The sequence below is a fragment of the Jaculus jaculus genome, chromosome 16, assembly GCF_020740685.1.
Source record: "Jaculus jaculus isolate mJacJac1 chromosome 16, mJacJac1.mat.Y.cur, whole genome shotgun sequence".
In the NCBI taxonomy this organism is placed as follows: Eukaryota; Metazoa; Chordata; class Mammalia; order Rodentia; family Dipodidae; genus Jaculus; species Jaculus jaculus.
Window position 1 is genome coordinate 43,806,684 of NC_059117.1, and position 71,762 is coordinate 43,878,445.

The 71,762-nt window shown below is 46.2% G+C and overlaps 1 protein-coding gene across 1 annotated transcript; it reads left to right on the forward strand.

Annotated features, from left to right (window-relative positions):
• The first annotated feature begins 38,193 nt into the window (after positions 1–38,193).
• On the forward strand, positions 38,194–49,967 carry Ghrhr (growth hormone releasing hormone receptor). The gene is made up of 13 exons (XM_004652760.2): positions 38,194–38,250; positions 41,075–41,177; positions 41,306–41,413; positions 42,033–42,130; positions 42,927–43,024; positions 43,846–43,978; positions 45,237–45,390; positions 45,693–45,753; positions 46,190–46,259; positions 46,857–46,948; positions 47,431–47,560; positions 48,156–48,197; positions 49,748–49,967. Exons 1-13 carry the CDS (start codon positions 38,194–38,196, stop codon positions 49,871–49,873), a joined length of 1,272 nt encoding a protein of 423 aa, XP_004652817.1. The 3' UTR covers positions 49,874–49,967.
• Positions 49,968–71,762: the final 21,795 nt, after the last annotated feature.

Sequence of the window (71,762 nt, forward strand, 5' to 3'; positions counted from 1 at the left end):
CACTTCAGGTAGTTTTAAAAAATTTATTTAAATTTTATTGTATTTTCAAAAGGTTGCACTCTTATATCCCCTCTCCCCAGTCCCCATTCCACTGAGGGTCCTCCTCAATGGCTTCTTGGTATTCACTGTGGAGTCCTGAAGGCCTCATCAGGTAGTTTCCTTAAAGCAGAGCCAACTCTACTGGGGCACTGAATGCCTGGCATAGAGACCATAGGGAGGCTCAAAGGATCATCAATGTCATGGAAATCTCTTTAGGCCATAAGGTCAGGTGTCACTAGGAGTATTAGCTTAGCAGGGAAGGGTGTGTGGGAAGGTTTCAGCACCCCAACATGGCTCCTGGAGGACACATGGTGGTTCAGGTCTCCTCTGTGGAGGGGCTTGGCTAATGGTGACATAACAGCTATGTCTTATGTCATATGTCTTATGTCACCCTTAGAAGGAGCAGGGTGACCCCGGAGAGGGCCTTTCTTACTACTGTATGCATGGATCTATGAGACTGCCTCAGGCCACATGAATTGTCCCAGCTTCTCCCCAGTGGGGGTGTGCCAGTGTGAATGGGAGAGTGACCACTACGCGATGGGAATAGCGTAGAGGCTAGCCCACTATAATAGTCTCACCTGTGAGGATGTGCCAAGACCCTCTTAACTTACCTGCTTATGTTGTTCTATCTCTTAGTTTTGGAGTCCCCCAGTCTCCTCTTTTTTTGGTCCAAGTTACTCACCAACCCCCACCTCTACCCCATTCCAGAATATAGACCTTCTTGTTTTACTTCACATTTTATAACTTCTAGAATCTTAGAAGTCAGAGGCAGGACCTGAAGAATTAGCCAGGAACTGGTGTTTCTGGAGCAACTATTAGCTATGAGGAACTCTTCTATAACATATACATTCTCTCTCATCCTGACCTTAGAAGATAGATTCCGACCTGCTACGCCTAGCCATTTCCATAGCATGGTGCTGGCATGTGTTGTTGTGACATCATACTGATTTAGCCCTGGGCCAGCAGAGAAGCCAGGTGTCACTGCAGTTGTATGCATTCCTACAGAGTGATAAGGAGGTGGAAGTGAGAAGGGCTTAGCTAGGAGCCTGTAGCATCAGGAGAAGCCCACTTGTTCCAGGAATAGCTGCATGTGGTATCAGCTTGAGACAGGTGAAGCTCTTGCTTACTTGAGCACCACCATGCTGGGGTTGCTTCCCTGGAACCAGCTCTACCCCTGACTGGGAGAATTGTCTGATAAAGTTGCTCATTCACTGGAGTACACAAGAAGGGAAAGGCCAATGCTGCATCATGAGGAATAATGATGCATTAAGAAAGGCCTCAGTTGTTCTATCAGGCCTGGGTGCAATAGCTTTTGGGTTATGCTATCTCATACTCTTTCTCAAGCTTGAGAGCTGAAGGCACCCACCTCCCTTGAACTCTATTCTGCTTATACGCTATCCACCCAACACAGATTAAGTTTGGAAAATAACTGCATTGGAATGGGGCTTCTTGAGTAATCAGAGCTCATGTCTATTTTATTTGTCACATGCAGCCAACAGATTTCCCGAAATCCTCTAGGAATGAACCTTTGTCCTCAAGCTCCTTGAACAGTCAGGTGACTTGCATATGAGGTACCTTGGAGGGGCGCATGTCGCCTCCCCCTGACTGTGTCTCCACTGAGAACAGACCACAAATCATCTTTTTCCATCATAGCCCTCCATGTCCTTGGCCCTGAGATTCACACATGAGGGTGGCTCAGCTGGCATGGAAGGTCATGCCTTCTGCACCTGGCCTACAAGGAAGCAGGATGTATTCTAGTAGTCACTGAATCCTAGAATATTTGTCTTTCCATTAAACTCACAAAAGCAAAAAGTTACTGTTTTCCACCTGCTCCACCTCTTCTGAGGCCCCTGAAGAGCGCTGGTATACACTGGAAGATTTTCCAACTCTTGCCTGTGGCATCAGCCAAAGTCCTAGAGGGAATGGTCGTGTCATAGGAGACTGGATTCCCACAGCACACACATGGACTCTCAAATATTATTGAGTCAATCTGCCTGGATCTAAACATGTAGGAGTGTGGTATCCTTACAGAGCCATAGTTCCTCTTTCGATATTTCATTTTCTCCTCCAGGCCCAAGGGGATGCCACTGTATGGAGGCTGAGAGGGCTGTAGAAAGAATATGGGTTTCTGGGCTGGGGAGGTAGCTTAGCAGTTAAGGCCTTTGCCTTCAAAGCCAAAGGACCTTGGTTCGATTCCCTAGGACCCATGAAAGCCAGATGCATAAGGGGGCGCATGTGTCTGGAGTTCGTTTGCAGTGGCTAGAGGCCCTGGCATGCCCATTCCATCTCTCCCTTTCTCCGCCTCTTCCTTTCTCTCTCAAATAAGTAAATAAAAAATAAAGCTTAAAAAGCAAAAGAGCGGGTATAGTGGTGCACACCTTTAATCCCAGCACTTGGGACGCAGAGGTAGGAGGATTGTGGTGAGTTTGAGGCCATCTTGAGATGACATAGTGAATTCCAGGTCAGCCTGAGCTAGAGAGAGACCCTTCCTCAAAAAACGATAAATAAATAAATAAATTACACAAGAAAAAGTATGTGTTTCTGAGGGAACCCTGGACTGGGGTCAATCAACTGATGCAATGTACTGAGGCTTCTCTGGGGCCACTGGCCTGATGCCAGCACTGATACCCTGATCTCAGCTCCTATGAGCTCAAAGGAGGCCCAAGTGGAAGGTGAGGTGGCCCAAGGCAACCACTTGCACTTGACTCTAAGGATCACAGTACCTTTGGGGGTTGGGTAGATGCACGGAGGGATCTTTTTCTTTGGGGTTCCAAGGCTGGTCCTCAGCATCCCTGGAAGCCAACCCAGAAGTTGGGCTGGAAAAGCACTGGAGGAACTGATGACAGGCCCCCACCCTCGGCGTGGTCAGGCCATGTGCAGGCCCATTGGGATTTTTCCACGGCTCCTCTAGAGCATACCTTTACTGGTCAGAAGCCTCTCAAGGAGGGGACGGTGATTAATGTTTTATGGACGAGCTGCTGGGCATGATGCCTTGTTTTCTTTAGGTTTAGAATACAATGAGGACGATGATTGGAATTTGCTGCTGAGCGGGAGCCTGGATGAGGCCATTCTTGGAGGTCAAGGACCCAAAGGTGGTAGTGCTACCATCCTTAGCACAAAGAAAAGGAAGCCCAGGCTGCAGGCGGTAAGGCAGGCGAAGCTCTTACAGAACCGTCTGCACCGGCCTCATCTACTTGCCCATGCCTCCCGCACGTTGGGCCTAGTGTACATGGGATCTGTGGCTAGAGGCTTCCAACCATTTCAATGAGCTCATCCTGCCAAGACGGTCCTCCTTCCTGCCAGCCAGCCACCCTTAACCATGCAGATTTTATTTTCTGTTCCTGCTGAAGGGCATGGGGTAAGCCATAGGGCAACTCAGCTGATCCTGTTCTTAAAATATTGAGTCCTTCTAGATGGAGGGATGTGTTCAATTCATTGAGAACTGTCCATCTAGTAAAGACATGCTGTGTGTGTGTATGTGTGTGCATGCACGTATGTGCACACATGTATGATCGTGTTGTGTGTCATGGTCTGTTTGGATTCATTCACCTCTCTGTCCCTGTTTCTCCCTGCTTCTCCCTGATGGTGTAGCTCTGTGGAAGTTCACAGACCCAGGCCTCTGGGAACTTGCAGCTTAGGCCAGGACCAAGCCTGCCACATAGAGGCCCGAGAAATGCCCCCAGTTACTCTGCCCCTAAGAGGTATTGCCATTGGGTACTGTTTGATTTGTCTACCACCAACTAGATGTGCACAGAGAATACTGGCTTGAGGGGAATGGCCCAACTTTGGATCATTAGGGCACTGGCACATGCTCTTTAATAAGGCACCAAGAAAGCGAGTCGGTCCATAATATGGAGAAGTGTCATCTCCTTTATCTCCAATGGTGATGTGAGAGGCAGGGTGAGTGAGGGGCTTGGAAAATGAGTGCCATCTAAAGAGAGGAAAAGCAGAGAACTTGAAGAATTGAAAAATGGTACAAAGTTCTCAAGGACTGGCATCCACCATGCTTGCTGGTCTGAAAGTGGCCAGTGTGTCCTAACAACTTACTTCACATAGACATTATTATTCTTTAAGGTAGCTGATATTGTTCACAATGCAACTCAATTATAAATAACTTGTGTTCAAGAACTTCAAAGAGAAAATCCAAACAAATAAACCAAGAAAGTTCTTTTTTATTAAGTTTAAAGTTGATGGCTGGGGATGGTGTCCATGCCATTCAAGGTGTTAATGTATTTTGGTGCATGTGCGTGTGCGTTAGCATGTGTGTGTGTGTCACATGTGTGCTTCCTCAGCTGACACCTCATGCAGTCAGCATATGGACGTCAGTTCCACGTTGAAGAAGGTGCAGTGTGCAGAGCTAGTCCCATGCCTCATTCCAACCACCTTCAGGGCTGGCTCAGGATACAGTTACTGGGAAAGTGGCCTTTATTCAAGCAGACCCCTTGACGTGAGTCAGTGGCCTGGTCTGCACATGGCTCTGAAACCAGCATCCTTTCATGTTGTCCTGTAGTTCGGGGGGCATAGGACCTTCCTGAGTCTCTGGTTACCTGTTCTGTTCTGTTTGTTTGTTTGTTTGTTTTTGATTCCCTCCTCACTTTACCTGGTCTCTCCTCCTACTTGTGTTTCTGGCAGAGCTGGAGAAGCATCTCTGCTCCACCTGCAGAATTCCTGGGCCCTGAGGTGAGGTGACTGCTTAACTGTTTGTGAAGCTCCCGGAGTCACTGATGCACCTGGACTGTGGCTGATGAGCCAGTGTCGCCCTCCACGCGAGACAAGCTCCAAGAATTTCAAAGCTGCCAGTGACCTCCCGGGGTGGGAGGGGCAGCACATCTGCCTCCAGGAATGTGGGGCCAGAGACATCAGGCCAGGAATGCCCCACGGGGCTTCTGGAGGGTTCTGAGGGCTCCAGCCCTGGCTCCTTTCCATCCTTCTTCCTGAGTGGGAGGCCACCCCAGGTAGCCCTTGTGGAGACCTTTGGGAGAGGAAAATTCCAGAGTTAGATTTGAAGGAAATTGGCAACTGGGGGCTTCATGCAGCTTCTGACCTAGGCCTGAGGGAATGTGTTGAGGTAGGTCATCTAAACTCAGTCCCTCGTCCTTGTAGAGTAAGTCTTAGCTCCTGAGGCTATGGTCAGTGTTCACAGATGACAGTTGAATTTGGCAACTGCAACTCTTTCTCTGCGATTCACTGTTCAAGTTGGTGTGCAGAAGTTTATCCTCCAGGATAAACTCTTTATTTAAGTCAGCATTCATTTGTTTGTCCACAGAATGCTCTTTGGGAAGTATCATGGAGGATTGTGTCACAGCATTTGCTTTGTAGAAGACACACATTGGAATGCTGGCCTGCATGCATGTGTTGGGGGGGGCAGCTTTCCACTAAAACCCCTCAAAGCTGTTTAGCTTGTGACCACCCACACTGGGGCAGGTGTGAGGGAGGAGAAAGAGCAGGTACGGGGAGAGACATCGGGGAGGAGGTACAGGTGGGTGTGGGAGGTGGGAGCAAGGGTCTTCACCATCCTCCTTGAGGTGATTCTCCTTGGGGCCCGTCACTGCTATGTCCATCCCACCCTGCTAAGCTGGGGGCTCCTCAAAGGCAATAGCAGGGACAGAATCTCCATGGGTCACTGACTGTCCTTGCTTTGTGCTGCAGCCAGTATCTGTGCCAAGCTCCTGGAGCTGTGGGCAAAGGTGGCATAAAATGGAGGGAGGCCAAGCTGAACTATAACCTTATTCAGACCTTTCCATGGGGAGCCAACCAAGGGCTTTTTGAACAGTCTCAGCTGCCTGAACCGGCGCAGCCCATGGAAGCAAAAGGACACCTCAACCAGGAGTTGGGGACAAAGTTCTAGGCTTGCTGTTGCTGCCATGGCATCCCAGAAAAGATCCTTCTTACCTCTGGGCCTTCATGTCTCCACCCATCCAATGGATTGAGTCTGAGAATCCCCAGAGACTCTCTCAGGTCTAGTATTTTGCCCAGAGGTTTTCAAAACCTCTTGCTAGGAATTCTGGTCTGATGCATCAGGCTAGGGGTTGTTCTCACTGAGACACAGGCTCACCGTGCACGTGCTCAGCTCTGCCACTGGGAAACACAGAAGGATGGCGACTTGGATCTGTCCTTGGCAGCTCTGGGCTCAAGAAGACTCCACGTGCAGCTCGAGGCTCATCTCTGGAAACCATAGGTCCACACTTACCTTGAGGAGCCACAGTGCCCACCATCGTCCCTTTGCTTAGCAGAGGGGCTATGGCAGACCCTCTGTACCTCAAGTCTCCTGAAACACATCACTGGGGGGAAGACATAAAGTGGGTCATCACAGGCTGTCAGAGGAGAGCAGCCAGTAGCTGCCCTCATAATCTAACTATCATTCTACATGTCCTGACTCCAGGGCTCATCCAGGTGGAAATAGCATCTGATTCCTTGGCCCCTCAGCCCAGTGCTTGAGAATAGCAAATCCCAGGGCCTGGAATTTCAGGGCCACTTATAAAGTCCTGCCTTCCAGAGCCTCTCACCTGCCCCTCCTGGGTTGTCTTCTGTTCCCCTGTAGAGCAGACCCTGGGCTTTGTAGATTGAGAAGGAGTTAGGCCCTTAGTATGTGAGCTTAGCAGAAGCTGTCCAATGGCACAGATGTCCTGAAACAGCTGTGTCTGTGGTGGGGGTTGGGGTAACCTGGGTGTGATGCCCTTACAGAAGCAGATAAGAACTGGAGGTGATAGGGAGTTGAGCAAACTCTCCAGGCTTTTGCCACTCATTTCAGAGCTGGGGAAACTGAGGCCAGAGAGAAGGGATCTGTACCAAGTCAGCCAGCTCACTGGCTAAGGTGGGCCTAGACCACCGCCTGTTACCCTTGTCTTGCTCTCACCTCTGATTGTCTTTTGCTGTGGGCTTCTGATCTTACCTCTTTGTGCTCTGCTACCCCTCCTTTGCAGTCCCCCTCTCCCATGCAGCACAGTGCTGCTTGGGGTCCGAGCACAGGCTGCTGTGGTCCTGCTGGGGCTGCAGCCCTCTCAGACTGCCCGCCAGCTCCCTGTACCATGAGACACTAGGGGACAGTTGCTGGATAGAAGAGGAAAGGAGAAGGATTTCTGGATTGCAGACTGGATCCCATGGGGAGGCTAGTAATACTATTTTCCCAGGCATCAAGGGCCCTCTAATGGGCAGAAAAATGGTGAGTTGGGGCCATAGGAGCTGCTAGAGAAGGCTCAGCTGGGGTGCTCTGAGCAGACTTACCAGGCTTGGAGCTGTTGGAACCTACTTGTTTCAGGAAACCTGGACTGTGGAGATGGGGGAATCCCTGGCTGGCACTCAGAATGGCTAGGGGAGGGCCAGCAGTCCCTGCTGTGGGTGGTACTGTGCAGAGACCCCATATGCAGTGCTCTGCCTGACGTGAGGGGAGATCTGAGAGGTAGGGATTTGGTCTTTCATCCATCTGAGAAATGCTTACTGGGCTTCTACTGTTCTGGGTGCTGGGTATGAAACAAAAGATACTGTGCACTATCAGTGGTGAAGCGCCCATCTTGGGTGGAGAGGAAAGGCACACAGCATGTAGACACCAAGCTGCTGAGCGCTGGGATGAAGCGCTTCCCACTTCTCTGTAGTGACTGGGCAGATGGCAGTGTGGTGCCAGAGAACCTCACTGCTCTGCTGTGTGAGTTAGGGCAACTCACTTCCCTCCCTGGACTAACTTTTCTCAGTTGACTTTAAGGCCCAAGCAGTAGGAGTTGCTTGTAGGGGCAGCGATGGAAATTAAAATTGTACATGAGAGCAGGTGTTAATTTTTGAACAAGTTCTAGGCATCAGCTTCTTTCGTCTCTAAGCGCAGACATGAAGATTCCCCAGCAGGAAAGGGGATTTGCCTTATAATCCTGAACTCAGGCCCCTCCCAGTTCTCCAGGGTCTCTGGCCTTCAGGTTATCAGGGGAAGCAGCTGAGGTAGTGGAAAAACAGTTGGGGCAGGCAGGGATGTGACATGTGGTTTATACATAAGGGAGGGTGGGGCGAGGGCAGATCAGGTGAAAAGAGGAAGGGGGAGCTGCTGGGAGAGGGGCTACCCTCCCCCCCATACTAACCCCACTCCCTGAGGGGCAGCCAAGCTCCTCCTCATACTTGAACTGTCTACCAGCACCTTGTGCCAGCCCCAGGCCCGGCAGCTCAGGAGAAGGTCAGAGGTCAGATGTCCTCCCAGAGGACCAGGGTTGCTTTCTCCACGAAGTCTTCCAGGCTATCAGGACTACACCAGGACACACCACCAGGACATTGTGGTTTGTAGGAGGAAGCATGGGGCCACGAGTTCCAGGTGTTTAAGGAAGGAGGTGGGGCAGCTAAAGGGTTCGTGTGTGTGTGTGTGTGTGTGTGTGTGTGTGTGTGTGTGTGTTTGCAAGAGTGTGTATGTGTGTGCTTGCAGGAGTGTGTGTGTGTTTCTGTCCATAGTGTCCTTTGTCTCAGGCTCTGCCTCTCTTGCCTGGAACACCTTAGGGCCACCTCCTTTCCTGCTTCTCCCAGCTCTTCCAGGACACTTCAAATTTTTATTTCATTAAAAGAATCAAATACTTAGCCAGGTGTGGTGGCATATGCCAATAATCCTAGCACTTGGGAGGTGGAAGCAGGAAGATCAGGAGTTCAAGGGCAGCTTGGATGGTATGAGACCCTGCTTCAAACAAACATAAAGTTATTGTTAGCAATTCAGTAATCTATGTAGCTTGGCAGGAAGGCTTAGGCCATGGATTCTAGCATCAAATTACTTGGCTTAGAATCCAACGTCTCATAGCAGTTCTCCAACGGCCACAGGGTTTCCCCACCTACAGAGGGGTCAACCACGTCAAGAAGTCATTACGGGTTCAGAGCCCACACCACTGGACTCAGCTCACTCTTCTCAGACCCCTAGCCCTGTGGTCCTACCTCCATCCCCACCAACATTTTGCAGACTGGGCTGCACAGGGAGGCTAGGGGCACTGTTTCCAAGGGCACCAAGTATGGGCAGCAATGTGTGCAGCCAGGGCCATAGCAGCTTCTAAGGAAGACGTGGCTTAGAAATGCCCCCATTTTGTAGACTATCTGTATGTAGCATACTCCCCCTTCCTACCTCAGAGAGTAGATGGCCAGAGCTCAAAGAGCTCATTTGCCTTGGTTGGAGTCCTAGCTTTGTGACTGGCTGTGTGACCCTGGACCAGTCTCTTGTCCTTTTTGATCCTCAGCGTCTCCATCCATAATGAAAGCAGTGAAGAGATTTCTCCTCTGTATTGTGGCAGTCTTGCCTTGGCCCAAAGGAGCTGTGCTTCACTGGGACCACCCAGGGAGCAGGGCCAGTGGGAATGAGCATGCATGAATTGCAGCCCTGCTTGTCCCTCCGCTGGGGCGTGGGGAGCCCTCCCCTCAGGGCCTCTTACAGTGCTCAGGGGGTTCTAGTCCCTCAGTTCTTTTATGAGAGAGAGAGAGGAAGAGAGAGAGAGAGAACAAATTGGTGCACAGGGCTCTAGCCACTGCAATCAAACTCGATGGCATGTGCTACCTTGTGCACATGAGTGACTTTGTGCAGATGGGTGACTTTGTGTATCTGGCTTCCATGGGTTCTGGGGGATCAAACCCAAGTTCTTATGCTTTGTAGGAAAACACCTTAATGGCTAAGCCATCTCTCAAGCCCTACTCCCTCAATTCTTAGAGTGCAATACCTACTTTACCACCCAAACAAGCCCATTTGATTCAAAACTTCACACTGAATGACAACGTGAGTGTGGACTCAGTGCTGTTACTCAAAGAACAAGCTCTGGGATAACCCTGAGCATCTCACTTTCTCTTACAGCAGCCTCCAATTTGGCCTGGTAGAGAAAGTGGCTGTAGGGAAGAGGGGCAAAGTCTATGGAGAAGTTTAAAGTTTATAAAGCAATGAGTTATCCGTGTACAAATCAAAGCACCTTTTTCCGCTGGAGGAAAACAAAGTGATACATTGTTCTCATGTTGCCTGGCTCAGGGCCAGGGCACCTCCTCGACTGGCATCCCACACACCTGCCTGGCCTTCTCCTTCCATCTCTGCCTCCACCCCCAGGTCCCCAACAGGTGCTCCTGCAGTGATATCTGGAGGGGCCAGTCTTACTCTGGGGTAGGGAAAGAGGCATCCAAGAGGCAAGCCAAGCTGGGGACCAGAGCTGGGGGCAGGGCCAAGGACAGGCAGGGAAGTGACTGGAGTCGCTCTGCCAATGGGAAACATGGAATTCTATCTTCAATTCAGTTCAGCAGAAAATAGAATTTGGAACTGTGGAACTGACTTAAAGTATTAGTAAGCGGAGACTTGTTTGTCCATCAGAGCTCAAAAAATCTGAGCATTATAATTAGTGACGTCCCAAAAGGATCCTCAGACCCTTACTCACCCTGCCTGATCCAGGCCAGAGAGCCAGCATTACACTGGGGCCTTGGCCTAGTAATAGAATAAGGAGACTTGGTAATCTAGAGACAACAGAAATTTGCTTCTTGGAGTTTTGGAGGTCAACAATTCCAAGGTCAAGCTCCTGCATTTAGTGAAGAGATGGCTCAGTTGATAAAGGAGCTGACACTCAAGGCTTAGTACCCAAGTTCAACCACCAGATCCCATGTAAAAAAAACGAGAAGCCTTGAAGGGCTTCTGTAATTCCAGTGCACTGAGAGAAAGATGGGAGGTGGAGACAGGATAATTTCTCAGGATAAGCACAGCACAACAAACAGCGACGGTGGGCTAAAGAGATTGCTCAGTGCTTAGGGTCCTTTCCTGCAAAGCCCAGTGACGTGGGTTCAATTCCCCAGTTCCCACAATGCTGGGTGCACTAAGTGGTGCATACATCCGGAGTTCATTTGCAGAGGACGGTGGCCCTGGCAGCCCATTCTCTCTTTCTCTGCTTGCAAATAAATAAATATTAAAATAAAAACAGTGACAGTGAGAAAAAGAGAGAGAAAGCTTGCCTCCAAGGAGGTGGGAGGTGAGGATTGACACCGAAGAGTTATCCTCTGACTTCCATATGTACCACGACACACCCACACCCAATGCACATACATACGCACACACCTCACACCCACACGAAACCGAGCATGGCAGAACAGAGAGGGAACAGTAGTCACCCACTCGGGAGGCTGCAGCCCTAATGACCGCATCACCCTCTGCAGGTCCCCTCTATACACTGTCTCACTAGGCATTCAATGTCCAACATATGAACTTTGGTGGCAAAATCAACATCACATCAATCCTACAATCTAGCCTTTACCTCGACCCTCAATTCCAGCTCAACAGACAATTCCAGTCACCTATTCTGAACTCCCACCCTGAACAGAAACCACTGAGTGTGGCTTACTCATGGCTGGGTGGCCTGGGCCCATGCATGGCTGGGTCACACAAAGCAGGGGTGATAGTGGTCAGGGGCTGCTCAGTTGTCACTAGCAGAGGATGAGGATGGGCTCTGTCTGTAGACATCCATTCTGAAGTGTCAGGGCCCATCCTCTGCCAGACTATTCCCCCCATTTGAGGGAGACTAGCTTGAGGACAAAGCCAGAGGTTATGGTTATTCTAGTCTTACCCTATGTACATACTCTCCCTGGGACAAATATCCAGAGGCAGCACATCTCCAGGACTCACCTACCACCTCTGAGCCTGCAGCTCCCAGGCTCCAGCTCTCCAGCCTGCATGTACCTACAGTCAGTCCTTCTGATACCAAGGGCATCTTCCTGAGCTGTTGCCTGGAAAAAGGCTGCATCTGCTCAGATTTACCACTAGGGGCAGCAAATACAGGGGGACACAAAAGCAGGCCTGCTTATAGCTCTCATAGCTGGAGAGTGGGCAGAGCCTGTTTGCTATCAAGGAGCCACCTGCCTGTGGGATGGGCAGACAGACCTTCACTCTGTTATCTCCAGTACTCACCCAGTGCAGCAGAAAAACCCAAACACTAGCTACTGTTGTTGTTTAAATTTAACTCTAATTGTGTGTGTGTGCGTAGTGTCTAAATGAACTTTTCTTAAAAACCTGAATACTGGAACTAAAGGTAATCGCTCTGTATCCTCACACTTGCTTCCTTATTTTGTGATTTTGATATCAAAACTTCCAGTCATTCAAACATAATTTTAATACGCAGATATTGGGGTTTATTTTCCTTCTTCCCCCCATTTCTTTCTTTCTCTTTTCTGATGCTGGGGACAGAATCCAGGGCCTTGAACTTGCCAGGCAAACATTCTAACATTGTACTAAATCACACTCCCCCAATTGGGTTTTCTTAAAATTTTAAACTCTTCATACATTCTGAAGTTTTCTGTTTTACTAATAAAGTGTATATATTTTATTAGCTTTATTGAATAATAATTTACATGTAATAAAATTCACCTTTATCTGTACAATTTGATGATTTTTTTTTGTTGTTTTTTTGAGGCAGGGTCTTACTCTAGCCCAGGCTGACCAGTGGCCTTGAACTTACGACCATCCTCCTACCTCTGCCTCCCAAGTGCTGGGATTAAAGGTGTGCACCACAATACCCAGCCAATTTGAAGAATTTTAACAAACATGTCAGACATATAATCATGGTCATGAACTCTGGAGCATTTCTGACACTCATAGTATGCTCCCACCCAACCTTTGGGCCTTGGGCCGCTGACTACCTCTTGCCTTCTTTCTGTTGCTGAAGATTTATTTCCTACAGAAATTTATATGGAAGGAATCACTCAGAATAGTGCCTTTGACATTCTTTGTGTAAGATAAGTGTTTCTTTTTTTCACAATTTTTATTACCATTTTCCATGATTATAAAAAATGTCCCATGGTAATACCCTCCCCCCTCCTGCACTTTCCCCTTTGAAATTCCATTCTCCATTATATTACCTCCACATCTCAATCATTGTACTTACATATACAATACCAACCTATTAAATACCCTCCTGCCTTCCTTTTCCTTCCCTTTATATCTCCTTTTTAACTTACTGGCCTCTGCTACTAAGTATTTTCCTTCTCACACAGAAGCCCAATAATCTGTAGCTAGGATCCACATATGAGGGAGAACATGTGGTGCTTGGCTTTCTGGGCCTGGCTTACATCACTGAGTATAATCCTTTCCAGATCCATCCATTTTTCTGAAAATTTCATAACTTCATTTATCTTTACTGCTGGGTAGAACTCCATTGTATAAATGTGTCACATCTTCATTATCCACTCATCAGTTGAGGGATATCTAGGCTGGTTCCATTTCCCAGCTATTATAAATTGAGCAGCAATAAACATGGTTGAGCACGTACTTCTAAGGAAATGAGATGAGTCCTTTGGATATATGCCTAGGAGTGCTATAGCTGGGTCATATGGTAGATCAATCTTTAGCTGTTTAAGGAACCTCCACACTGATATCCACAATGGCTGGACCAGATTGCATTCCCACCAGCAGTGTAGAAGGGTTCCTCTTTTTCCACATCCCTGCCAACATTTATGATCATTTGTTTTCATGATGGTGGCCAATCTGACAGGAGTGAGATGGAATCTCAATGTAGTTTTAATCTGCATTTCCCTGATGACTAGTGACGTAGAACATTTTTTTAGATGCTTATATGCCATTCGTATTTCTTCCTTTGAGAATGCTTTATTTAGCTCCATAGACCATTTTTTGATTGGCTTCTTTGATTCTTTATAATTTGACTTTTTGAGTTCTTTGTATATCCTAGATATTAATCCTCTATCAGATATATAGCTGGCAAAGATATTTCCCATTCTGTAGGTTGCCTCTGCTTTTTTCACTGTGTCCTTTGCAGTGAAAAATTTTTGTAATTTCATGAGGTCCCAGTGATAAATCTGTGGTTTTATTGCCTGGGCAATTGGGGTTGTATTCAGAGTCTTTGCCAAGACCAATATGTTGAAGGGTTTCCCCTACTTTTTCCTCTGGCAGTTTCAGAGTTTCAGGTCTGATGTTAAGGTCTTTAATCCATTTGGACTTAATTCTTGTGCATGGAGAGAGAGAAGAATCTATTCTCATCCTTCTACAGATATATATCCAGTTTTCTCAACACCATTTGCTGAAGAGGCTGTCTTTTTTCCAATGAGTATTTTTGGCATTTTTATCGAATATCAAGTGGCTATAGCTACCTGGACTTACATCTGGGTCCTCTATTCTGTTCCACTGATCTACATGTCTGTTTCTGTGCCAGTACCATGCTGTTTTTGTTATTATGGCTCTGTAGTATAGGTTAAAATCAGGTATGATGATACCACCAGCCTTATTTTTGTTGCTCAGTGTTATTTTAGATATTCGAGGTTTTTTGTGATTCCAAATGAATTTTTGGATTGTTTTTTTCTATTTCCATGAAGAATGCCTTAGGAATTTTGATAGGGATTGCATTAAATGTGTAGATTGCTTTTGGTAAGATTGCCATTTTCACAATATTGATTTTTCCAATGCAGGAACAAGGGATGTTTCTCCACTTTCTAGTGTCTTCTGCAATTTCTTGCTTGAGTGTTTTAAAGTTCTCATTGTAGAGATTATTTACTTCCTTGGTTAGGTTTATTCAAAGGTCCTTTTTTTTTTGGTTTCTCAAGGTAGAGTCTCACTCTAGCTCAGGCTGACCTGGAATTGACTATGTAGTCTCAGGGTGGCCTCGAACTCACGGCGATCCTCCTACCTCTGCCTCCCGAGTGCTAGGATTAAAGGCGTGCGCCACCACACCCGGCAACTTTATTTATTTATTTTTTTATGCAATTGTGAATGGGAATGATTCTCTGATTTCATCCTCTGTGTGTTTGTTGTTAGCATACATGAAGGCTACTGATTTCTGTGTACTTATTTTGTATCCTGCTACATGGCTGTAGGTTTTGATCAGCTCTAACAGTTTGCTACTAGAGTCTTTAGGGTCCTTTATGTATAGAATCATGTCATCTGCAAATAATGATAACTTGATCTCTTCCTTTCCAATTTGCATGCCTTTTAGGTGTGTTTCTTGCCTTATTGTTATGGCTAAGACTTCCAAAACTATATTAAATAAAAGTGGGGACAGTGGACACCCTTGTCTTGTTCCTGATTTTAGTGGAAAAGCTTCCAGTTTTTCCCCATTTAGTAATATGTTGGCTGTAGGCTTGTCATAAATAGCTTTTATTATATTGAGATATGTTCCTTCTATTCCCAGTCTCTATAGGACTCTTATCATGAAGGGGTGTTGGATTTTGTCGAATGCTTTTCCTGCTCCTAATGAGATGATCATGTGATTTTTGTCCTTCAAACCATTTATATAAGCATTACATTTTTAGATTTGCGTATACTGAACCATCCCTGCATCTCTGTGATAAAGCCTACTTGGTCAGGGTGAATGATTTTTTTGATATATTCTTGTATTCTGTTTGCCAATATTTTGTTGAGAATTTTTGCATCTATGTTCATGAGGGAGATTGGTCTGTAATTTTCTTTTTCTGTTCTATCTTTGCCTGGTTTTGGTATCTGGGTGATGCTGGCCTCATAGAAGGAGTTTGGTAGAATTCCTTCTTTTTCTATTTCCTGGAAAAGCTTAAGAAACAATGGTGTTAGCTCTTCCTTGAAGGTCTGGTAAAATTCAGCAGTGAATCCATCTGGGCCTGGGCTTTTTTTAGTTGGGAGATTATTGATAACTGTTCGGATCTCCATGCTTGTTATAGTTCTATTTAAGTGATTAATCTCATCTTGATTTAATATAGGTAGGCCATATAAATCAAGGAAATCATACGTTTCTTTCAGATTATCATACTTTGTGGAGTATATGTTTTTATAGTATGTCCCTATGAGTTTTTGAATTTCTCTGGAATCTGTTGTGATGTTACCTTTTTCATCTCTGATTTTATTAATCTGTGTCTCTTCTCTCTTTCTTTTGGTCAGATTTGCTAAGGGTTTATCAAACTTTCAAAGAACCAACTCTTTGTTTCATTAATTCTTTGGATTGTTTTTTTTTTTTTGTTTCTATTTCATTAATTTCTGCCCTAATCTTTATTATTTCTTCCCATCTACTGATTTTTGGTTTGCCTTGTTCTTCTTTTTCAAGGCTTTAAGGTGAAGCATTAGGTCGTTTACTTGCGACCTTTCTAATTTCTTAATATAGGCACTAAAGGCTATAAATTTACCTCTTAGTACTGCCTTCATTGTGTCCCAGAGATTTTGGTATGTTGTGTTCTTATTATAGTTTGACTCTATACATTTTTTGATTTCCTTCTTGATTTCTTCATTGACCCATTCATCATTTAGTAGTGTATTGTTTAGTTTCCATGCTTTTGTGTATGCTCTATAGCCTTTCTTGCTACTGATTTGTAGTTTAATTCCATTGTGGTCAGATAGAATACAAGGAATTACTTCAATCTTCCTGAATTTGTTAACACTTGCTTTGTTTCCTAATATATGGTCTATTTTAGAGAATGTTCCATGTGCTGCTGAAAAGAATGTATAATCTGCAGCATTTGCATGAAATGTCCTGTATATATCTGTTAGGTCCATTCCTTCTATGACTTCATTTATTCCAGATGTCTCTCTTGTTTATTTTTTCCTGGGATGACCTGTCAGTTGATGAGAGTTGGGTGTTAAAGTCAACCACCACCACTGTGTTTGGTGTTACCTTTACCTTAGTTCTAATAGTGTTTGTTTGATGAATTTGGGAGCCCCCATGTTAGGTGCATATATGTTTAGGATTGTAGTGTCCTCCTGTTGGAGTGTGCCCTTAATCAATATAAAGTGACCTTCCTTATTTTTCTTGACTAACGTTGGACTGAAGTCTATTTTGTCAGATATTAGGATAGCAACCCCTGCTTGTTTTCTAGGCCCATTTGCTTGAAACACCATTTTCTTACCTTTCACCCTAAGGTAATGTCTATCCTTTGTAGAAAGGTGAGTTTCTTGGAGACAACAAATTGTGGGATCCTGCTTTTTAACCCTGTTGCAAACCTACGTCTTTTGATTGGGGCATTGAGGCCATTGATATTAAGAGATATTATTAAAACTTGTGTTTTTAATGTTTGCCTTGTTTTTGCGTGTGGTTCTGGTTCTAACTTTGCTCTCTTGTGTTAACTAGTATTTGAGTATTGCTTGTTTTTTCCAGGTTCCTTATATGTGTGGTTTTCCTTTTCTTCATCATGGAGGATTCTATCAAGTATTTTCTGTAGAGCTAGTTTTGTCTTCAAATACTCCTTTAATCTCCTTTTGTCATGGAATGTCCTTATTTCTCCATCTATTTGAATGGATATCTTTGCAGGATAAAGTAACCTTGGTTGACAGTTGTTATCTTTCAGAACTTGGAATATATCACTCCAAGCTCTTCTGGCTTTTAAAGTTTGTGTTGAATAATCTTCTGTAATTCTGATGGGCTTGCCTTTGTAGGTAACTTGATTTTTCTCTCTAACTGCTTTCAATATTTTTTCTTTATGTGTTTGGAAGTTTGATTATAATATGGTGAGGAGAGGTTCTTTCCAGGTTTTGTCTGCCTGGGGTTCTAAAGGCTTTCTGTATCTGCATTGGCACCTCTTTCGCAATTTGGGGGAAGTTTTCTTCTATGACTTTGTTGAGGACACCTACTATGCTTCTGGAGTGGAATTCTTCTCCTTCTACTATGCCCTGAATTCTTATAGTTGATCTTTTCATAGTGTCCCGAATATCTTGAAATTCCCACTCATACTTTTCTATACATTTGTCTTTCTCTTTGTTGGACTGTATTAGATCTGCCACCTGGTCTTCCAGCTTAGATATTCTGTCCTCTCCTTCATCCATTCTACTGGTGAGATTTTCTACAGAGTTTTTTTTTTTATTTCATTAACTGTGTTCTTCATTGGTAGTAATTCTGACTGGTTTTTCTTTATTATTTCTATTTCCTTATTTATGTCTTGTATTGCCTTCTTTATTTCATTAAAGTGGTGTCCTGCATCTTCTTTGATTTCCTCTTTGATTTCTTCGATTTGTTCTTTGACTTCTTTGAACATATTTACCATCATTCTTTTGAAATCTTTCTCAGGCATTTCCTCTAACTTGTTCTTACTGGAGGTCATTTCTGATGCATTAATACTTTTAGGTGGATTTATATTGTCTTTCTTTTTAGTGTTTCTTGTGTTATAATGTATATTTTTGCATCTTGGATTAAGTTAATGGTTGGATTTTCTAGCTAGCTGGCTATTCTTAACTTTATCAATCGATCTGATGTTATATATCTTCAGAGTAGGAGCTTAAGCTGTTAGGTATGGCTCTTAAGACTCTCAGAGTATGTACAAAGGTGCTCCTAGGGGTTGAGTTTCCTGGCTGTGGGAGTATTCAAGTAGGCTGAGTGGAATAAAATACAGGTAGATTCTAAAATTTAACTAAACACTGTATACATTCAATCAAAAACAGCCCCGAGTATGTATGCAAGAGTAGTTATTATAACAACCAGATCCTCTATCAACAAAGAGGTTAAGATTTCTGGTCTGTTGAGGGATCCAAGTCAGCTTGTGACCAAGTGAGACCCTCCCTGGTGCAATCCCAGTTACCTTGGATGATTTTGGTCTCCGTCAAGTTGCTGGCTGGGTCGTTGGGCTACTGTTCTGATTTCTGGAGCTGGGCACTGGCTTTTCCTTCTGGGCAAACCGAGCCTGGCAACTGTGGCTCTGCAGATCTGGCACCCCTGCTGCTGGAACTGCTACTGCTGCTGCTGAAGCTGCCACTGCTGGATTGTCACCAATGCTGCTAAAGCTGCCGCTGCTGGGTCTGTCGCCGCTGCTGCTGAAGCTGCTGCTGCTGGATCCATGGCTGCTGCCGCCACTACTGCTGCTGCTGTAGCTGCCACTGCCGGAGCCACTGCTGAAGCTGCTGCTGCTGAATCTGTCGCTGTTGCCGCTGAAGCTGCCACTACTGGATCTGCCACTGTTGGGGCCGCTGTTGCCAGTGCTGGAGCCACTGATGTTGCTGCGGGACTCTGCTCCTGCTTGGGTCCCGCTGTTGGCTCACGTTGGCATGGCCGGTCCTGGGACCGCTGCTCTGTTTGCTGGAGCTGGGCACAGGCGGTGGGGGAGGGGAGGGAGCTAAAGAAGCTCTGGTTCTCTCACTGTTCCACGTGTTCTTCTATGTTGTGATCTGCTCCTTCATTGATCACTGCCGCTCTCCATTCACATTTCTTGAGTTGCGGAGAGCTCTAGTGTGAGTGGAAGCTCCCCTCACCTGGCTTCTCCTGCAGCTGGAGCTGAGCCTGGTGGCTTTCTGGTGTGTCTCCGCAGTCAGTGGACCTGCTGGGGCTGCTTTTGCCAGCCTGTGCAGGCTCTGGATGCTCTGGATCTCTCCTACTTCTCTGCTGCCATTTCAACTTCCTACACACCTCACTTTTTTAGTAAAAGTGTGTATTTTGCTGGGTTTTTTTGGTCTTTTTCCCCCCTAGGCTGCTTTGGCATGGTGCCTATGCCACTGTCTTAACCAGAAGTCCAATAAGTGTTTCTTATAAGTCATTTTTAATCCTTTTTTTCAATGCATGTGTCCTAATTTATTTCTCCATCCATCAGCAAGGAGTGTCTACAGGTTTGGGTAATTATGACTACATCTCTGATGGACATTTGGATACATTGCTTGAACCTGTTTTTGTTTCTCTTGGGTCAATATGTCCTTAGAAGGATCATTGTTGTATATGTTTGACTTTATATTCAGTTGCTAAGTTGTTTCCTAGGAAGGTTCTGCCAGTTTACATTTCAGAATTTTAGATGCTCTGTGTTCTTGCCAGTGAGTGAATAGAGAATGTTTTCATGTTTAGCATTCTTACTGAGTGGCAGTGATAGGTCTTGGTGATATATGCTCTTATGTAATGGCCAAGGATACTAACCATCTTCAAATATATTTATTTGCTATTTACAATTTCTTTGCTTAAATGCCTGTTCAAATCTTGTCCATTCTTCTAAAATTTGTTTTGTCCTGTTTCTTTAATAGTCTGAGTATGAGTCCTTTATGAATTATATGCTTAGGCATATTCTCTCCACTGGTGGCTTGTCTTTTCATTTCCTTTGCTCTGTTTTTTTTTTTTATTTGTATTTAGAAAGGACTTTAGACTAGAAGAACAACTGCAAAAAGTGTTCAAAGAGTTCTGCTAATGATAAATCTCATGTAGCCATAGTACAGTGGTTGTCCCCTCCTCTTTTTTCCCGTGCATGCTAGATCTGTCAGCTCTTCCCAGGCCTGAGTTATTCCCATTCCAGCCCTTGAGTCAATACTTCTTCAAACAACCCTGGTTCCTTTACGTGTCTCTACCTGGATGTCAGTTTCTACAGGAGTGTCACTGCTTCTATATTTTGTCATAGCACAGAGCTAGGACATGTGTGAATACATGCTGACCAGCCTACACTCACGTATGCCTGTCTGTCAATTGAATAATATAGTTATTGCTGATATGTTGATCTATAAATCTACCATTCATCCTATATAGCTATAAAATAAAATCATGATTTTGTACTATACTTGTGACTCCAGTCAATGCCATTTGTTTATTTCCATTTACTTTCTTCTGCATAACTTCTTTGGCTCTCATTATTTAGAGTACTTGTTCCAACCTACTATATATATGTATAAAGTGTTTTCAGAATTTCTAATTCTTTTTTTTTGTTCATTTTTTATTTATTTATTTGAGAGCGACAGACACAGAGAGAAAGACAGATAGAGGCAGACAGAGAGAATGGGCGTGCCAGGGCTTTCCAGCCTCTGCAAACGAACTCCAGATGCGTGCGCCCCCTTGTGCATCTGGCTAACGTGGGACCTGGGGAACCGAGCCTCGAACCGGGGTCCTTAGGCTTCACAGGCAAGTGCTTAACTGCTAAGCCATCTCTCCAGCCCCAGAATTTCTAATTCTTACCCTGTGGATAGCACAAATCGATACCTAGAGTATAATGAGTGCATCATTCTTCTGTCTTTAGCCTCATACCATCAAAACCATCACCTTTTTTTCCATTCCCTGCATTTCCATCTTGTCATACATTTGAGCTATAATATGCTTCCTTTCTCAGTCTGCCCTCAACTGGAAGCCCCTACCATCCTGTTATTTATTTTAATATTTAGTTGTAGTAAAATTGTTTATAGGTGTTGGCAAATGCTGAAGCACTCACCTTGCAGCTCCTGAACTTCAGGTGTCAGCAGTTGTGGCTCTTAACTGTTGCCAGCTCTCTGCAAGTCCTTAGCAACCAATTCTCACTTTGGCTCTCTGTAGCCTCTCACCTTCCGTCTTCTTAACTCTCTGATTACTCTTGCTTTCCTGGTAATTCCACAAGTCCTTCACAGTCTCCATAATCTCTGCTTCTGGTAACTCTCTGGAACCCCTACTGGACATCTTGGTGCTGAGTGGCTGTGGATATATTACCATGGGGTTCTGGGACTTATAACATTGGCAGCCATCCTGTACCTGTCTTTGCTCTACAGTGATGAAAAGAGGGTTCTTCAGCTTTCCCAAGAATTGAGTTACTTATTTTAGTTTCTCTGATTATCTGTATGCATGTTAGAATTAGTTTACATCTATAAACATCCAAATGATACTGTACTGAACAGTTTAGTTCTTATTCACTAAGGCATACTCATCTATACATCTACATAATACCTAATTATTTTTCAGAATCAAAGAATAACATTTTCATCAGTTCACATGATATGAAAATAGCTGTTTCTTTGCATCATTGTAATGTTGCATTATCAGACACAAAAATTTGAGCAATGTGGTAAGTGAAGCGCCAACATTATTTTTTCATTTTCTGTGCATTATTAATGTTAAATATATCTTCACCTGTTCTTTCATGTATGTTTATTTCTTTTTTATCAATTTTTATTAACATTTTCCATGATTATAAAAATATCCCATGGTAATACCCTCCCTTCCCCCACTTTCCCCTTTGAAATTCCATTCATCATATCCCCTCCCCATCTCAATCACACACACACATATATACATATATATGTATATATGTGTGTGTATCTATCCTTTGTTATGTTAAAATATGATTCCTCTATCCCTAGTCTCTCCAATTTTTTATCATAAAGGGATGTTGTATTTTCAATTTTGTTGAAGACGTTTTCAGCATTTATTGGGCTGATCATGCTCAATTCTCTCCTTAAGTCTATTTATGTGATCTATTGTATTACCAGTTTCCATATGTTGAACCATCCCTGCATCTCTTGAATGAAAAATACTTGATCAAGGTAAATGATATTATTAATGTGCTCTTGAATTTGATTTGCAAGAATTTTGTTAAGAAATCTTGTGTCTAAATTCATGATGGATATTGGTCTATAATTTTCTATTTTTGTTGTGTCTCTGGTTTTGCTGTTAGTGTAATGCTGGCTTCATAGAAGGATTTAGGGAGTATTCCCTACTTTTCAATTTTGTAAAATAACTTGAGAAACAGTAGCTTAATTTCCTCTATAGAGATCTGGTAGAATTCAACAGTGAATCATCTGGGCCTGGACTTCTTTTGGATTGGAGATTAATTACTGCTTCAATCTCATTTCTTGTTATAAATACCTCTAAGTTATTTATCTCTTCTGGGTTTAACTTTGATAGGTCATATGGGCCAACAAATATATCCATATCACATCTGAAAAGAGAAGTTTCTCTAACTAAAAGTGAGAGTACTACTAATATATGGATATAAACATTAAGAAAAGTACTTACAGGGCAGTTTGGTGAACAGAACATACACATTTAGCCAGGCTGCAGGAGCTGTTATACCTTTAGGGCTCATGACCTCCCACCCCACCACCCCAGCATAGACTTTTGACTAGGTTTTCAATATTAGGCATGTGTTCCCTCCTGTGCAACAGGCCTCCAGTCCAGTTAGATATTGGCTGGTTTTCCCCATAACAGACATCCCACTATTGCAACTGTTGGTTCATTTGGCCTGGCTGGCTAACCTTAAGGTTTGCAGTGCTCACTGTTGTTTATCTTCACTGATGACGTCTCTATCCCATAGGACTGTGTGCAGTATAGCTTCCCAGCTTTCTGTCAGCTGGTCTGCATGGAGGAGGTTTTCAGCTTAGTTCCAGCAGGATTTCTCAGTGACCTTGCAGCCCAAGTATGTGCAGTCTTCAGCAATAGGGTCTTGCCATTTATTCCTGGTGGGAAACCAATAGCTTTGGCAATGGCCTGTAATGTTTTGGGGCCATCAAGGACCTCACTGGCCAACAACTCATGAGAAAGTATCCCATCCTCTGGCACTGAAATTTTCCTAGTAACAATGTGGCTTCTGGATGTACCATTGTCAAAAAAGGAAGTTTCCACATAGTTTATTCATACCCTCTTAAATTTTGATTTATCCTCCTCCTACTCTTCCTTTATTCAATCTCTTTCCCTGACCTCACTTAGGCCATTCCATTTCCAGTAATCTCTTCTCTACTTACATATATACAATACCATCCCCCTCCCTTCTCCTCCCTCCCTTATAGCTCCTTTCTAGCTTACTGGCCTCTGGTACCAGTATTTACTCTAACTCACATACAAGGCCTTAATATCAGACCTGAGACTCTGAAACTGCTAGAGGAAACAAGAAACACTTCAACATATTGGCATAGGCAATGACTTTCTGAATACAATCCCAGTTGCTCAGAAAATAAAAGCACTAATCAACCACAATGGGAGAAAATCTTTTCCAGCTATACATTTGACAGAGGATTAATATTCAAGATATACAACCAATTCAAAAAACTGAACTACAAGAAATCAAACAACCCAATTAGAAAACGGGTTATGAGGACTTCCAGGTAAGATGGCAGCATAGGAGCCATGATAAACCAGTCTAGGGAGGGAGATAAGGAAAAATACAGCAAAATACACTCTTATTCCAAAAAATGAAGGTGTATAAGTTATTACCAACCACAGCAGAGAGGCAGGAGAGACTAAGAACCCTCAGAAGAGAGGAAACCAGCCAGAATCACGCTGAGGCACCAGTGGCCTTGTCAATGCACCTGCCCTGTACAGAGCTGCAGAAGCAGAAACCAGGTGCAGAGATTTTACACTCATATCAGCTTTCTCACAAAGACAAGAAACCTGAAGGGGAAGATGGCAAGGAACAGCTGAGCAGCTGCTGAAGGAGAATAAAATGGGAGCAGCTGAGCAGCTCCCATACAACTCCAGGCATCATGAATAGTCTCCCAACCCCTAACTTTCAGGGCCACCGTGAACCGCCAGAAAACTCATTCAGCCCCCAGCATCAGGTCATCAAACACAGCTGATCAGAACACCAGGTCCACAGTGCAACATAGAGGGATTGTGATGGGCAGTCAGCATTGGTGAGATTGGAAGCCACCGCAAAAGGTAACAGGGCTGACTGACAAAAACGCAGGTACACAGGCCTGTGCTAGAAGTGCTAATCTCTCCTTCCATGTCAGGGCAGGTTACCAGTTCCATGTTCTTGGTTGGCTTTACCGTTCTCAAATAAGCTGTATTTGGGGATTGACTATTGTTGCCTTTGATGCTTCCTGATTTATAGGGCCTTTGTCTTTTTCTTCTGTCATTATTGGGTACCCCATAAATCTCAACCTTCTGTTGATAGGATTAAGAGTATAGAGCAACACACATCCTTAGGTACTTTGGCTTTATAAAGTTGTCTGTTTATTTTAATCCCCACTCTTGCATAAATCCTCTGTGCTGGTTTTGATTGAATGTTTATATTGCTCAGTTGAATTTTAAAATTTTCCAGTAAATTGCTCCACCCAGCCTTCTAGGATACTTGAATAGCAGGCAAACTTAGCACCTGGCACCTTAATCTCCTACCCTGAAGATATATAAAGTCAGATTTACATGGCTAAGAACACTGCACATAATTATAAAACACAAGCATCAAATTAACTCAGGATGCAAAAATGCCTATATTATAATATAAGAAATACAAAGAATCAAGACAATATAATCCCACCAAAAATTATACATCCATCAGAAATGACCCCCAGTGAGACTGTTTTAGATGAAATACCTGACACAGATTTCAAAAAAAAAAAAAACAAAAAAAACCCAACTTTTATCTATACTCAAAGAAAACAAACTCCTGAAGGAGAACACAGGAAACCCACTTAATGGAATAAGGAGGTCATTTCAAGCCATGAGTAAGGAAATAGAAATACTGAAGAAAAACCAGGCAAAAATACTAGCAATGAAAAACACAGTAAGTCAAATAATAATAATAATAATAATAATAAACTCTGTAGAAAGTCTCACTGGTAGAATGGATGAAGGAGAGAATAGAATATCTAAACTAAAAGACCAGGTGGCATATCTAATACAGTCCAACAAAGAGAAAGACAAACTAATAGGAAGGCATGAGTGGGGATTTCAAGATATCTGGGATACTATGAAGAGATCAAACATAAGAATTCATGATATAGTAGAAGGAGAAGAATTTCACTCCAAAGGTATAGTAGGTATTTTCAACAAAATCACAGAAGAAAAATTTCCCCAAATTGGGAAAGAAATGCCAATGCAGATACAGGAATATTTTAGAACACCAAAAGGAAAAAAACCCTGGGAAGAACCTCTCTTCTCCATGCTATAATTAAACTACCAAACACAAAAAAACAAAGAAAATATATTAAAAGCAGTTAGAGAGAAAAAGCAACTCTGTTATAAAGGCAAGTCTATCAGGATAACAGCAGATTACTCAACATAAACTTTAAAAGCCAGCAGGGCTTTCTTGGAATGATGTATTCTAAGATCTGAAAGATTACTTTATCCAGTGAAGCTACCCATCCAAATTGATTGAGGACATTCCATAAGAAAAAAATAGGCTAAAGGAATATATGACAACTAAGCCAGCTCTACAGAAAATACTTGAGGGGATCCTTCACACTGAAGAGAAAGCAAGGCACACACATGAGGAAACAGGAAAATATAAACCATACTCAAATACCAGTCAAAACAAGAAAGTGAAGGCAAAACAGGAAGCACTACAAAACAAGAAGAATGGCAAGAATAAATAGATATCTTTAAATAATAACTCTTAATATCATTGACCCTAGGCTGGAGAGATGGCTTAGTGGTTAAGCACTTGCCTGTGAAGCCTAAGGACTCAGGTTTGAGGCTCGATTCCCCAGGATCCACGTTAGCCACATACACAAAGAGGCACACACATCTGGAGTTTGTTTGCAGTGGCTGGAGGCCCTGGTGCACCCATTCTCTCTCTGCCTCTTTCTCCCTCTGTCTCTCACTCTCAAATAAGTAAACAAAAATATTTTTTGAAAAATATTATTGACTTCAATTCCCCAGCCAAAAGACACAGGCTTGCAGAATGGATTAAAAGGCAAGATCCTTCAGTTTGTTGCCTCCAAGAAACTCACCTCTCAATAAAACACAGACACTATTTTAGGGTGAAAGGATGGAAAACAGTATTTCAAGAACATGGGCCTAGGAAACAAGCAAGTGTTACTATCCTAATATCTGACAGGATAGACTTCAAACCAACATTAGCGAGAAAAGATAAAAAAGGTCACTTTATATTGATTAAAGGAACACTCCACCAGGAGGGCATTACAATCCTAAACATATAAGTCTAACATGGGCGCTCCCAATTTCATCAAACAAACACTATTAGACTTAAGGACACAGACAACACTAAATACAATTGTAGTGGGTGACTTCAGTAGCCCACTCTCATCAATTGATAGGTCATCCCAGCAAAAGATAAACAGAGAGATATCAGGATTAAATGATGTCAGGGAACAAATGGACCTAACATATCTACAGAACATTCCATCCAAATGTTTCAGAATACACATTTTTCTGTGCACCACATGGGACATTCTCTAAAATAGACCATATATTAGGACACAAAGCAAATCTTAACAAATAAAGGAAAATTAAAATAATTCCTTATACTCTATCTGATCACAATGGGATTAAACTACAAATAGGCAACAAGAAGAACTGCAGAGCATACACAAATTCATGGAGACTAAACGGTATACTACTGAATGATGAATGAGTCATTGAATGAATCAAAAAGGAAATAGAAAAACTCATAGAATAAAATGATAATGAGAACACAACATACCACAACCTTTGGGACACGATGAAGGCAGTCCTGAAAGGGACACTTACAGCTTTAAGTGCCCATATTAAGAAATTAGAAAGTTTGAGCTGGAGAGATGGCTTAGCAGTGAAGCGCTTGCCTGTGAAGCTTAAGGACCCCAGTTCGAGGCTCGATTCCCCAGGACCCACGTTAGCCAGATGCACAAGGGGGCGCACGCATCTGGAGTTCGTTTGCAGTGGCTGGAGGCCCTGGTGCACCCATTCTCTTTCTCTCTCTCTCTCTCTCTCATTATCTGCCTCTTTCTGTCTGTCACTCTCAACTAAATAAACAAAAAAAAATTAAAAAAAAAGAAAGGAGAAAGTTTGCAAGTAAACAACTTAATTCTTTACCTTAAGGCCTTGGAAAAAGAAGAACAAAGCAAACCAAAAATCAGTAGACAGGAAGTCATAATAAGTATAGGGAAGAAATTAATGAAATAGAAATGAACAACAACAAAAAATACAAGGAATTAATAAAAGAAAGAGTTGGTTATTTGAAAAGGTAAACAAGATTGATAAACCTTTAGCAAATATGACCAAAAGAAAGGGAGAAGTGACACAAATTAACAAAATTAGAGATGAAAAAGGCACCATTACAACGGATACCAAAGAAATTCAGAAAATCATAAGGACATACTTTAAGAATATATACTACATGAAGTTTGAAAATATTAAAGAAATGATTTCTTTGATTTATCTTATTACCAAAATTAAATCAAGATGAGATAAACCATTTAAATACACTTATAACAAGTACGAAGACCCAAGCAGTTATTAAAAAAAAAATCTCCCAAGAGAATCCAGATGGATTCACTGGCGAATTTTACCATACATTCATAGAAGAGCTAATACCAACACATCTCAAACTTTTCCATAAAGTAGAAAAGGAAGGAATTCTAATGAACTCCTTCTATGAAGCCAGTATCACCCTGATACCAAAACCAAAGACAGAAGAAACAAAAACAAATATATAGACCAATCTCCCTCATGAAAATAAATGCAAAAATTCTCAACAAAATATTGGCAAACAGAATACAAGAGTATATCAAAAAGATCATTTACCCCAACCAAGTACGTTTTATCCCAGAGATGCAGGAATAGTTCAACAAATGCAAATCTATAAATGTAATATACTCTATAAATGGACAGAAGGACAAAAATCACATGATCATTTCAACAGATGCAGAGAAGCCATTTGCCAAAATCCAATATCCCTTAATGGTAAAAGTCCTACAGAAACTGGGAATAGAAGGAACATATCTCAACATTCTTTTAAAAGGCGATCTATGACAAACCTACATCCAACATAATACTAAATGGGGAATACCTGAAGCTTTTCCACTAAAATCAGGAACAATACAAGGGTGTCCACTGTCCCTACTTTTGCTTAATATAGTTCTGGAAGTCTTAGCTATCGCAATAAGACAGGAGACACTAATAAAAGGGATACAAATTGGAAAGGAAGAGATCAAATTATCATTATGTACAGATGATATGATTCTATACATAAAAGACCCTAAAGACTATACCAAAAAAAAAAAAAACCTGTCAGAGCTGATAACCACTTTTAGCAATGTAGCAGAATACAAAATAAACACATAGAAATCAGTAGCTTTCCTATATACTAACAACAAACATGTGGAGGATGAAACCCGGGAATCACTTCCATTCACAATTGCCTCAAAAAAATTAAAGTACCTTGGAATACCTCTAACCAATGAAGTGAAGGATCTCTACAAGGAAAACTTTAAAACACTCAAGCAAGATATTGCAGATGTTAGGAAATGGAAAGACATCTCCATGTTCATGGATTGGAAAAACCAATATTGAGAAAGTGTCAATCTTACCAAAAGCAATCTATGCATTTAATGCAACCCCCATTAAAATTCCAATGGCATCAGTCACGGAAATAGAAAAAAATTCCTAAAATTCATTTGGAAGCACAAAAAATCTTGAATATCCAAAAGAACTTTGAATAACAAAAACGAGGCTGGTGGTATCACAATACCTGATTTTAAGCTCTATTGCAAAATCATGGTAACAAAAATGGCATGGTACTGGAACAAAGATAGGCATGTACATCAATGGAACAGAATAGAGGACCCAGATGTAAATCCAGGCTGCTACAGCCATTTGATTTTTGACAAAAATGCCAAAAACATGCATTGGAGAAAAGACAGACTTTTAACAAATAGTGCTGGGAAATCTGGGTATCTATATGTTGAAGGATGAAAATAGATCCTTATCTCTCTCCATGCAGAAGAATCAAGTCCAAATGGATCAAAGACCTTAATATCAGGCCTGAAACTCTGAAACTGCTAGAGGATAAAGTAGGGAAACCTTTCAACATATTGGCATAGGCAATGACTTTCTGAATATAACCCCAGTTGCTCAGGAAATAAAACCACTAATCAACCACCGGGATCTCATGAAATTGCAAAGCTTTTGTACAGCAAAGGACACTGTGAATAGAGCAAAGAAACAACCTACAGAATGGGAGAAAATCTTTGTCAGTTATATATCTGACAGAGGACTAATATCTAGGATATACAAGGAACTAAAAAACAAAATATAAGTAATCAAATAACCCAGTTAAGATGGACTAAGAAAGAAAACAGAGTTCTCAAAAGAAGAAATACAGGTGGCATATAAACATCTAAAAAAGTGCTGGAGAGATGGTTTAGCAGTTAAGACACTTGTCTGCAAAGCTAAAGGACCCAGTTTCGACTCCCCAGGGCCCATGTAAGCCAGATGCACAAGGGAGCACATGCATCTGGAGTTTGTCTGCAGTGGCTGGAGACCCTGGCATGCCCATTCTCTCTCTTACTCTCTATCTCTACATGCCTATGCCTATTTCTGTCTCTGTCTCTCTCTCTTAAATAAATAAATAAAAATAAAATATTTTTGAAAATCTAAAAAAAATGTTCTACATATGTAAGCATTAGAGAAATGCAAATTAAAACTACTTTGAGATTCCATCTCATTCCTGTTGGAATAGCTATCATCAAGAAAACAAATGATGATTAATGTTGATGAGGATGTGGATAAAGAGAAACCTTTTCTACACTGTTGGTGGGAATGAAGTCTGGTACAGCCATTGTGGAAATCAATGTGGAGGTTCATGAGACATATGACCCAGTTATACCACTCCTAGGCATATATCCCAAGGACTCTTCTCAGTACCTTAGAGATACTTGCACAACCATGTTTATTGCTACTCTAGTCACAGTAGCTAGGAAATAGAACCAGCCTAGATGGCCCTCAGCAGATGAATAGATAATGAAGATGTGGTACATTTATACAATGGAATTCTATTCAGTGGTAAAGAAAAATGAAATTATGAAAATTTCAGGGAAATGGATGGGTCTGAAAAGGATTATACTAAGTGAGGTAACCCAAACCCTTGCAAGTGAAACATTCCATGTTCTCTCTCATTTGTGGATCTTAGTTACAAATGCTCAGACTTTTGTGTGAGTTGGAGTAAAAGCAGAGGCCAGTAAGCTAGAAAATAACTCTACGGGAGGGAGGACAGGGGTGGACTTAAGGGGATGGTATTGTACATATGTAACCAGACGAACAGATTACTGTGGGTGGAATGGCCTAGGTGAGGTCAGGTGAAGAGATTGAGTCAAGAAAGGGTGGGGGAGGGTTAATAATAATTCAGGATATTGTGACTCGACTAGGCTTGGATAATGGCATACCCAGAAGCCATAGACTGTTAATAGTAAAATTTCAGTGCCAGGGATGGTATACCCTCTGGTGAGTTGTTGGCCAAGGAAGTCACTGATGCACCCAAAACATTATAGGCTATGGCCAAGGCTGTTGGTTTCCCACCAAGAATACATTATAAGACCCTATTGCTGAAGACCCCACATGCCTAAGCTGCAAGGTTACTGAGAAATCAAACTGTGGCTGAGCTGAAAACCTCTTCCTTGTAGACCAGCTGAGAGAAAGCTGGAAAAAGATGCACTGCTTACAGCCTTATGGGAGACAGAAGCAATCAGTAGTGAAAACAGTGGACACTGCAAGCCTAATTTTGGCCAGCCAGGACAAATTAGCCAAAGGGTACAATAGTGGCATGTCTGTTATGGGGGAAACCAGCTTCTCTCTAATTGGACTGGAGGCCCACTCTATGGGAGAGAATACATGCCTGGTATGGAAAACCTAATCAAATACCTATGGTGGGGGAAGTCATGAGCCCTATGAGTGTAATGTCTGCTCTTGTCTGGCTTAATGTACACATTATACCCACCAAGCTGCCCTGTAAGCACTTTACTTAACTCACGTACATACCCATATACTAATTCTACTCTCACGTTTGGTTACAGAAGCTTCTCTTTTTGGATGGTAGTAACCACTGTGATGACCCAAAAGGCACCATAGTGCTGAGAAGATGTGACAGAGGAGTATTCAGCACCGAAACATCTCATCACATATTCCAAGGCTCAGGGTCCATTGTGGAAGAGGTGGCAGAAAGAATGTAAGAGCCCAAGGAAGAGTAGGACTGCATACAATGCAATTGTCCAGGCAGAAATTGGCCTTGATATCTATGACGTTGCAGTGCCTAACACTACCTTCACAAGACACTCATAATAGGAGGAAAAGATGGTGACATTAAGATAAAAGAGAGACTAATGGAGAGAGGGAGGGTATATGATGGAGTGTGGATTTGTAAAGGGGAAAGTAGGGGAGGGGAGGGAATTATCATGGCTTATTGTCTGTAAGTATGGAAGCTGTCAATTAAAAAAAATTAAAAAGTGGCTATGGAGATACATACAGAGTTCTCAAAAGAAGCAATACAGATACACCCTATAAACATCTAAACAATGTGCTATATCCTTTGCCATCAGAGAAATTCAAATTATAACTACATTGAGATTACATCTCTCTCCTGTCAGGATGTCCATTATCAAGAAAACAAATGACAATAAATGCTGGTGAGGGTGTGGAAAAGGGGGAACCTTACTACACTGTTGGTGGGAATGCAATCTGGTCCAGCCATTGTGGAAATCAGTGTGGAGGTTCCTGAGCCAGCTAAAAATAGTTCTCCCATATGACCCAGCTATATCACTCCTAGGCATATATCCTAAGGGCTCTTTTCACTACCTTAGAGATAGTTGCACATCCACGTTTATTGCTGCTCTATTCACAATAGCTAGGAAATAGAACCAGCCTGGATGTCCCACCACAGATGAATGGATAATAAAGGTATGGTATATTTGTACAATGGAGTTCTATTCGGTGGGAAAGAACAACATAATTATGGAATTTACAGGGAAAGGGAAGGATCTGAAAAGGGTTATATTAACTAAGTAAGGTAACCCAGGCCCAGGAAGTCAAAAGGTGCGTGTTCTCTCATGTGTGGATCCTAGCTACAGATGCTTAGACTTGTGTGTGAGTTGGAGTAAAAATCAGTAGCAGAGGCCCTGAACTTAATTTTTTTTGTATTGTTCTTGTTTTTCCAAGGCCCTCAAATGGATTGTTATTTCTTTGTAATCTCTCTGTAATGTGGACATTTAGAGCTATTAACTTTCCTCTTAGGACTGCTTTCATTGTGTCCCATAGGTTTTGATATACTGTTTCAATTTTTAGTCAGTTCTCTTGTATTTCCTTCTTGATTTCTTCAATGACCCATCCATTGTTCAATAGTCTTTTGTTCTCCAGGACTTTGTATATTTTCTGTTGTTTATAGCTTTATTGTGTGGTAGTCATATATATTATAAGGAGATACTTCAATTTTCCTGAATAAAGAAGGTTCCATGAGGTGCTGAGAAGAATGTGTATTATGTAGAGTTCGGGTGAATGGTCTATTGATGTCTGTTAAGTCCAGTTAATATATGGTGTTGTTTAGCTCCATTGTCTCTTTATTTAATGTTTTCTGTTTAGATGATCTATTGATAATAGTGAGGTATCAAAGTCCCTCATTAGTATTGTGTTAGGATTGATTTTGTTTCAGTTTTAAAATCTGGTAGATTTTGCCTTATGAAATTTGGTGCATTTGTGTTTGGTACATATGTATTTATGATTGTAATATCTACATTTTGAATTGCTCCCTTGATGAGTATAAACTGACCTTCTTTATCTACTTTTAGTTTAAGCTCTATTTTCTTATTCATTCAGTTATGTATTTATGATCAGACAGAGGGAGAGAGAGAAGGGAATACAGGCACACCGGGGTCTTTTTCCACTGCAAGCAAACTCCGTATACATGTGCCATTTTGGACATCTGGCTTTAAGTTGGTACTGGTGAATTAAACTTGAGCTGGCAGGCTTTGAAATCAAGAGCATTTAACCACTGAGCCATCTCTCATATTTTCCCAGATATTAGTATAGCCATTCCTACTTGTTTCCTATTTCCATTTGCTAGGAATATCTTTGTCAGTCCTTTCACCTTAAGATATCTGTTTTTAATGGTAAGTTGGGTTTCTTATAGACAGTAAGTGGATGGATCTAGTTTTCCTCATCTAGTCTGTTAAACTGTGTCTTTTGATTGGCAAGTTGAGTTCATTGATATCCTGAGTTACAATTGAAAAGTGTGACTTAATCTCTGTCATGTAGATGATGCTATACTTAGGTGTTTTCTTTATTTTCATTTTCTTTCATGTGTGTTCTAATTTTGATTATTATTTTTCCCTTGTGTAGCATTTTGGATATGCTTGTTCTTTTCTTTATTGTAAAGCATTCCATATAGGGCTTGCTTGGGGCTCATCTATTTTCTTAGAGAAAGAGAGAGATAGAGAAGAATTGGTGTGCCAGGGCCTCAGCTCCTGAAATCTAACTCCAGATGCCTGTGCCACCTAGTGGGCATGTGCAACCTTGCACTTGCCTCACCTTTGTGCATCTGGCTTAGGTGGAATCTGGAGAGAGATTGAACATGGGTCCTTAGGCAAGCGCCATCTCTCCCAACCTAGCTAGCTTTTATATAAAAAGCTTTTCTTTCACCTTCTCTTATGAAGGCTATTTTTTCTGGGTAGAGTAGTTTGGCTTGGCAACTGTGATTTTTAAAAGTTTTAACTACTCCATTCCAAGCCCTCCTGGCTTTTAGAGTTTCCTGGCTTTTTTTTTTTTTTTAATCAGGTGTTTTTCGGATGTACTTATGTGATGAGCTATTGCTCTCTTGAAGCTTTTAGCACTCTCTCTTTGCTTTGTATTTTTAGTGTTTTGACTATAATGTGATGTTGTAGGGAATTTTATTTCCTGGTCCTGTTTATTTGACCATCTGTGTGCCTCCTGTAATTGGATGGACCTCTCTTTTGTAAGATTTGGAAAAAAATATTCTATAATTTTAATGAAAATATTCTCGATGCTCTTGACCTGAAGTTCTTCATGATTCCAGCATTTGGTCTTTGTAAGGCGTCCCACATTTCTTTAATATTCTGTTCATATTTTTTAACTTGTCATTGACTCTGGCTTCCTAATCTATTTCTTTTGCCTTGTCCTCAAGTTCTGATATTCTATTCTCCACATGATATAATTTATTCTATTATGACTATTCTGTATGACTTTCCTGGGAGCTTTTTAACTGAGTTATTTTATTTTTCATTTTTATTTGTTTTTTATTCAGTCTAGCTCCTTATTTATTTCCCTTTTCATTTCTTGGTTTGGCTTTCTCATTATACCAGTGGATTTTGTGTGTGTGTGTGTTCTATTGGAGTTCATTCAGGCATTTATTCATGTCCTCTTTGAATTCATTCAGGTTTCTATTGAATGCTTTTAGTTAATTAAGCTCTCTTAGATTTCATTCAGTCATTTATTCATGTTCTCTTTAAACTTAATGTATATATTTATCACAATTGTGTTTTGGAATGTCCTCAATGTAGTTCTTATTGCAGGCTTCTACTATATGACTAGACATGCTTGCTTGGGTAATCTCGCCTTGGTTTCTTATTTTGTATTGGAGTTTGCCTCTTTGGTGATAATCCCTTTGTCCTACTGAGAATGTAGCAACAGTGGCTCTGCTGGGGCACACAAATTGGCCTGGAGTGGGTACTGTTTCTATAACAGACCTGCATGTATCTGGCTAGGGTCAAACTTGCTGCTCCTGGGCTAGGACTGCTCCAGGTTGTCTACTTGAATCTGGGTTGGGGATAAGGAGAACTGAGCCAGAGCTCACCAGGGTCTGTGGAGAGTAAGTCTGGTCCTCCTGCTCCAGGTGGCCTTGTTTTCATGTGGTCTACACGCATAAGGTGTCCTTTCTTGAGTATGCTTTTATTTTAATATTCAAGTGGCCAATCATGGTAATATTTCATTTATAGCTTTAATTTGATCATATAATTTATTCTAAAATCATATAATGAATTTCCATGTTTTAGAATGTTTTTATTATCATTTTACCATTTTATAGTTGGGGCTTAAAACATTTTAGAACTTATATTCTGTAAATATGCATTAGAGATATGATCTTTTATTTGGTACAAAGAAGCAGTTGTTCTAACTTTGCTGACAGTCCATGCTTGCTAAATGCACCATTACAAATCATTCCATGAGTGCAAGGCTCTAAATGAGGCACACAGATGTGCTTGTGTGTGCTTATCCCCGCAAGGAAGATGCTAGTATGATTTCCACTTTGCAGATGGGGAGATAGAGACTCAAAATGACACGTGACAGCTAGCAGAGGGTGGAAGCAGTTTGATTCCTGCATAAATACAGAAGGTGCTCAGGAAGGGTGGTGCCTGACATCGGGTTACTCAGAGGACTGTCCTGAGCAGACTTTGAAGGTGTATAAACAACTAGCTAGGCCAGGGCTTGTCCATCTAGACCATGATGACCTCTTGTGCTGGAGGAGTCTTTGTGTGCATTGTCATATACGTTGTGAAATGTTCAATGGTATCTTCTGTTTCTACTTATCAGAGACCAGTGGCACCTGGCCACCTCCTGTGCATGCCCAACCACTCACTGTGTCCAAACATTGCCAAATTTCCTCTAGGGAGGAAAAATTGCCCTGCTAAGAGACATTCACTTAGATGATATGAACTACAATGAATTGCCAATATTAATTATTAACTATCACTACTGCTAGTGTTCCATCTGGAAAATCATTTATACTTTTGGTTTCAAATGAGTGAATGTAGGGACATAGCAAATAAAAGTAAAAGAAGAAATGACAAGTAACAGATAAAGAACAGAAGACCAGGTCAGGTACTGCGTAATAATCTATTGGGAATGACTGGAGTGACCCCACTGAAACGCGGAAGAAACACATCGCAAGCAGCAAACCACTAGCAGAGATCAGGTCAGGATCCATCCATAACATCCAGCAGAAATGACTGGTGAAGTCCTGCAAACACCATTAGCTGGAGTTGCCTCCTGGGTGGGGCCTGGGAAGAATGTCTTCTCTGGGGTGCCACTTCCAAGCTTCAGCCCCACTGTCAGCATTTCTATACTGTAGTGACCTCTGCTCCTTTTAAGACTCAGGGGAGACAAGGGGAAGCCTGGGAAATGGCTCACTTTCTAGCTGTTCTCAAGGGTGCAGTACTTTTACTTCTGAGCTGTTTTGCCATTTTCCTTTTTCCCTGTCATAGGGCCAGAGAGTCTCAGAAAGATACTTCAAAATAAACCTGCTCGGATCTGAAACAGGGCCTGCTCCATCTTCAGAGTCAGCTCTTAGCAAGGTTAAACAGCACATGGTGATGCACTAAGACAGCCTATACTACAAGGAGTGATGGTGATGAAGATTATGAACCATAACTGTGATCAATCATGAGAGCCTGCTTTTTAGGCTCCTTTTCAGTACTGAGTGCTTGCTGTCTGAGTCCCCCTCACCCTGCCAGGGGGTGGAGCTCGTTTTGGGATAGCGAGTGCTCTGTGGTGTGAGTGAAAGGCGGGGGGCTGGGGCTTGGGGTGGTTCATGCTTTCCCTTAAAAATATTTTTTGACATCGTGTTGACAACAAAGAAAAGTGGAAAAATAAAGCTCTGCTGATGTCAAACTATTCCTAAATGCAGATGTGGAAGGGGTGACAGCCTTCCACATTCATGACATGCTGTAAACATGTCTGGTGTACCTGCAGAGCAGCCTCCATGAATGGGGATGGGAATCCACTCAGCTTGTGAAACATTCAGGGCCTTTAAAGGTGACATCTTCTTACAAATTCCAAAATGCTGCCCAAGGTCTACAAACATTGTCTGTGGCCTGCCAGTTGAAACCTTGCATATACAATTCCCACACCATAACAAAAATGGCCAGACAATGAGTGCTAAAATAACTTGAGTGGCCATGTGACTCTTTCCACTGCTGTGACGGAAGAGAGCTGCCTTGCCTCTTCCAAAGTGGCCTAGCTCCATGGACCCCTGAGAGGAGGTCTCCCATGACCCTTGACGCTTCTGACCATGGAGAGTTTTGGAGGGACACTAAAAAGCCCCACTTGAAGTCAGGCAGCAGGTGTGCTGTGAAACACACTCTCAGCCAGCCTGTGCTGTGCTTGGTGGGCATGCTGCCTTCTCTTTCCATGCTAGAGATTCAAACCCAGAGCCTCACACACACACACAGCTGGGCAAGTTCTCTACTAGCGAGTTACACTGCCAGCCTCTTGTGCTTCTTTCATGACATGGATTCCACCCTCTGCTCCCACCCCCAGAGCCCTTAGTTCTGAGCTTACCTTCTGGTGCTGTGAGTGAGGCTGGGAGCATCAACCAGCCTGGGGAATCCTTTTTTTTTGTTTTTCAAGGTAGGTCTTGCTCTAGCCCAATCTGACCTGTAACTCACTATGTAGCCTCGGGGTGACCTTGAACTCATGGCGGACCTCCCACCTCTGCCTCCTGAGTGCTGGGATTAAAGGTGTGCACCACCATGCCCACCCTTCCTATTTTCTGAGATCCCTCCGTTCTGAGGCAGGGGTGGGTGGGGAAGTTTCTCCAGGTAAAGTCAATAATGAATAATGGGCAGGAATATTGGACAGCTAGATCATATGTCCCTGTTTTGCTAGTCTCTAGGCCCTGTTGTCAGACAGAGCGGCAGGGCAGAATGGGCGGGGAGGGGCTCAGTCCCTGCTGCGAGGACATGGAGTCCCACCGAGAGCTGGCCCCGACACGGTGTGCAGCCATCCTGGTGAATATTCAGCCCCTGTCTCCTTTACTGGCTCTTGTCTACGCAAACAGCTACAGAGAAGGGCATGGAGAAGGTGCAGCAATAAGGGAGTTGGGGAAGGAGGGGCAAGCTTGTCTAGTTGACTATAGGAGCCTCAACAGAGCCCAGTCATGGACAGGCTGTCATGGAGTGCCTGTGTCCTCTCTTTGCTGAAGCTGTTGGGAATTGTAAGTAGACACTAAGAATCTGGACTCTCTCTTTTCCCAGCATGGTCCTTCCCTACCAACCTTTAACAAGCTGTGACCCCTGATTCTGCCAGCTTTGTCCTTCCTTACTCTCACTGTCCTCATGTCCTTCCTGGGGCTGAGCTAGGCTGAGCTGGGTGAAGCTTCCTAAGGCCTGTCTGCACCCTCTTGGAACCCCAGAGACAGTGCCTTGGAATCAGGGAGGCAAGGTCAGGCTTCCTTGTTGCACCCAAGCCTTTTCTTCCTCTAAGCCATGCACCCCTGTTCCTGGCTCTTCAGCCACTCTCCAGCTTGGCTGTTTCCAAGTAGAGGCAACCTGAGCAGTCAGTGGATACCGGTTATTCCAGTATATTCCCATGGCCACAGAAGATGGTGCTAGGGAACAAGAGGGGAGACGCGAGGTACTATTTGGGAGCTCATGTGGACCAAAGCTGCCTTCTTCCTCCACTGTCTTACCAAGGGCAGTTTCCTTCTCTGTATTTTGCTGCCCCATATGCAAGATCAATAATTGCTGGAACCATGAAGCTTGCTGTGGGACCCTGGAACCTCACTTATTTCTTGTATAAAATGAGAAACTTGAAGCTGGGCATGGTGGCACATGCTTTTAATCCCAGCATTCAGGAGGCAGAGGCAGAGGCAAGAGGATCACTATGGGTTTGAGGCCACCCTGAGACTACATAGTGAATTCCAGGTCAGGCTGGGCTAGAGTGAGACCCTATCTGAGAGAGAGAGACTGAGGTCACTGGGTGTGGTGTTTCACTCCCATATTCCCAGCACTCAGGCGGCTGAGACAGGAAGATTGTAATGAGCTGGAGGCCAGCCTGGGCTATACAGTGAGTTACAAGCCAAAACAAAAGAAGCTATATCTCTCTCCCTTGTGTATCCTTCAGTGAAAACTTCACTTGAAGTGGGGAATTCTAGTGTATGTGGGTGCCAGATCAGGACTAGAAGTGATCAATGTGGGCCCTTCCTATGACCCTGAGGCGAGAAGATGGTGAGGCCCAGTGTTGGGTTGATGGAGTTCCCTCTCAGGAGTGCTGAGGGACTAGCATGTGTGTGGAAGTGATTTAGCAGGATTATTTGGGTAAGTTGAGGGATGGTTCACCTTGCCAGCTCATCTTCCCATCCCTCTCCAGTCTCTCCCTAGCAGCTGGCCTCGGGACCATACAGCCCATGGCATTTCATGTGCTCCCCTGAATTTTCTCCTGTTCTTAGAGGGATCGGCTGCCTTTGCATCTCTGGGATGGTGCTTGGTTCTTTTGTCCTCCGTGGTCCCTAGACAGGCCTTGAAAAGATGGTCCAGGAAGGAACAGGCTCATGGACAGTGGGGTAGGAAAATGAGGTCACAGCTTGCAAAGGACTACAGAGTGACAGGTTGTCCACTGGGACAGTCATACATTTGCTGGGACTCTGGACTGTTGGGGGACCACTGCTCACTTATTTCCAGCTTGGATCAGGGATAGGGAGAGATATTAGGAGTTTCAGCTCCCTAGAGAACCTACAGAACGTAACATTGGACCACAACCTGGCTCATCATACTTGGTCTCCACTTGGCTCCAGGTGCCCCTTGAGAGACACGGTGAGAAGTCTAGCATAACTTTTGATTCCAGCTGCTAGAGACCATTCCCTGTGGCCACCAGGTTCTGGAAAGCACCTAAAGTTGCAATCATTCATGATTGCTAAGCCACCCATCTCTACATCAACTTACCCACCCTTCCATCCTAAGAGAGGATTATTCTGAGCCACCATGGGTACATGTATCCATCCATGCATCCACCCACCTGTCTCTGCCTGTCTACATACCATCCATTCCACCAGCCAACTGGTAGCCTGCCTGTCTTCTGTTTCTTCTTCCCTCTCTCCTTCCTTGCCTCTCATTGCTACTTCACCTCAGCCTGGCACCACCCACTCCCTCACTCACCCATACACTCTTATTACTGATCTACACACTTAACCTTGTAACTTGCCTGAGAATTCCTGAAAGCAGAGCCTGGGATAAAGGCCAGAAATCCAGCATAGTTTTAGATGGGCTAAAACTGAGTGGCAGGGCTGAGTTCTCTCTGGAGACTAGGAGGGAATCTATTTCCCTGCCTTTACTTGGCTGGTGCTCTCTTCCTTCGTTAGACTTGCACTGTATCTTCTCACAATCTTTCTCCCTCCCTGCTTCTTCATCTCTCTTCCTTCTTTCCTCTCTGACTTTGACCTCTTGGCTCCTCTGAGGAGGACCCTTGTCATGACCCTGGGTCCAAATAACCAATGATATCTTCAAGCTCTACTTCCCTAATCACAGCTGCAAAGTCCCTTTGCCATGTCAGGCAACAATTCTCAGGCTTCAGGCATTTGGACATGGGCATCTTTGGAGACTGTTCCTCTCTCTGCCCATCAAAGTAGTTCACGCAGACTATCCAGGGCCCAGGAGGGCACAGCAGGAGCGCCAGAGAAGTAGGAAAGGCAGTGGCAGGGGTTGAGGTGCCATTGCTATGAGATCTTTGGAAACATTTTGCTTAAGGTGTCTCAGAACTCACTGCTATGTGATAGAGGTAGAACATCTGGTAGGTAAAGCCAATTTCCCTTTCCTCTTCCTTCCCTACTCTCTACTCCTTTCTTTTTTCCTCCCTCCTTCCTGTTCTTTCTTCCCTCCCTACCTCCTTCCCTATGTCTCAATACCAATCCAGCCCAGTGAGTTTTATGAAGCAGGTCTGAGCTCAGGATCAGGCATCAAGCTTGGTCGCTACCTCCAGGTCTCGGGCTAGAGAACCCAAAGACTAACCAGTGGGCTTGTTTCTTCTGTTCCTCTTTCTTGCAGGCACTGGGCCACCTGGACTCAGAATGTGACTTCATCACTCAGCTGAGAGAGGATGAGCTTGCATGTTTACAGATGGCAGAAGGATTGGCCAATGCCTCCTTGAGTATGAGGCCTGAGGTGGGGGTGGGGCTTTCCTGGTTCTTTCCTCTCCTCTAACCTTGCCCTCAGAATGCCACGCCAGACACACCGCCTCCATAAGTGCAACCCCATGTCCCCATCCTCTTCACCTAGGCTGCCCTAGGACGTGGGATGGGCTGCTGTGCTGGCCTACAACAGGCCCTGGAGAGTGGGCCACCCTCCCTTGCCCAGATTTCTTCTCTCACTTCAGCTCTGAGCCAGGTGAGGGCCCTGGGTGAGACTAGGGTGGAAAGCAGGCGGCTTCCTCTGGGGGTATCACATCACTGATTTGGGGACAGGTTGATCTAGATATGAATGTCACTTTTCTCACTTTTGGTGTAATGGGAGGGCAAGTCTGTCAACCTTGAATTAAAACAGACAACATTAACTCCCCAAGGGAGGACCAAGAGAGGAGCCTGGACCTCATACCCCAGTGAGTTCTCTCAATTGTTAGCCAGAGCGAGGCCCAGCTGGCTGTCATACTGCCAGCTGTCTCCTTTGGGAGGGTGGGGAACCTGCTGCTTTGCCTCTGCTCCCGACCTGCGGGTCCAGGTGGACAGTCCCACCCGGGACAGAGAGGCTTCTCTTTCCTAGTGCCATTAGGAGGCTGAGAGTCCAGACTAGCACTTCTTACCTCTCAAAAGAATAGCTGCTTGAGAGGAAAGAGGGAGGGCGGAGAGGGAGGCTCAGAGTGGGACCAGGCAGGTCGAACTAACCCTATCCTTTGGAGGGGAGGTCTCTGCTCCTTCTGACTCTGGAGACTCCCGGTGCAAACCCACGGGGCACTTGATGTCTCAAGCCTTCCCACCCTCCCAGGAACTAGACTCTGGCTTGCCCCTAGGGACGGTGAAGCGGGATTGTACTAGCACAGGCTGGTCTGACCCTTTCCCTCCATACCCTGCGGCCTGCCCTGTGCCCTTGGAGCTGCTCACTGAAGAGGTAAGAGGCTTCTGACATCGTGGAGGAAGGGTGATCATGAGCATTTGAACTCCTGGTGGACGGCGTCGGTGGGTGGCTGCTATTCCCACGCTAGCCAGCAAGTTGGCATAGTAATGATAGCACTTGCTCAACAGAGGACAATCACAGTGCCTTGTGGACGTGGGTCGTTGGCTTAAGGGTGACACCCATTCCACTTTGCTTAGCAGGAGAGGGGAGACAGGCTAGGTTGGAAGATGTTCTGGCTTCCATCTTGGTTAGCCCTTTCGTGCTTGCTTGGATCTCCAACACAGGGCGTTAGTGGGTTCAGGGGAGCCAGGGCGGCTGGCTGTGCGTGGCAAGCACTTCCTCTGTGTACCTCTAGCTCTGGGTGCCGTGCGACTCTGCCTGGGCCTAGAAGGGGCTTTTCCCTCCCTGCCTGCAGCTCCCCGCGTCCCTTGTGTTCGTGTTGTCACCTCTGTGTGGAGACACTGTCTTCCCAAGCTGGTGGCAGGCTGGGTGTCAATAAATATGCCTGATTTCCTTCTGAACTTTTGTCACTCCCAGGGAGGGTGGTTTCTCTTGCTGCGGCTCCACACCCCAGGGCAACGTGAGTGCTCACAATCCACCTTGTCACCTTCCTTCCTCTCCCAAGCAGGGGAGAAGTAGGCTGAAGCAGCATGTACCCGTGGAGCCTCCTGGGGTGCTTAATCCTGGGGTGCTTGCCGATAGGGGTTTCTGATGCAGGCTGTGCCTGCTCCACTGCCAAGTCTCTCTTCTCCCAGCCGGTGAGACTCTCTTCTACTTCTCCCTTCCGCAGAAATCTTACTTCTCCACGGTGAAGATCATCTATACCACGGGCCACAGCATCTCTGTTGTGGCCCTCGGCCTGGCCATTGCCATCCTGGTTGCTCTCAGGTTTGCCATCCTCATCTTTGCCCTCAGGAACCTTCATTGGCTCCCTACTGTCCAAAGATCAAGTCTGAATCTGTCTGGTTCCCAGATTGAGGTGTCATGTTCATTTCTAACTTTATATCTTTTCCCTAACATGTTTGCCATCTCTTCACACATAGAACTCACTCATGGCCATACTTTTGTTCATATAGCACTCATTCTACTTCATTTTTCCTTGGTGGCATGTATACATCTGTCAAAATTCAAAGGCCAGCTCTTTTCTAGCTCTACAAATCCTCTTTGCCTTCTGTATGAAGTCCTCAGTGGTTACAAGTTTAAGAACCTTGTGATATTTTTTGGTTTGGATTTTAGCACTGGGGATTGAACTGAGGCCCTTCTGCATGGGCTTGGCCACCACTGAGGACACCCCTAGCCTTGAATACTGGCTGTTAATGGCCTTCCAAGATGATGTTGCTTCAGAGGACAAGTCTCTTTGATCACCCACAGGGTTCCCTTGGGTACTATGTAGCTGTGCTGCCCCTGTGCCCACAGATCATCCAGAGATATCTGAAAGCAGGGCCTCATGTTTCTCTGCTTCTGCACTTGTACCCAACCGGGGACAGCAGGGCAGTGCCAGCTGCCAGCTGGCTACCAGGGCTGAAACTCCATATTCAGCTCACCTTTGCCGTGGACTTGACTTCACTGGTTGGGGCTTGATCCACTTTTCTTGATTGACTCCACTCGTCTCTGGCCCACCTCAGTCTATGCATGTCAGGCCCTATTACATGCCTGAGAAACCCTTCTATAGCCTGGCCTGTGTGCTCAGCTCTCTTGTTCCCCTACAGGAAGCTCCACTGCCCCAGGAACTACATCCACGTGCAGCTGTTTGCCACCTTCATCCTCAAGGCGGGTGCTGTGTTCCTGAGGGATGCTGCGCTCTTCCATGGGGATGGCACGGACCACTGCAGCTTCTCTTCTGTAAAGACTGTGGCTACAGGGTGGGGACAGGGAGAGGAAGGCAGATGAGAGCCGCAGATGTGCCTTCTTGGCCTGCCACCACATGAGGGCTGACCCTAGGCGTCTTCATGGCCAGTGACAGATAAGGGCAGCACCTGACCCAGGCATAGGCCCTGAATCCTCCTCACGCCTCCCCAGACCAGTGTCTACCCGTGAATCTCCACATTTGACGTTCTTCCTCATCCACATTCCTATTGCCTTTTCCTTTCATGCCTCCCACTCTGATCTGTCTGTAGCTGCATGTGCAGGGCTGAGTAGAACTGGGACCCTCTTTCCAGAAGCACCCAGGGGACAAGAGTCATTCAGATTTATGGACTACCAGGCAGAGAGAGCTGAGAGCTGGGCAAGAACAGAACTTCAGGGAGGAAGTGGTTTTGGAGCTGGGTCAGTAACTTCAGTGGGGAGACAGGGAGAAGGACCAGTGGATATGTTCAAGAGGCTCTAAGACAGCCTGGGGCACGGCTGCCAAACTGGAAGAGCTAAGTGGAATGACAAGCTGGGGCAAGGAGGAAAAGGGAGGCTGAACACTGGAGAAAGTGGGCAGAATGTGAGGTCTCCTGAAAGTGTGCAGGAAGTGAACAGATAAGCGAGTGCCCAAACTGACACGTGGTCTGAATTAATTAAAGAATAATTGACAGTTGAACACATTGCACACTTACTATGCAGGCAGCACATGAAACACTTTACACTTACTACCTACTTTGATCCTCAAAATGTCTTGACAGCTTCACTCTAATTCCATTTTGTTAAGGAGGGGCAGCTGGGCAGATCGCCTAGCTGCCCAGTGGGGGATGGGCCTGGGCTCGAGGTGATGCCACTGCTCAGGTGAGCGAGGCGGTGTCAAACGACAGCATGTGTGCTGGGAACAGCATGCGTGTTTAGGGCTCCGAACTGTGCATAGATGCATGGTCCTTGCTTATAGCTGAGGCTCAGGGGGATGCAAAACAGGAGAAATAAAGTAGTAGGGTGTCCTATGTGCTTTCCTCCTTTCATAAGTGGAAAGCTGAGGCGGAGGCAGTCTGCATGGCTAACAGAGGGCCTGGGCTCGGACTCCTCACTGTATGGTACTATCTCACCCCTTCTGGAGTAGCCCAAGAAATCAGATGACCCAGCTTAGCATGGACGGGGCCCTGGCTTGGGGTCTCAGTAAGACAAAGAGACTTAGCTTGGGGCTAAAGTGGGGGTTCTAGTTCTAAAGCACCCAGCTCTCTGGCTCTAGGTCCTGTGCAAAGTCTCTGTGGCCACCTCCCATTTTGCCACCATGACCAACTTCAGCTGGTTGCTGGCAGAAGCTGTCTACCTGAGCTTCCTCTTGGCCTCCACGTTTCCCAGCTCCAGACCATCCTTCTGGTGGTTAGTTCTTGCTGGCTGGGGTAAGTATCAAGGGCTGGTTCAGTACGCTTGGAGAAGTATAGGCTGGGAGGGCCCAGGGAGCCCATATGGAAGCCTTTCTCACCGGTGGTTACCCTGAGGTCCAGGAAGGGGAAGAGACAACTCACAGCCTGCACCCAGCATTGGGAGGTAGATCACGTCCTACCCTAGGCCCTTGCCCAGCCCTGCCTTTTCAGTCTGCATATGCCAGCAGTGCTGGAGGGAGGTGAGCCCGGTCTCAGAGTGAAGGTTGCTTTCAGAGGGAAGGATGCAGGCCTTTATCCCAGTCTTTTGTCACCCACAGGACTCCCTGTGCTCTTCACTGGCATATGGGTGGGCTGCAAGCTGGCCTTTGAAGACACTGTGTGAGTTTAAACCTCGGGCCTGGATAGCGGGGACAGAGTAGACCATCAGGCACTGGTCTCCAGGCTTGGGAAGAAGAGGAGGGAGTCTTGTTATGACGGGGTTTGGAGGTGGGAAGGCTGCCATTGGATGGAAGAGAAGAGCAGGAGGGAGGGGCCCAGATTATTAAGGCTGTGTGGCTCCGTGGAGGCAGGTGCGGTGGATAGAGCTGCCAGTGGCCTCCTGCTGCATGTAAGGGAAGTGTGGGGCGAGGGTGAGAGAGAGGTCAGTCCGGACTTCAACAGGGCTTTTCGTTTGGGAGGAGGATGAGACTGTCAGCAGATCAGAACAGAGGGATGTGCATGAGATGGAGGCATAAACACTACAAGGGAGACAGCCCAGGAACCCTGAGGAGAGCAGTGGGAGCAGCACTCATCAGAAATGCCTGCCTTCTTCCAGGTGCTGGGACCTAGACGACAGCTCCCCCTACTGGTGGATCATCAAAGGGCCGATCGTGCTCTCTGTTGGGGTCAGTCTCTGGGGCTCATCCTCCTGGCTTTATTCAGCCAGCCTCCTGGGCCCTCTGTACTGCTATGCAGAACAAGCAGCAGGACTCCTGGGCAGGAAGCAGGAAAGGGCACCTAGCTCTGCACACTTCTGACAGCTTCTGCAGGCACTGGTGTTCTGGCTCAGAGTTTCCGTGTGTCTGGCTACTGGCTGCAAGTAGGGTGAGGAGTAGAGGATGCCCGCAGGCCCGCACACATCTCTCCTGGCCGGATGGTGCACGGCTGCTGTGAAGCAGAGCAGCTGCACAGTGGTGGACAGCCGCTTAGCGCCAGAGACACTCTGGGAGGTGGCTGAAAGCAGGTGGCCAGGCCTGGCCCTCACACCTTGCTGCCAGGGACGGAGAGGGAGAAGAACCCTGAGTCCACCCCTGCCTGCCAAGGTTCCTATGTAGGATCTGCAAGCCTCCAGCCCACATGTTCTGGAACTATGGTCTGTGCACCCACCCATGGGCACATTCCTACATCTCAAGGGTTTGGGGTTCCTGGTCCCTAAAGAGGCTAGGCCCCACCCTTAGCCACTCAGAGCCACCTTGACTTTTTCTTCCATCTTTCTGCACCAGGTAAACTTTGGGCTCTTTCTCAATATCATCCGCATCCTGCTGAGGAAACTGGAGCCAGCACAGAGCAGCCTTCACACGCAATCTCAGTACTGGTACTGTGTGAGCATGTGGGTGTGACCCACACTCAGGAAGGACTTCCAGAGAGGGTTCCAGGCGGTTTTTGTCTCATCTGTAATGCATTCATGATCCTGGCCCTATTTCTTCCCTCTGTCCCCAGACAGAGAACAGGTCTAGGCCCTGCCTCCCCAGAGATGACAGAACAGGAAAGTGGGGACACTGCGCTGTAGGTTACCAAATAGGCTGCATCAGTTGATATGGGGCCTGGAGAAGGAGCTCCTCTCTAGATGGGGAAGAAGCGAGCCAGGGAAGGCTTACTGGATAAAGTGGTCTTTTACCAGACGTTGAAAAAGTCACAGGCTGTGAAGCAGCTGGAGCAAGAGCCCTGGCTGCAGCTGAAGGAGGGTCTGAAGCAAGGAAGCCTGGGGGACGTGGGGAGGGCGGAATGTCCAAAGTCACCGCGTGCACAGTGGACATGGTAGATGGTAGGCAGCCTCAACATTCGCCTTTCCTGCAGGCGTCTCTCCAAGTCAACGCTTCTCCTTATCCCACTGTTTGGAACTCATTACATCGTCTTCAACTTCCTGCCTGACAATGCTGCCCTGGGCATCCGCCTCCCATTGGAGCTGGGACTGGGCTCCTTCCAGGTGAGGCCCTGCAGACACGCCTTTCTTCCAGTGACCTTGGTCGAAGGCTTTAACTTTATTATAGGGTTAGAGCTGTTATTATTCATCCTCAGTTCAACTTTCTATGTGTCCATCTCCCATAAAGTCCTCTATCTGTGTTCATTCAACTATTCCACATATTCACCTGCCTACTCTTCTCTCTCTCTCTATTTTCTCCTTCCTACCTTCTATTCATTTATTCCTTTCTTCTTTCTACCCACTCATTCACCTATCCATTCACTCATCTACCTACCCACCTATGGACCTCCTCTCACACACTGATCCATCCACCCACTCATTCTCTTTTTGACGTTTCCTGAGCAACTTTTATGTGCCAGGCAATATGCTGGAAGGTGCAGGCCATCACAGAAGTAGAGCTACCTATGCAACCTTGCTATGGTGATCACATAACTATATGTCTAGCACATAGTGAGCGATCATGCATTTATATTCCATTTTTGGATCTGGCTCAACTGCAGCCTGGGGTGGGTGGGGAGAGAGCAGTGGAATGACTGCCTGGCACAGCTTAGGCCAGGTCAAAGTGTCCTCACAGAGCCCCTGCTTTTTGGTCCCACAGGGTTTCATCGTTGCTGTCCTCTACTGCTTCCTCAACCAAGAGGTGTGTAATGCTCCTGGCACTACCCCTTGCTTATCAAGCACCTCTTTTCCCAGCCCTAAGGCCCTCTCTCTCCTGCCCTGGTCCTGTAAACCCCAGCTGACTCCTGTCATGATCCTTTGAGGAAGTATCACCAAGCTCCTCAACCACATTGCCTTTGGAACCCTGCCAACTCATCAGGATGCAGAGGAGGATCAAGGAAGAGTGGAGGAAGGAGGAGGCCAGTTGGGGGAGAGACAGGGAGAGAGCATGAGGAACCACAGAGGTCGAGATAAAGAGAGCCTGGGAAGTAGAGGCAGAGCTGTAGAGAATGAACTAGTCCAGACCTGAAAACAGAAAGCCTGGGAGAAAGGGAGAGAGCCAATAGTCAGGCTCAGAGGAGGCAGAGGTATGCAGACAGAGTCGAGGCACTGCGTGCATGGGTCCAGGAGAAGGCAGGCCAGCAGGCGAAGGTGAATGCCACCCAGAAGACTCCAGTAGGTTCTCCCTTTGCAAGACTGACGGGCTCTCTTTGACTGTGGGATAGAGGAGGGAAATTCAGCTGAGACCAGTCCAGGTCCTCACAGTGCACAAGGGCAGGGTCATGGCTCCCCCTGGTGGCCATGGATTTGTGTGGGAGCTGAGGTCCGTGGAGACCTGGTTTACTGACTTAATGCCCTGTTCCTCAGCTGGTGGACCCTTGTTCAGCCTCACCTGCCACCTCTGCCGGACTGCTTCCAGCCCGGTGCTAATGAGTCATGCTCAGTTTTGCCTGGGTCTGTGGTTCAGACCTAGGACCGCAGTATCTGTGTAGCAGGCCACTGGTCTTGGGGTTCATGGGGGCCCTGGGAGGGGCGAGGAGCAGCCTCAACTAAGGTTAGTGGAATCTGTGAAAGGATCACACACAGAAAGGTATAGAGGGCTCTCTCTTGGGAAGCAATGGTGGAGACAAGATGGTTGCATACATTTAGTGATGGGGTCCACACTAATTTCCAGTAGCATTTTTGCTGTGATATGTTTTGGGAAGAATATTTTGTGCCTAAAAAGAAACTCTCCTCATTTTATTTTCCATCACAGTCCCAGCTCAGCTGTCAGGCAAGGCTTCTCTCAACTCCCTCTGCCCCTGACAGCCCTGTGGCCCTGTGGAGATACAAATGTCTACCTCCCGCCACCCCCAGCTACATTTTTCTTGGAGATCTGAGTCCTCTCTCCCTCCAGTCATGTCCTCTTGCCTTGTATACTTAAACCCCAGAGGAGGAGCTGGTCAAAGTCATTTAGGGAGGGCAGCATGGTTATTGGGAAAGAAACTCTAATAAGTGCCCCTGTCTTTGTCTTTGACTGGACTCACACAAGGCAGTGCTGTCAGGAGAAAGGCACTGAAGGCAGTGGCCAACAATGTTCAGAGGAGGCAGAACCCTCCAGAGGCTGTGCCTGTGGGGCCTGTGGCCAGCATGGCTTTGCTTCCTCTGCCCTCTTCCTTTCAGCTGCCCCCCCCATGGACCCTCAGTCTTCTAGAGTTGAGAAGTGAAATAGCAGTGGGGACCTTTCTAACATCCTCTCCCTTATCCACAAAGGTGAGGACAGAGATTTCACGGAAGTGGTACGGCCATGACCCTCAACTTCTGCCAGCCCGGAGAACCTGTGCCAAATGGACTACGCCTCCTCGCTCAGGGCCTAAGATGCTGACATCTGTGTGCTAGGCTGGCCCTTCAAGTGCCAGGGGCTGAATGTTCCCCCACAAGCTGCCACCCAGCTCTGGGTAGGGCAGTTCTTTCTCCCATGTTTGCATTTGCCTTTCTCTAAGTCCCTGAATGCTCACCTTTAGCGTTCTCAGCTCCTGACTCTGTCCCCATTTACTCTTCCCTGGGTCTGTAGCCTGAGGCCCAGAGGAGCCAATAAACTTGTATCTGGATGTTTCATGGTCGAGTCAGTCAGTGTGCCTCTGAAGGGAAGCCTGTCTGCGCCTTGATTCAGTGCTTGTCATTCCTTGGTTCCAGCTATCACTCATCACTCATCTTTACCAGGGTCTTCATGGTTTATTTAGTTTAAAAAATGCATTCTCTTTTGTCCCCTCCCTTCTTCCTGTTCCCCTCCCCCCACATGCAAACAGGCCAGTGTGTTTAATGTGAACCTGCGTCTCTGCGTCTTGTGAGCTGCAGGGTGCTGTGCACCCCGCGCTGCTTCCGTTTCCCCAGCACTGCGCTCTCCAGAACCCCGCCGTGCTGTGATGTGCGCATCTGGCCCTCCGCTTCATCTCCACATGGTGTCATCTCTCACTGTTGCCCCCTTCTTCTAGGTGAATACCCACCTGCCTGTCCTTCCACAAACTATGCAACCAGCCTTTCTGAGTGACTCATACCCAGCAGTAGAGCCCTAGGGCACCAGTCACACCTCTCTGCTTAACATGATTCAGTAGTGGCAGATTGTGCGCCTGCAAATTGTACCCCCACCCCAACAACCCTCAAGGTTCCAAAATCCTCGCAGCTCCACCAACACTTGCCAATATCCTGCTTTTTAATGTTTGCCAGCCAAGTGGGCATAAAGTGACAGCGCATTGTTGTTCTCATCTGTTATCCCTGATGTCTCACAAGTGTGAACAGCTCTTCTTGTGCCTGCTGGCCTTTTGAGTGTGTTCTAGGTTTTCCAGTATAACTTTCTCTGTCTTCTCTGGGGTGAAGAATTTTGATTCTGTGTCTTTATCTTATGCCCATCTTGTGTACTGGGTTAGTTACTTTTCTCATTGGCATCAGAAAATACCTGAAAGAAGTAAAATAAGAGAGGGAGGATTAATTTGGCCCAGTGTTTGAGGGGTAGGTGCACCATGGTGGAAAGGGCATGTTGAGGGCAGGCACTACTGGGGCAGCAAGAGTGAGCAGCTGCTGTCATTGCATCAGCAGTCAGGAAACAGAGAGCTGGAGAGCCAGAGCCAGAGCCAGAGCCAGGGCCGGGCCAGAGCCAGAGGATGAGCCAGATCCAGGGCCAGGGCCAGGCAAGGCCAGGTTATGCCCTGTGAAGCTCACCCCAATGGCACACTTTCTCCACTCTACAACCTTCCAAAACGGTCATAACATAGGTTATTGTGGTGGATATTTCATACTCAAACCATAACCTGTGTCTTACTATCTAGACAGCCTGCTGCCAGCTGTCCCCCCTCCCCCAACAAAGCTTCATTAATGCCACACGGCCTTACTGTCCATCTTCATCTTCCCTCTGTTGTGTAAGGAAAAAGGAGAAAGGAGCAGGTGCTGTACTTAGGGACCTGCTTGTTCTCCAATGTAGGATTTCATGGGAGAATGAGGAGATAAGGACAAAGCACAGGCCAAGATGATATGCCTCATCTCCTTGGTCTACTGTAGCAGATGTGACCAAAGCTTTCCCCTGCCATCTAAACTCCCTCCTGCTGCCCTGAGAGTGCAAATCTCTCCTACAGCCTCCTACCACTCGGACTGATTGTCAGGTGCTGTTGGCTTGCAATGGATCTTGCCTGGGTTTCTCCTGACCTTGGGACTCCCAGTGATCCTTTTCTGCATGAAGGACATGCCTGTTCTACATGGCTACCTTTCTTACCTCTGCTCTACTTTTCTATTCACTGAGAACAGAAGGGCCAGACTACTAGTGTGCAGAGGTGCCCGGTGAAGGAGGTTGAAGGACAGCCTCCTTTGAACTCAGGGGGCTCCTGCTGTGTGAAACACACAATCATCCTGTTGTCTGTGATGCACACCTGCCTTGTACATATGTGGTGAGATGAATTTCAAAGTCAAAGTGGGGACCAGTCCAAAAGCCCCAGATGCAATGCTACCTTTAGTCTCAGCTCATCACAATAACTTGCATGCTATTGCAATTATCTTCTCACTGCTTGGATAAACACCCACTGGAAGCAGCTTGAGGGAGGAAAGGGTTTATTTCAGGCTCACATGTTTGAAGGTAAGTTTCATCATGATGGGGAAAGCATGGCATGAGCAGGAGGCTGTCACATATTGGGTGGAAGTAGCCCAAGTCCTGGGCTTGAAGCTGGGCTAATAAACCTCAAGGTCTGTCATTACTTGCATACTTCCTCCAGCGAGGCTCTATCAGCTGGGAGTGCAAGGCTTAATCACAAACACAGAAGTCTGTGGGGGACCCTTTACATTCAAATCATCACATGTGCATTACCAGCATTTGGGGCACACACAAGAGATTTGAAAATAAAGTAAAAATCAATCGTAATCTTATACCCAAAGATATTCACCATTGAATTTTCATGTTTTCTGAAAGGCTTCTTTTTTCTCTCTACATGTTTGAAACATCCTGAGATCATAGTACATTTGTGAGTTTGCATCTTACCTTTATACTTAAAAAATAAAATGTGTGAATGATCAATGTTATTAGTCACATAGAAAATGCAAAGCAAACCCACAATAAAATATTGTTTCACACTCAGGAAGATGGTGACAGGAAATAATGGGCAATAATAAGATTGGTAAGGATATGGAGCTACTGGAACACAGCATACAGATGAGAGAGGAAAGTACTCACCTGCTTTTTGGTAAATGTTTTTTAGTTACTCCATAAGCTAAGCATTGAGTTATCTAGTAAATACATCTCTAAGCATGTACTCCAAGCCTGGGAACATGTACACGGAAGCTTGCATATGAATATTCATGACATCATCACTCACAATAGCTAAGCAGTGGGAACAACCCAAATACTCATAGACTGATGACTGGGTGAACAAAAGGTGGCACGTTCAGACAAAGGAATGTTGATCCCACCATATCAAGGAATGGAGCAGTGACATTCTACAGCATGCATGGAGCCTCAGAGAAGTGTTCAGTAAGAGAAATGAGAGAGAAGTGAGTCACAAAGGCCCTGTAGTGTACGATCCTATATACAAAATATCCAGTGTTAGTGGAAAGTAGAGTGATGGTAAATGGGTATGGGACTTATTTCTGAAGTGACAGATGGTTCTAAGTCTAGACAATAATGATGGTTGCAAGCTATGAAGACATAAAAAGTGCCATAAGACAATATACTGCATAGAGTGAATTTTTTGGGTTGTGGATTACATCTTAGTAAAATTATTAGTGAAAAATGATTGAGGGGTTGAGACTATGGCTCAGTGGTTAACAGCACTTGTTTGTAAGGCCTGTTGGTTCAGGTTCAATTCACAAGCCACCCATGCAAGCTGGGTGCAACAGAAGTAGTGCTAACCTCTGCTGTTCACTTGCAGTGGAAAGAGGGCTGCAGACTTTGGGGTATGTCTGCAGCTTCCTAGGAGATCCTTGACAAAAAGCCCTCTCCCAGGGCGTCAGCTTCCCCATCTGTGGAGGAGGGACTGGCCCATAGGCGATGTCTGAGGGGTATTCGCTAAGGACAGGGGTGCAAGAAACTGGTGGCTGGCAAGGAGTAGCAGAGCAACGTTCATCCTGGCCACCAGGGGGCAGGTTAACATGGCGTTTTTTTTTTGAGTGAGGTCCTGGTCTGGAGAGGGACAGTGGGTTCCCCCGGCATGGGTTCAGCAAATCTAAGAGTCTGGTGGAAGAAGTTGCTGATCTGTCCAGCAAAGAAGGGTTCTGGAGGAAGGGAAGGCCTTTCTGGAAAGATAAGAGTAAGGGCTGAGGAGACAGAGAACTGGTGCAGACCACAGTGGGCTTCCTTGTGCCCCAGGTCTTCTGTGGGAAAGCGGTTTCCTGTCTTCCCTTCTGTGCACACTTTCCAGCAGCCTCCCTGCAGGTCCCAAAAGGAGTTTAATTAAGAGAAGGGAGAAGGGGGAGAGAGAAGGAGGGAAGGAGAGAGAAAGGGAAGGAGAGAGGAACTTTCCTCCTTGTTTGGACCTCTTCACTTCTAGAACTGTGCGAAGAGCCTCAGAATTGAGCCTGGACAGGGATGTAGGTGGGGATAGAGGCTAAAAACCACACACAGGGTGTGGGTGAGGGAAGGGGCAGCCAGGTCCAGGAAGCATTCCCTGAGTAGGTCTTGGGCTTGACATGTGTCTTAGAACCCAACCAGGCTGAGCTGCTCAGGGCCCTTCCCTACCCTGCTGCCCAGAGAGCAAGACTGGTGGATCTTAGTCCGGGGACTCATGCTCTGTGGAAAGACATGGAGGATACTGAGCCCTAGATTGAGCTTTGTAGTCTTCAGGAACTCTCTGGGGTCTTCATTACTGTCAGAACTCTAGGTTCCTTCACTAAGAAAGTATTCCCGAAGCACTGACTTACGAATGGCACCTGCTAGAGACTGAGGACATGGGCAGTGCTCTGAAGAGGTGGCTCGCCAGTAGTAGTGGTGGTACTTAGGGTCTGATTAAAATGTGATGGTCAGTTTTATGTGTTGACTTGTCAGGGTCACAAAATGTCCAGTCATTTGATTGACCTGAGTTCTAGGTGTGCTGTCGGGGTGCTTCTGCAAGAGGCCAGCATATGAAGGGGTAGACTGAGTAATTTTCTAAGGTAGGTAGACACCATGCAATTGTCCTGGTTCTGAATAGAGCAAAAAGGGGGGAAGACTAGACTCACACTTACTCTACCTGACCATTGCGTTGGAACATGAATCTTCTGCTTGGGTAGCCTTGCTCTTCAGGCCTTACAGTATACTGCCCAGGCCTTCACAGGTCCACCACCATAATTGCACAAGCCATACCTGCATAATATACATCTCTTTTTAAGGCTGGGAGCAGCTCAGTGGTAGAATGGTAGACCACTGTCCTAGTATGTACAAGGTTCTGGATTTGAGCCACACAACCATAAAAAATTCTCTTTAGAAACCATATGCTCACGTGTATACCCCCCCCCCCCCACACACACATGTCTTTTTGGAGAGGCCTGAAAAGTGCAAAGGGTGTCTGCTGCAATGTCGACTCTGCAGAGCTATGATATGGTCAAGGCCACTGGGAAGTCTTCTATCTGTGACTTGTCAGAACTCAGGTCGGGGACAGAGCAGCGCAGCCAGGGTCAGTGCACATCCCACACCAGAGCCACTGCAGTGAAGCCCCATCCCACTACTTTCAGTCACAGACAGCTGGTTATTATAGTAACACTGAGGCTATAATGCCAGAAATGCCACATGGCTGTCCTAAGCCAAACTCTTCCACTGCCACTCTTGCCAGAAACCTGAATCAACCTGGCACCAGTATCCTTGGGTTGCTTTCCTCCAATTAGCCCCACAGGGCTGCCACCAATGGCACTGTCTTGGAGCTGCCCATGCTACCTCACTTCAGAGAGGCTGGGGCAGTAAGCTGTAACTTTCACCTCAGTATGGTCCTTGTCATGTAGGTAGCTCCTCAAACATAGGAAGGATATTCAGAACATGTTGGTGAGTCACTAATGTGACATGTTTAATGTAGGCAAACAAACATGCCACTCTTATAATTGTATCATAATGGCTGTAAATATGCAGCTGAGAAGTCAAATATTAAGAGAGCAGATACCTGGAGGACCAAACCCAGTGCAAAAGTGTTAAGACAAAGGCTTCCCAGAGGAAGAGTATCTAAGCTGAGGTTGGGACCAGGAGTATGGGTTGGCCTGGTAAAGTCCAGGTAGCAGAAATAGCAGGTAAAAATTCCCAATGGAGAGTAGGAGCTTGGTGTCTGAGAGAACTAAGAGCAGCTAAAGTGGCTGAATATCAGTGAGGCAAGGGGATGGTCTAAGAAGGGGGGTGATCCAAGACCATAATGTGACCAGGCCAAACCCAGATCACAAAAGGCCAGAAAAGAAGGAGAGAGAGGAGAATGAGCCACCAGGGCCTCCAGACACTGCAAATGAATTACAGATGCATGCACCAGCTTGTGCATCTGGCTTTACATGGGTCCTGGGGAAATGAACCCAGATGGTTAGGCTTTGCTGGCAAGTACCTTGACCACTGTGCAATCTCTCTAGCCTCTAAAAGCTCTCAAAAATGTGTGAAATAATGAGGTTTTTTTTTCTTTTAAAATAATTACTCTGGCTGGCACATACAGATTGAATTTTAGGCAGAGGCCTCAACTGGAACAGAGATCAAGATCAAAACCAGAGACTTGGACAAAGGTGGTGGCTTAAGAAAATATAGATTCAAAAGGTAAGGTATCAAAGAGTGTTGAATTAACATATGAGGTGAAGAAAAATTTCTCAAAAATTTGTTAGTGTGAATAGAGGTGGAAAAGAGCAAGTTTCGTGGGAAGAGTGTCCAGCAGGATACATGTATGTGAGACATCTAATAGGCTGTTCATGAGCTGTTCAATGGGATCCACATGAGACATCCAACAAGATGCTTGTGAGCTGTCCAGTGGATGCCCATGAGATTCCAATGGCATTCATACTGGATATCTAATGGGATGTGGGTGAGACATCTAGTGGGTTGAATGTTAGACATGCAGTAGGATGCAAGGAGCATTTGGGGTTGAGAGGAGTCCTATGTTGAACATGGGATCATGGTTGCTAGAATATTGCTGGTGTCCAACACCAGGGGCATGGGTAAAGTCACTTACATGAAGAACAAGACAAAAGGAGCACAGCCTGAGCCCTGAGGTATTCAACACTTCCCGAAGCTGACTGAGAAGCTGGAGCCCCAAGGAGGCTGGGAAGGAGCAGCCAGAGAAGTGGGAGGGAAGGCAGATGACTGTGGGATCACCGGGCCACACAAAGAGCGTGGCCAGGAGCAGCTGGCAAGGGTCTGAGTGCTGCTGAGCAGCCTTTTAAGAGGAGGCTTTAGATGCATCTACCAGATTTGGCAGTACAGTTCCCAGCAAGAGCAGATTTGGCAGAGGACTGACGGACGTGGGAGCCAGACGGAAGGGTACTGAGAAGTGAATGAGCTGTGGGAAAGTGGGGGCAGTGAACGCCGAAGGCCCCTGACTGAGGCTTGTCTGGGAGGGGAGGGGAGGTGGCAGGTAGGGGGAGGGAACATTTACTCATGGTCCCAAGCAGGGGTGGCTGGAGGATGGTGGTGTACAAATGCTGCTGAGGTGGAGGTGGAGCCACTGAGGGCTGGGAGTATGGCCAGCCAAGAGAGAGGTTGGATTCTGAAGAAGACCTGGAACCTAGCCAGGTGCTCCACAGCCAGGAAGAGGGTATGTTTTAACAGGGTGGCAGCAGAGGCAGGTGGGGTATGGTATGAGGGAGGACAGTGGTTGGGGGCTACCCCAGCATGATGGCACGATTCGTGAAGGCCATGGGTGGGACAGATAGCAGGCGGGGTCTTGAGCACAGAAGTGGAAGTGGTGGTGGGAGGAGGAAGACAGAACAAGAGAGTAAGGATTACAGGGCAATGTTGACAGCCCGGTTCTGCTCCAAAGTGTGAACGAGGGGTACCACAGCCGTCCCTGAGGAATCGGCACAAAGAAGGCAGAGTCTGGCTCTTTTCCAGGTTTCCCTCACAGGCGACCTGGCCACATGTGTAAGACAGTGCTTGCACAGTAGCCATAGAGCGAGGGAGGAGGACGCTGACGGAATGGCATATGGGACTGGGTGTTCAGTGTTGGGTGAAGTGGGGTGGCTAAGGAGGAGACCCAGGAGGGGAGAAGGGTGCCATGGAGTGGCTTATACCAGCTTGAAAGGCTCCAGTTAGAATGAGAAGGTGACTAAGGAGCATCGGGGAGGTTTCTGGGGCAAGGAGGGAGAGGCCAGCAGGATCACCACTGGCCTGAGCAAAGCGGCCACACAGTATGCAGGCTGGGGCTGAGGGGCAAGGAGGACTTGAGCCAGAGCACCCTACACGTTGGAGAACCTTCCAGAGACCACGGATCTCAATGAGTGGAGCTCAGCACAGGTGCCGTGACATTGAGGAAGAAGGACAGGGCCAGAGAGAGAGAACCTGGGAGGCAGCAGTTGCCGTGGGTAGCCAAGGCTCTAGTCGCCAAGCCCTAGACCCTGGTGCATGCAGTCAGCAAGCCTGGGGTGCTTTAGAGGCTCTGGCACCCACAGGACAGGGCTACCTGCAGAACAGCTCCAGGCTTTGGACAGTGACCAGAAAGTTCAGATTTTTCTTTTGGACAGTCTGTTCCAGCTTACGCTAGCGCATGGCCCCCTTCCTGTGGACAGTGCTGTTTTGGCTGGCTCTGAGCTCCTCTCCTCTCATGTCTCCTCCAGGAGGCCCGGCTCCCAGCTGCAGGAGCAATGGAATAGCTGGTAAGGCAGCTTCTTGTCTGTGTGACACCAAACATCTGTGTCCGGGGGCGGCCAGAGGTGGCTGGAGCCTTCCCCTGCATGCAAATGGTCAGCCACTCGTCTGTGAAAATCACCCTCCACTTTGCACATTCTCTGTTGTGTCCCCTCTTCCCCCAGGGCCACTCTAGTGTAGGCAGGGTACTGTATGCATCACGGGAGATTGTGTAAACTCCGATGTGCCCCTTGGTGGGGGTGTAGCAGGTAGGCAGACATACTCCAAGTTCATACCCCTTCTGGGCCTCGGGCTTTACTCCAGGCACTAGAGGAGGCTGGGCCTGTGAGCTTCCCTCCCTCAGAGACATTGCATAAGCAGCCACATCTCTGAGCACATTCCCATGGTTACCAGGCTGGAAGAGGCTGACTGTGGTGGCATTGGTGTGCCTAACGGTTCTGCTGGGCGTAGCTCTGGGAGCTCTGGGCTTTTGCTAGACAGATGGTTATCAGGGAGCCCCTCCCAGAATGTTGGCAGTTTTCAGAGTCCACTGAACTGAGGCAAGCAGGTGAAATCAGGCTGGTTGGGGGCTTGTGCTCTCTCATTTCCTCCTGCTGTTCAGAGGACCACAGGATTCAGCCAGCTCTTCAGGCCTGGCTTCCAGCTCTGTGAATGTCTGTCCATCTGCCCAGCAGTCATCCCCACATCGCTTCTCCTCCCTGGCTGGGCCAACCCAGCTGGATGCTCCCAAGCTTCAGCCTCTGCAGGGTGTCCTGAATCCACTCTGTCTCACTACAAGCTTAGGGAAGACCACCCTCACCTCTCACCAGGGTCCCAGCAGACAGCATATTAAGGCTGTCTTGGCTTTCACAGGATGTAGGTACAAGGTGATTTCTGTCACGCCCCTGCTGCCACAACTCTTCTGTAGCAAGGGACCTGGAAGTAGAAGGCAGAGTACTCCTTGTTTGACCTCAGCTTTCACTGCTTTGTCTGAAAATGGCTGTGAAAGTGGTATAGGTATTGACTCAGGGCTAGACAGCTCTGAAATCCACAAATGTAAAATTTGTGACTCTGTACACAGTGAGGATCTACTGTGTTAGTGTTTGAGGTCGGGCTTCCCTCTTGCTTGTTTATTAATGCATCCACAGCACTTGGCCAGGGACATGGTCAAGATTTAAGCAGATGTCTCTTATCTTGTTTTGTGTTGCTATGACAAAACATCTGAGTTTGAGTAATTCATGATGTCAAAATGTTTAATCGGCCCACAGTTCTAGCTATCCAAGCCTGGTGAGAGCCCCTTGTCTTCTTATACCATGGTGGGTGCATCAGGGTGAGCGCATGCGTGGGAGCAGGAGAAAGGCAGCACAAGGCAGGGCAGGAAGTGGGAGGAGGAATAGACAGGACTTCCTTTGTAGCACCTGGTTGTGTTGAGAACCAACCCACTTCCCAATATCAGCATTATTATGACCTAATTATCTACTTCTTGGCTCCATCTCTTAAAGATTCTTCAAGTTTACATTGCATCCCTGGGGATATAGCTTCTGGCACATGAACCTTTCAGGGGACACAGCAATATCATTGTAACTGCTCAAATGTGTAATGATTGGCCTGCCTCATACACAGGCACATATTATGTACATATCCACAGGGGTGCTTAGGGTACTCACTTAAGGTGGAAGAGATAGGCATCTCTTTCCAGTGCCAGCCTTGGGCAGCCCAGGTGACCGTGAGAAGATTATGGGGGTTTGTGAGAGCCTTGTCCTTTCTGTTCTTACAATCAGACCTGGCATCTGTCATGGGGAGGGGCAACTGCATGTGCGTAGCATGCAGAGAGCTAGCTCCCCTTGGCAGGAAGAGGACAGGACAGGCAGTGTGACTTGGCCAAGGATCTCTAAGTTCTGAAACAATGGTGTGTAACTGTGCATGTGTTTATGAGTGTACACATCCTTAAAGTAACATGCATCCCATAGGCACGTGTGTGAGCATGTGCTGGGCCCTGCCCTGATGAGGCCTGCTGGCTCCCTTGCAGCTGAAGTGCTCACTGTACTGACAAGGTCTGTAATCATGGGGAAATTACCCAGCCCAGAGCTAAATTAAGGCCGCTGCCGCCAGACCTGCTCACAGAGCCAAGCTGCTGGGGGCTGGGGGGCGGAGGCTCTGCGGGAAGTCTGGGCTTCTGGGGAGGACAGAGCAGGGCCAAGTGGCATAGGTAGCAGAAACCTCTTCTCTTATCTGGCTAGCACCTGCCATAGTGCTAAGCACTGTGTTGGGTAACCTGCATGCAGAATCTCACCTCACAACCTACAGCCCTGTGAGGTGGGCACAGTTTCCTTCTGCCCTTGACAGACTAACTCCAGAGGTTAGGTGATGAGTTGTGTGGCTTCAGAGTGGTTGAAAGTCAGGGCTGCCTCACAACAAGCGGGGATTAGAGCACCAGAGAGGCTTGCCAGGCTCTGGGCAACTGAGAGGCATGAGTCCCTCTGACTTTCAGCAGTTGGCATTGGGTGCAAGACATACCAAGAAGAAGCCTCAGAGTCCAGCGACTGTCATCCTGTGGTCTGGGGAATGACCCTGCGGGAGCCCACAAAAATCTCTAAGGTAAACAGTGAATGGAGCATGGGCATCTACAGAGCCTGTTTCTTAAACTTGAGCCCTCTTGACCTTACGGGCTGAGGGCTCTCTATGTTTTCATATCACGAACCTGGGGGAGGCCCAGAGCACTACATCGGACTTGGAGCTGAAGACACTGTATCACCACAAGGACCCATTTCTGATACTATGAATGTGAACCCTTTTTTCCTTGGCTGGTGAGCAATGGACAGGGTCTGCCAAGGGTCTCCAGGGCAGGGGCCTGGCTGAGTGCAGTGACAGGTGGATACAGGTCTGTTGTGCTTCCACACAAGTTCCCAGGAGAAGCTGGCTCATCCGCATGGAGGCTGTGGAGAGAGAAAGCTCGACCCTGAGGCCCCATATGGCATGTGTTGGCACACAAGGTGGCTGGCCTGCGGTCAGTGAGTAGCTGCATCTGACTGAGCAGTGAACATGATCTGAGTGCCAAGAGCTGTTCCAGGACTCGTGCATGCACACACCCCTTTAAAATGCTCACTAGGGAGTTAGCCTGTTGTCCAGGTAAGGAAAGGGAGATAGCTAGCTCTAAGATTTGTACAAAGCTGCAGAGCTTTGCATCAGTGGGCTCGGTTTATGACCCTAGGCAAGCTGGCAGCAAAGTGTCTCTGCTAACAGCCATGCTGAATAGCCTTGCTAGTCCCTAGGTCCTTTGGTCATTCCCAGGCCAGTTCACACTGGCCAGCCATCTGGCTTTTGCCTGAATGAGTCCCCTGCCCTTGCATGGCCCTCAAGGATAGCTCTGTTTGGCAGAATGCCTCTCTTTGAGAGGCTGTGAAGTAGCCTTCCAGGATGAGCTTTTATGCTAGACATCTGCCACCTGGGTCTTCTTTTGGGTCTATTGGTGGCTCTTTAGGGGCCTGGAGAAGATAGTTACAGTGTCAGGAATGAATGCTCCCTACTAGCCAACATCACCTGACCTAGGCTCGGATGGGCTACTTGTAAGCCCGCTTATCTGGCTAATCTCGTTTTGATTGGGCTATAACCCAGTACATGAAATTTCCTGACTATTTGAATGAACTAGGAGTGGATAGAAGGTCAATCTAGGCATTGCGACACAACACCAGCTTTCACTTTCCACACGCAGGCATTTTATGCAGTCACAATGGAACACAGAGGTGAGGTGAAAGCCAAGTGTGAATGGCAGTGCTGCATGCAGGTGGCCTTCTCCTTTCTGGGTTCTTTCAGTTCCTGTCTTGGCTTCTGCCAGCCCAGTGTTTCCATCAAGCTGATTCTAGAAGTCCCCCTGTCACCTCCAGTCCCCTGGATCTGGGAACATATGGAAGCAATGGTCTTATGGTTTGGGCTATGGTGAAAGGAAGTGTGTGCACCGAACATTTGCCACGTGTTGGAATCTGTGCCCTAAGTCCTTTAAGTGCATCATCTTTTAAGCCCCATGGAGGATGCAGTGTGTTCAGTCCATTCTCTAGAGGAGAAAAGTGAGGCGCAGCCAGCTTCATCTGCTCACTTGAAATCACACAGCTCATGTGTACATTGCCCCTGGCTCACCTGACTCACCTGTCCATGGCTCGCTGCTGAGCTCTGGTGCCCAGGAAGACCAAGACCAGGTATAGGGGCAGAGCCCTCACCACCCCATCTACCTGGTCATATCTTCCTCCTCCTTCTTGGACTGTGTGCTGTGACTCTTGCCAAGTTCCTCCAGAGCTCCTCCACAGAGGACTTGGGGGATGCTGTGGCTTTCATTAGAATCAGCAGCTTCCTCTGAGCTGGAGGCTTTCTGGGGCATGGAGAGGGGACCAGGCTGAGGGGAGTCTTCCTGGCTCCACTACAGCCTGTTGAGCAATTCCTGGACCAGAACCTTGCACAGCTCAGAGCTTCATCTCTCCCTTCTTTCTCAATCAACCTATAGTGAGCAGCCTGGACAGACACCACTGTTCTGGGTGTGGGAGTGGAAAACCACAGGAACCCGTGCTCCTCAAGCCCAGCAGAACTCTGTCAGGCCTCGCTCCCTCGCATGCTTCCTCTCTCCCTCCTTGATTGGCTCGGCTCAAGCCCCCATCCCCAGGCTCACTCTCAAGGCACTACTACCTCTTCCTCCTCAGGAGCGGCACCCAGAATTTGGAGCTACACCTAGGCTCAAGTCAGGGTGAGAGACATTGAGAAGCACGACAGCTTGTCAATTCCTCAACCAAGTGCCTATGCCCAGGAAGCCTGTTTGTCAAGCCCTCCAGAGGCACCTCATTTCAATCAAAGCAAAATGCTAAAGGCTTTCCAACTGCCTCCACAGTGCTTGGAAGGCCTGAGGGTCCTATCTCAGAGCTCTCTCCTTTTTCGCCCTTCACTGACTTATTTCTGACCTGCTGGCCTCCTTACTGTTTGACTCCAGGGACCCTTGGCAGCCATTTCCTCAGATGTGCACATCATTCACTCCTTCACCTCAGTGAGACCTCCTGACCGAGTGGCTTCCTTCAACCCCGGCTGCTCCTTTCCATATCTTATGCCCCCTCCTCACTTTACGTTTCTCTCCATGACACCTTTTACTTCAATATCACTTAGTATTTATCCTCTCATGGTTTGTCCTTCTGCATTGTAATGTACAGTCCATAAAAGGGATTTCTTTGTTTAATGTGCTATTACTGCCTAGCCCAGAACAGACATTAATAGACTCTGTCATACCAGCCACAGACATAGGCCAGGCATGTTTCCTCTGTGGGCAGTATTCTCATCTACTGGGCTGTGGTAAGGGTTGACTGATTGGCACCATGTATTGTACATTGTAGATGCCCATGGTTCATTACCATTAGGAAGAAAAGGATTTTTTGAGATGAAAAGAAGAAAAAGGAAATAAAAATAAATTGAATAGGAATACAAGTCGGTGTAAAGAGGTCCACAATTCTGACTTCTCCTACAGCTTCTCCGAAGCGCTCCTTTCCATTTCCTGAAGCGAAGGTCACCTATACAATGATCTCTCTGATGTTCCTCTTTGGCCTGGATCCTTCCTCTGGTTCAAGTGCCCACTGCAAGCCTGTGACTCCTTGGGGCCAGGCATCTGTGTAAGACCCTGCCAGCAGAGACTTCGGCTCTCCTCCTGGAGCTTACAACCTGGGGGATGCCACAGATATAGGCAGCAGTGCTATGTACCTGACAGAAAGATTCCTCCAGTAGGTGCCCAGAGCCACCCAGCTTTAGGTTCATTAGGACTTAGGGACAGAGGGCGCCATACTCACACAGAGAATAGGTCTGGCAGGGGCTGAAACCCAGCCTCCTGCCTCCCCGACCGAGGCTCTCTGACTGGTCAATATGTATTCTTTGAAGCTCCTGTAAGTATCCCGGGTTACCCCAGAGAATGCCATGGCCCTGACCTCGCTAAATGTTCAAAGTTGCTCTAGCACCCCTGGGGCCAGGGAACTTAAGGCTTCTGGGGCCTGCAGAGCTGGCCGGAGGCGTGGGAGTCCGGCCAAAGCCCGTTCTCACTGCGGCCTTTGCATGTCTCGCCTCGCCAGAACTCCTAACTCACGTGCTTCGCCTTCTCCTCTGGGGATGGGCAGTCCCCTCTGAGTGGCCTTTGGGACAACCACAGCAATAGACGCTCCTAAGACTCAAGAAACCTGATCACTAGGCTAGAGGGGTTGCAGACCCTTTCCTGCTATAAGCGAGACTAGAAAATTGAGGCCAACAGAAGAAAGGGGCTTGACCAGGTCTGGGGGCCAGAGGCAGACCCAGGCCTGGCTCAAAATACCATGTCAGCATCGAACCTAAGGCCCTTTGCTCTCTTTCAGGCCAGTACTCTGGACTCCTGGGTCTACCCTGTATGATAAAGTGCTCACTGGTCACTGTCATTGGGAGCTTTTTGTTCACCCCAGCTCTCCTTAGCCCTAGATCCCAGAGTTTGTTGCCTCAGGACACACAGTCCTGCCAGGGCCTCAGTCCTGGACTCTTAGTCTCCAGAATCCCGAGGAGGCAGGTTTTTGTTGTGTAAGCATGCTGGCTGAAGCAGCCCCAGCTGCCTCCTATTGCGATTAGGCTGTTCAAACATGGCACTGCCCTTGTTCTCATATGGAGACCCCATTGCCCCAGGATTGGGAAAAGACCAATGCTACTGTGCTCTAAGGGAACCTTACTGTATGTGTGTCAGAGGGGACTCTGCTGTCTCCATACCCCTCGACCCTAAATGGTACAACAAGGGCCAGAAACAGTGTTTTTTTTTTCCATCTTGTCAATCATGTATTCAAATGTTTCCACTGAACTTCTGTTGTCCTCTGTGCCAGAAATGACTCCAGCCACCAGGTGACACTGCTGAAAATAATAATACTCTTAAAGACTAAAATCCTCCTGAATTTGACTCTTCACCACCCCATGTTGAGCTTGTGTAGTTGTGAGACCTGCAGCCAAAAGCCCAGGCCTTTGCACACGGAGATAAGACACACACAGAGCAGGGACCCTGGAGCAAGTACTGGCTGACGGTTAGCTACAGATATTCTCCTCCCAAAAATTACAGGGCTGCCCTTTGACCTCCTTAGGACATGGAGGCAGAGGAGTTCTCAGAAACATCTGGAACATCTGCTAGCCAGCCCTTCCCACTGACAAGGGTTAGGCCAGGGCTCCTTTGGGCGGGAGTTGGGGGTGAGGAGGGAAAACAATCCAGCAGAAAGCCTCCCAAACTTCCTGCTCCTGGATCCCAAACATGGCCTCCAGGGCCTAGCCTCTGCAGCAGCCTTCCCCAGCACACCACGTGACCCTTCTCCTGCCTTCTGCCCTGGCCTCTCAGTGTGACCGTAGTCCCACACACTCTGCAGGGCCCAATGGGAAGTTAACACCCCACAGACACCCAGGCTAAGAGACATGAAGGACAATTTGGCTGGGACAAGTGAGAGGCTTTCTGCAGAGAAGGTTTTCTTTGTGGAAGTGATGGAGAAACCAGGTAGAGGTGGAACAGCACGTTGGACAATCTGTGCTACTGACGTGCTGTGATGTGAACTGAAACCTGTTTCTGCCCTTGATACTGGGGCTGCAACATGAGGCTGGGAGGTGTCATGGGCTTCTCCTGTCTCAAATCCATAGTCAAAACACTACACCCTATTGTTTAAGGGGTAGTCACGCCCTATTGTTTAAGGGGTAGTCATGTGGATAGAGAACCTTTTATACCTACTTTTCATAGCATGGAGATTGAGCCCAGGGTCTCACATGTTCCTCTTTGGCCTATCATAGAACCTTAAAAGGGTAATTAAGATAAAATGAGGTCACTAGGGAAGCTCCAAGTCAATATTTGTGTCCTTATGAGAAGAGGTGATAAGGGTAGAAACAGACAAGAATGAAAACGATGTGAAGAAGCAGAGAAAAGGAAAAGAGAGAGGCCTTAGAACACATAGCTTTCCTAAAGGCAACAACCTAACCTTCAGCCTTTGAGGATATATTTCTGTTGTATAAGCTTCATTCATTATTTCACCTAAAACATACAGGAGTCAGGATATCTGAATGGGCCAGCCTCTGTTTCAGGCCTGCCTACTTGTGGTTCCAGGACTGCTGAGAAAAGATAAATACTAAAGTTAGTCAGGATGTGTGTGTGGGTGTGTGGGTGTGTAGGCACAAGATGACATTGGTTGTCTTCCTCAATTATTTTCACCTTATTTTTTGAGACAGGATCTCTTACTGAACCTGAAGGTCACTGATTTAGTTAACCTAGTCAGCAAGCCTTAGGGACCTTTATCCCCACCTCCCTAGAACTGAGACTACAGGTGCAGGCCGCTGTGCCTGGCTTTTACATGAATGCTGGGGCTCTGAACTTGGGCCCTTACACTCACACAGCAAGAATTTTACCAGCTGAGCTTACTTCCCCAACCTGTTGTTGTTTATTATTTCCATCTCTCAGGGTCAAAGTGAAGCCTCTTGCCCCTGTGAGACACAGTCAGAAAAGAAGGTGATATTCTTCATATAAAAACTGGGGTGGCCTTTGAAGAACACTAAATGTATTTCCTTTTAAGAATGTAGGAGAAAACCAGCTACAACATTGCCAGTACAAGAAGATGAACCAAAAATTGAGCAGCCTCTGCCTTCCTCATGAACATTTGAGGGATGAAATACCTTCTTCTCACCCCAAGCCAGCAGAAGTCCACAAAGAGTTCACAGACCTGCATCTCATATTTGGGGAGCATCATTCACAGAAATCTAGGGTGTGGTAGGCAATAAAAATCCTTAGTCTTTGGGGAAAGGTTGATGAGCCATGGAATAATTCAAAAGATAGCTAACTCTTTGTGCTTCCAGATACAGCAGACATCAAAGCATGTCACAACTGTCTTCTTAATTAAGCCTCACCAAAGCCTTGGGGGTTGGTACTGCTCACTCCCCTATTTTACATGTGAGCAGCCTACACAACTGCCAAGAAAGACAAATAGGAAGGCTGAGTGCCTCAGAGACTTGAAGAGGAGAACCTCCAGGAAGCAGTCACATGGGCCACCTTCAAAGTCTACCCTTGATTCTGAGGGACTTTAAGATACTTATTGGATGCCATCAGTAAGGAATTTTTGGCCTCTTATTTGGGACAAGGGAGAGATAAGGCTTAAGAAGACTCTACAGAGTCCTGGCTGTAGAGAAGAGCAAAATGGTCAAGATGGAAATCATGAACAGTGACAGACACTGCAGGTGCTGGAAGAAAACTTACAGCATGCACACTCATTAAATAAACCTCCTTGACATGTGGCCAAGGCCTCCTTGAACAGGAGTGCATTGATAAGTGTTCCAGTTTGCCTTTGTTTACTTACTTTTTTCAAAAACCACATCCATGATACCTCATCTTTGGCTTACTGTTCTGAATTCTTCATAGAGTGGGAAGAGTGTCAAGGCCCTCATGGGTGTTTGCAGGCTGAGCCCACAAGCTTGGGCTGGCTGTTTCCCTGCACAGTGTGCAGCAGCTCTTCTGGGCCTACATGAAATTGGTTGAGGCCATGCAACGGACCATGGCCTGTGAAGAAATGGGGAGTATCATTTCTGGATTCAAGAGCCAGCACATGCTGTCCCATGTGGTGTCCCCTCAGACCCAGGTCCTGGCAGAGTTCCAGAAAAGGGTTGTCATTTGGCAGGGGACTGAAGCAGAAGCCCAGCTAACACACGGTGGACAGGCAATGTGACTATGAAAACATACATATGGTATAAAACCACTGAAATATGGAGCCTCTGCTACTTGTTACAGCATAACATATGTTATCCAAACTGATTGACAGCCATGAAGGAACTTGAGTACAATGGCCCCAACAAAATGAATAGTGACCCTTTGTGACACCCATGAAGCAACATGTGTACAGTGTTGTCCTGTGATACCCATGAAGAAATGTGATTACAGTGGCCTCTGTGACACCCATGAAGCAATGTTTATTACATTGGATCCATATGACATCATGGGCAGTTTGCCTCATATTTTGGATTTTCTATTTTTGGCTTCAGGCAAAGTGGTTAGCGAGCTGGGCATGGTGGCACATGCCTTTAATCCCAGCAGTCCAGAGGCAAAGGTAGGAGGATGGCTGTGAGTTTGAGGAAATCCTGAGACTACATGGTGAATTCCAGGTCAGCCTGAGCTAGAGTGAGACATTACCTCAAAAATTTTTTAAAAAGTAGTTAGCAAATTCAGAAAAAAATTTGGTCCATACTAAACATGTATACATTCATTTTCTTTTAAATATAACAATTATTTGCATGTAATTTATATTTTTTTATAAGTGATTAAGAGGTGACTTCAAGCTCATGAGATAATGTGTGTGTGGGTTATTTGTAAATACCATAACATTTTTATAATGGATGTGAACAACTGAGGGCTTTGGTACACAAGGAATTTCTTGAAACAAAGACCCTGTAGACACCAAGAAATGACTAATTTACTCCCGACCTTCAGATGTATTTAGATCTGTCACCTTATTTTATATATTTGAGAGCAACAGACAGAGAAAGAAAGAGGGGGAGAGAGAGAGAGAGAATGGGCATGCCTGGGCCTCCAGCCACTGCAAACGACATCCAGACGCATGCGCCCCCTTGTGCATCTAGCTAATGTGGGTCCTGGGGAATCGAGCCTCAAACTGGGGTCCTTAGGCTTCACAGGCAAGTGCTTAACCGCTAAGCCATCTCTCTAGCCCCTATCTCTTTACTGTTATGCCTTCACCCAGATGTCTTTCTATGATTCCTTTTGTAGTTTAGCTTGTAGTGTGGAATGCCCACAAACTTAGCCCTTAGTCACACATTGCTTTTGTGGTAAAAATGTAGAACAAAGGGGGCTGGAGAAATGGCTTAGTGGTTAAGCACTTGCTTGTGTAGCCTAAGGACCTCAGTTCGAGGCTCGATTGCCCAGGACCCACGTTAGCCAGATGCACAAGGGGGCGCACACATCTGGAGTTCGTTTGCAGTGGCTGGAGGCCCTGGTACTCTCATTCTCTGTCTCTCTCTGTCTGCCTCTTTATCTCTCTGTCTGTTGCTCTCAAATAAATAAAGAAAAAAAGAAAAAAATGTGGAACAAAGGGATACCCACTATATTTGTTACTTTTACATTGCTATCACCACAATCCCTGGCATGAACAACTTTAAAACAAGATTTATTTTGGCTTGTGGTTTCCGAGGGTTCTGGTCCATCATACTAGGGAAAGCATGGTGAAGTTCAAGGCTGCTGGGACATATGATGGAAGCTCCTCACATCATGGTGGGCCAAGAAGCAGAGAGTACATGAGAAGAAGCAGGAACTACATGTAACCTTCCCGCCCCTAGTGACCTACTTCCAGCAGCAAGGCCCCACATCCTAAAACTTCCACAGCCTTCCAAAGTAATGCCACTGGGTAGGGAGCAAGTCCTCAAAACATGAGCCTGTTGGGGGCACTTCAGTTCCAACCCTAATACTCAGAATACATGTACAGGGAAGCACCTATGAGCATGGATGTCTGGATCTGCCCTCAGAACAGGAGCACTGTCCTTCCTTTTCCTACACTATTTCCTTGTTATAAAACAGTTTACCACAGACCTGAGTGTTCTTTCTGAATTTGCCAAAGATGCAAGGACCTACTTACTCTTCACCTGGGCTGTCTCTTGGGTTGTGCTTGCCATAAGCAGCTTTGAGAGGTGAGTTAACATCTCCCACCAAGTAGAGTGCGCTTCTTTGCATTCACTGTAGAAATAGTGAGTACTCCAAGTTCAATGTTATATTCTTATAATCCAGTCCATTGAATGTCCCACCCACATGGGCTCTGTGCCTGCTTTTGTGGGACTTGAGTGGTGTGGGAGAACCAATGTTATCCCAGGTGAAGTTCTGTCTACTACTTAGGCTGTGAGTGAGTAGTAAAGTCCCTTTTTTTTTGACCCAGGAGTCTCATATCTTCCATTAGAATCTGTGAGACACTAACAGGCCAGCCTGAAAACAGGATGAAATCTCAGACACTGCTTCCCCTGGCATGCCCTTCCAATTCAGTGACCAGTCTCAATCCACCTGACCAGCATTGATGCTTTTTGCTTATTGAGCTTGGGACATTCTCACACCCCAGTACTTCTTTGGGGGCCATCTTACTTTTTGAAGCTGATTTTTGTCACCTGCACTAGGGCTAACAATCTAGAATCCCCAGTTCCCTCTCAGGCTTGTCAGATGTCGGAGTGTGTGGACAGGAAGGTAACTGGTGTTATCTGGTAATCTCCAGCTGACACTTGTCTCCTTTTGAGATTTCACCTCCTCCTGGAGATTTGGGTAAGTTCTTCTTGATGCCCATGAGAAGGTGCTAAGTGATGGATGGTGCACATCTGGCTGTGGCACCATCCCTTCTGCAGATCCAGAGGTAGGACACAGACCTGCATACTTTCACCAGGTGGTACTGGCTTGGACTCCTCTTGGGGTTTTGATGGGAGGCATGACATGGATCCCCAGGAAGTTTGTGGGCAGGATTTGCTCTAGTTTCCAGTGTGCCATGGGCTTGTGTATCAGGGAAACACTAATGGCTAGCAAAGCTAAAGGGCAGCAGAAGCAATGTGATATATATGTAACATCTCTTTAGGCAGTACTGGAATTTGCCCCTAAAGAAACACAGGCAAAGCTAGGGACATTTGCAAGTTTTGTGTTCAATATGTTTATCTAAGGAAAGCATCTCTGCAACACAGAAAATAAAACAAGGAAGGGGCCGTCATTTGCCTGTGCCCTCCACAAAGGTGATGCCTTAGCTGTGTCCTTAGTAGCTGGGAACTTATGTGCTCCTGCTTTCTGCTCTACCAGGGAAGGCAGCTAGTTCAAGAAGCCACATTTGTGTGTCTTCACAGTTTGGACTAGAAGGTAGGAGAGAAGAGACAGATTGGGTGGCTGTAACAGCCCTGGGGAGAGGTGGTGATGGCCTGAACTAGGGATAAAGGATGAATGAGGGAGCCTGGGGATATCTAGTTCTCAGGTGGAGATGTTGCCATGATGTGTGGGCTCCAGGGCAGCATCCATGAGGAGCCTGGTGACTACTTACATCTGCTACTCCTAGCAAAGTTTTCCTCTTCCATAGATGATTCTGGGCAAGATTGCCCTCCCCTGCCTCTGGTCCTCAGTGTTGGACTAGCTTCAGGAATCCATCCTGACTCTCATCATCTCAGAAGCCCCCCACTGCCCCACCCCGCTCACACTCCCGCCAAGAAAGGGCCTGTCGCCAGGGCCAGGAAAAGGATAACTCCTGTGTCTGAGTCCTCATCTCACTAGCAGCTCGGCACTAATCCAATTGCTGCCTCTAACCTAATTCCCCATTGTTGCTAGAGTCCTTTGCCTGCCCATATTAAAACTCTTTTCATTTAATTGTGCAGAAGATAGATCCTCCTCAGTTGTCAGGTGGTAAATATAGAACAGCTGATGTGTAGCTCTGAGTTCTTCCCTGGCAGGCCTCTTGTAGCACTGAGTAATTGGATACCAAGGTGCCCTGGAAGGAAGGGCACCAGAAGGAGGGACAGAGAGGCAGGGCAGAGGGTGGA

Bases quoted from the DNA above. Each gene is read 5' to 3' on its own strand.
- Ghrhr (XM_004652760.2), top strand. From the start codon at position 38,194: ATGGACAGGCTGTCATGGAGTGCCTGTGTCCTCTCTTTGCTGAAGCTG. The intron at 41,414-42,032 runs GTGAGGGCCCTG...GCTTGCCCCTAG, and splicing joins TCACTTCAGCTCTGAGCCAG to GGACGGTGAAGCGGGATTGT. The intron at 46,260-46,856 runs GTCAGTCTCTGG...TTTCTGCACCAG, and splicing joins CGATCGTGCTCTCTGTTGGG to GTAAACTTTGGGCTCTTTCT.